Consider the following 72,089-nt stretch of genomic DNA (forward strand, 5'->3'; position numbering starts at 1 on the left):
TATAAGGGAAAAACTTGTGAAAATTGCCAACGAAAAGTGGAATTTTTTTAAAATGTGGGCTTAAGGCATTGTTTCATCTCCAATGGAAGAATTTACCCTTGAGATGTCAAGGGGAAATATTTCGAATGAGTAGAATACGATTGTAATACATTACGGAGAAATTAGTGAAATGTCCAATTTACCAAAGAGGTACCCCTTTTAGAAAAATTCCATTTCTACAATATGAATTCGAGCAATATTTTGAAAGTGAACACTAAAGATTCTGCAAGTGTAATGGGCAGGAAAGTTGTAGCCCTATGTCTTAGGCATCAATGTATTAAATTTCGTGCAATTTCGAGGCGTGTAGAGGGTGATACAACCAAAATACTTAGAGATGTACGAAAATAAGATAAAAACTTGCGAAAATTGCCATCGAAAATTAGAAATTTTTTCAAATGTGGACTTAAGGCTCCGTTTCAACTCCAATAGAAGCATTTACCCATGAGATGTCATGAGAAAAAATATCGAACGAGTAGAATATGAGTGTAATACATTACGAAGAAAATAGTAAAATCTCCAATTTACCAAAGGGGTATCCCTTTCAGAAAAATTCGATTTCTAAAATATGAATTCGAGCAATATTTTGATAATGAATACTAAAGAATCTGCAAGGGTAATGGGCAGGAAAGTTGTAGCCCTATGTCTTAGGCTTCTATGTATTAAAATTTCGTGCAATTGCGAGGAGCGTAGAGGGTGATACGACCAAAATACTGACAGAAATACGATTATAATGGAAAAACTTGCGAAAATTGCCGTCGAAAAGTGGAATCTTTTTAAAATGTGGACTTAAGGCACCGTTTCATCTCCAATAGAAGCATTTACCCATGAGATGTCAGGGGGAAATATTTCGAACGAGTAGAATACGATTGTAATTGTAATGCCCTGGTTACCCCAGAACAGTTACAGTGAACAGTGAACCAGAAATTTGACTCGCTACCCGAGTCCTTTGGTTAAAAACGTGATCTAAGTGTTATTATCAGGTTAAGGTGAAAACCAGTAAAAAGGAAAGGGTACATTTCATTAAGTAAATAAACTGCTCATGAGCCTTTTAAAATGTTTACAAGATGTCCATAATACAAAAGAGTCGCTACAGTTTCAAATCTACAGTCCCCGCCGGCCTAAGCGGTAAAAGTAGGGTAAACCCCTAGTCCCTCTAAGAACTCCTTGACCGTGGCGGTCAAGCGGCCCTGTATGTACATCACATCGCCCAAGCTCTCCACTCAGGGTTGGTTAATTTTTTCCTTCCCTTTACCTGCACCACAAAGCACCCATGAGCCAAGGCCCAGCAAGAAAACACAATATAGCATGATATAATATCAACAACAATCATAATAACCATTCAGGACTATCAGTCCAACAAATAGGTGACAATAGCCAAAAGTCACAATAGTGAGCATCGCTCCCTCTAGCCATGTGAGGATAGGGTCACCAGGGCTTAACTGATAAGTGATTCTTTCATAAGCTTGGTCAGGACAGGTGTATGGTGAATAGTCACCAACATAACCTTCCTCATGACTCTAGAGTCGAAACTATGGACAACGTCCCTTTGCCATGTGACAAACGGTCACCGGGGTCATATACCTTGGCTATAGACATCTGTTCGTAGACCGGGCAAGCGCTTATAAGTTCTTCGACCCTAGGGTCAGTCTAGCATTAATGCCATAGAGCCATTCAATGCGAGATTCTCGACTTTAGAGTCGGTCCCTAACTAGTCAGTGTCTTAAACAGGTAATCAACGTACAACAACATTTAATATGCAATCCATGTCCACATATACTAACCAACATGCTCCAATATCAAACCATGCATGTCATATACTTATACAGGGTGCAACTGTAATCATACATTGTTTTCTTACCTCTGGTTCGAGTGAGAATTAAAATATGAACGACCCCTGAGAACGATCAACCTTTAAATTCCTTGACGATCACCTGGTCATAACCAAAATATAGGATTCATCAATAAAAATGATAACTGAGGATTCCCAAACCAAGATCTAGCCTCCGGGACATCAAACATAACTCAACTAGGTACTAGGTTCAACCCTGAGGCCTAAGGTTTGAATCCCCAAGCTAAAAACATCTTTTTGGCTAAATCTGCCCTGATGGGCCGTGGCTCACCAGAGCCATGCCGTGGCTCACCCTCCTGTCAGGCCCATTTTCACCTTTTAAGCCAACTCAGGTCGTGGCACACCATAGACAGGTCACGGCTCATTTCGCAAAACAGCCAAGAAACCAACACGCACCAGCCAACTCTCCCCTGTGTTTTCCCTTGGAACTAACCCTTCAAACCAACTCCAAACCTCCTCCAAACACTCATTTAAACCCCCAAATAACACCCATAGCTCACCCTCATCAAACCCCAATCAAAACAACACAAAACCCCCCTTTGATTCACACTTCCCACATAAAAAACCATGAATTGAAAACTAAAACGAAAACAGAGCAACACCTGAAACCAAAGGCTAAAACTCACCTTGAAACCGGTTTTGGATCTCCCTTACAAGCTGAACCAAGTCCACCAAGCCAGCCCTTGAGTTTCCTAGCTTGAATCCCCACCTAGAACTCAAAAACCTCAAAGGAAGAATGAAGGAAATTGTGTACGGGAAAGGAAGATGAGAGTCTCTGTTTTTGTCCTGTTTAGTCTACCACTTTCTACAGCCAACAGCCACCTAAAGTCACATATATCCTCCCTAAAATGACCAAAATACCCTTGTGTTATCCAAAGCCTCTAAAACCATCACAAGGGCAAAATTGGTACTTTCCGCTTTTCCCGTTAATTATAATTAACGCTTCCCAATTCCCGCTAATCTCAAAATCCTCAAACACCAATAATTCATATCCCGTTACCCTAAAATCCCCGATAATGCCATAACCATAAATATCACCCTGAGACTCACCCCGAGCCCCGAGCTCAAACCTGTTATGACCAAACCGATAAATCATGTTTAAAGATCGTCTCATGTCGAAATACCCGAACCAATCCACATTATAATGTGGTCTCACAATATATCATTAACATGCTAACAGATATTCAATTATACCCTCAACGGGCCAAATTACCAAAACACCCCTGTAAACAAATGTGGACTTACATGCATGCATTTAACATCATATCATAATATAATTCTCATAAACATGCATAAACACATTTAATGGCATAATTAAACAGTTATGGCCCTCCCGGCCTACTAATCCAGCCATTAACCATAATAGGGAATCCAGGGCATTCAGTAATACATTACGGAAAAATTAGTGAAATCTCCAATTTACGAAAGGGGTACCCCTTTCAGAAAAATTTGATTTCTACAATATGAATTCGAGCAATATTTTGAAAGTGAACACTAAAGATTCTGCAAGGGTAATGGGCAGGAAAGTTGTAGCCCTATGTCTTAGGCATCAATGTATTAAAATTTCGTGCAATTTTGAGGTGTGTTGAGGGTGATACGACCAATATACTTAGAGATGTACGAAAATAAGATAAAAACTTGCGAAAATTGCCATCGAAAAGTGGAAATTTTTTCAAATGTGGACTTAAGGATCCGTTTCAACTCCAGTAAAAGAATTTACCCATGAGATGTCATGGGGAAAATATCGAACGAGTGTAATACATTACGGAGAAAATTGTAAAATCTCTAATTTACCAAAGGGGTACCCCTTTCAGAAAAATTGGATTTCTACAATATGAATTCGAGAAATATTTTGAAAGTAAATACTAAAGAATCTGCAAGGGTAATGGGCACGAAAGTTGTAGCACTATGTCTTAGGCTTCTATGTATTAAAATTTCGTGCAATTTCGAGGAGCGTAGAGGGTGATACGACTAAAATATTGACAGAAATACGATTGTAATGGAAAAATTTGCAAAAATTGCCATCGAAAAGTGGAATTTTTTTAATATATGGACTTAAGGCACCGTTTCATCTCCTATAGAAGCATTTAACCATGAGATGTCAAGGGGAAAGTTTTCGAACGAGTACAATACGAGTGTAATACATTTATGGATTGTTGCATTATATTTGTGATCTGAAATGTTCCATTAGGTTGACTAGCATGAGGATAGTGCTAGGGATTTTAGTTAGTAGACATGCTTAGATGATAGAGTAGGCGTGCTACTAGATTCTAGCTGCTTGTGTGAGTATATGATAACTCTACAAAATAGAGTTATTTTACCATGTTTTACATGCTAATTGTTGCTTAGTTCATGAGTTTTTAATTAACTTATTAAGTTTTTATGTAATTTTTAATTTATTAGTCTTATTGTAGTTTTCTAGATTTTTATATGTTTTTATAGATATGTTATTATAATATGTTGTAGTTTAATTATTTAAAATTAGTATTGTTAGTTTGAATGCTAAAAATATGATTTTATTGAAATTAAATGTTATGTAAATTAAATTTTAATTAATGTTTTCATGGGAGTTATATGATATATTTTATTAATGAAAATATTTAATTTTAATTTAGTTTATAATTTATTGTGTAGGAAAATTATTGCCCTTGAAAAGCAAGAAAATCAAAGGAAAGATGGTAATTTTGAAAGAAAGTAACAAGAAAAATGGTGTTTCTCCAAAAGCCCAACCACGTGAGGCCCACTCTAGGCCCAACCCGTGGCCCCCCCTCCAACACCCAGCCACCACATTGCTGCCATTTCCCTTATTGAGCCCAACAAAAAATGCATTTTGTCCCTTTGTCTCCTATGACAAAAATGCCAACTTTTTACCCTTTTTCCTACACATTTTCACCACAACATCATCATTACACTCTATAATTTACCTCTACATACCATATTTATTTTATTTAATTAATCTAATCAATTTAATTAATTTAAATTGATTATTTTAATAATCTCATTTTGGCTATAAATAAGGGTTTTGAAGACCATTTTGGGGTGCTTAATTTTTTGGTTACCATCTTTTTCTCTCATTTTCTCTCTACCATTCTCTCTTCCATTTGGGTTTTTCAAGAGCATTTTGCAAATATGTATGTCATTTATTTTGTAATTTCTACTCTAGTTATGTGCTTCTAATCTTTTTCATAAGATTATTAAGATCATGATGAAGCAACTTGTAACTAGGTAATATTTATGTTGTATGTTGATTTCCCTTGTAATGCAACAAAGTCTATGGATTTTTCTTCTTCATATATTTCTTTCATCTTAAATATCTTGTATTTTAGATTGTTAGAACATATTTACACTTTGTTCTTCATTAGTGCATAAACATAATATTCTTTGTGTAAGATGTGTCATTAAATTGTACACATCCATGCTTAGAACAAAAATATTATGTTTTGCCTTATAAATAATGTTCATTGATTTATTTGTTATTTCATTAGATTGATTTACACTAAATGCTTTGAAATTATAATTTTGAAAAGTGAAGAAAAATCCTATCTTTTTATAAGAAATTTGTGCTTAAAATTATAAATCTTTTTGGAAAATGATAGTTTAAAATATTTTAACTATCACTAAAACTTGGGAATCAATATACTAATAAATATTATTAAACTTACATTTTGTGGATTCTAGTATCTTAATAATCTTTTCTTTTAACACTTATTTTCAACTCATTATTGCTTTATTTTTATTCTCTTAAATAGCTTTATTTTTCAATATTTTATTTTATGTTCATAATATTAAAACTCATCAATCTTTGGAGCTAGGTTAGAATTTATTATTTTTGATTTAAGATAGTTTCATTTTCGATTTTAGACAACTCCCTTGGGTTCGACATCCTTGCTTACACGATCACTATTCTATATGGACGATTCGTGCGCTTGCGATATATAAATTTTTAAACATACCTGTTTTGGGTCCATCAGTATAGCACTTGCAGGAATTATCTTGGGTGTGTATTACTCAGGATAATAGGATGCCACCACGGAACTGCCGAGTGCGAGTATAGCGCAGGCAGGGCAACGATGTCTCGAGGGCACGGCCGAGTGTGAGTACAGCGCAGGCTAGACTAGGTGCCACCGTGGGAATGCCGAGTGTGAGTATAGTGCAGGCAAGTCAGATTACATTTCATGTCCGATCAACATGATTTGTTAGTATTTATGTGTGTGAGTATAACACACATTATGTTAGTGTGATATGGTGCTTATATATCACACGATGATTATTATGCTTATGATGTTTATTTATATTTAGTTGAAGGTTTATGTTTTCTGGTTTGGGGAGTTATGTCCTACATAGCTCTTCTTACTGGGCATTAGCTCACGGGTACTCTGTGTGCAGGTAAAGGCAAAGCAAAGCAGTGAGTGGTGAGGGCTCGAGGCCTGAACAGGACATGTTAGAGGCTGGGCTCCAGTTATTTTATGTTTTTTTAGAAATGAATGTCATGTTTTAAATTTTCAGACTTGAACGGTTATTTTCTCTATGTTGTTGTTGTTAAACCTAGCGTCCAACATTTTCATTTTTAAATAATGAGATCTCATTGTCTATTTAAATTTTAAATAAATATTTTCTTTTAGTGTCTTAAAGTATTTATTGTTTATTATTTTTAAACGAACTCCCTGAGTAACGTATCGGGAAATCAGGGCGTTGCACATAATTTTTTCTTATAAAATAAGTAAGCTGTAATATAATGTTAATGGAATTTATAATATTTGCATAGGCAATCACTATGCCCATAATAGTGTTCATCTAAATTAGGCTATAATAGTGTTCCGCCATTGAAACACTTAATAAACACATTGATATAATAATATTTCATAAGTATCAATGTTTGTTACGTTCGACTATAATAGTGTTCCACAAATCGAATTATCAATTGCTTATTAGCGTCCAATCCATTACGTAGCCAATCTCGTAAATAACTACAACTTCTTACTAAAATTACTATAATATCCTCACCTATACAATAAAATGCACATTCAATTACCTTAATGTTCTTATTTTTCACTGCCACCTACTCACACATTTTTCACCCGGTTAACATCATTGGCTACTATAGGTGAAAAACAATATTTGACACTTGCAAAATTAGTGGGACCCACAGGTGGACTAAGTCCTTTGAGATGCCACAGAAAAAGCCTATTCAAAAATATATATTTTTTCAATAGTCTATTTTTTCTATTATTTTCTCTCACATCATTTTTCTATCAACATTTTCTCCCTCTCTCACCATTTCTCATTTATCATTTTATCTCTCGTCACTTTTTCTCGTATTACTTTCTCTCATCAATTTCCCCTCACATCACTTTGTCTTTCATCATTTCAATTATTCACATCATTTCACTCTCATAATTTTTTCTCACATGACTTTATTTTTTATTTTTTCTAACATGAGTTTCTCTTTCTTTATTTTTTCCATTATTATTTTTTGTATTATCATTTTCTTTCTCATCACATTCTCTCACTATACTCTCTCTTCTCATTCTCATCACTTTCTCTCACAATTTTATAATGGATTCTCACAATATTTTCTTTTTCGAAATATATTTATTATTTTTTTATGATATCAAAAAAGAAATCAAAAAATATATTTTTAGAAAACATTAGTAACATTAGAATTCTTTTCACATCATTTCTCTTTTATTGTTCTCTCTCATCAATTTATCTCATTTCACTTCGTCTCTCGTCATTTTCGTATACATTACTTTCACTCTTATTATTTTCTCTTTTCTCTCTCACATCATTTTCACTCTTATAATTTTATCTCACATCAATTTGTCTCTCGTCATTTTTCATTTTTATTTGTTGTATTATCACTTTCTCTTTTATCATATTCTTTTACAATACTCTCTATCCTGTCTTTTTATTTCTCATCGCTTTCTCCCACTATTTGTAATGGACTTTCACAATATTTTCTCTTTTGAAATATATTTATTGGCTCGGCCCTAGGCACAGACAGGTCAGGCTTGTGCCTAGAGCCCCCACATAATGAGACCCAAAAAATTTGAAAAATATCATTTTATATATAATTTTTTTAAAAATAATATATTTTGTATAGGACATTATACCACTCATGGCTCGCGCCGTGATTTATTATTTTTTTATAAGATAAAATAAATAAATAAAATATTTTTAAAAAACATTAGTCAAACTCAAACAAATCATTTTTTTTTCATATTCATTTTCTCATACATCATTCGCTCTTTTATCATGTCCTCAACTTCTTGTAATAAATATTTTTTTGTCAGATCTATGTAATAAGTATATGTTTTTTTTTGTAATAAATAAACGTTTAATTACCATCTCCTAATATTTTATTTCAAACGTTAAGTTTGATAGATCTTTTTATTTATATAAATATCTCTTTCAGTACAATTGAATTGTTATTACTTTTACAATAGATTAACCATCACTGTCAATTTTCTATGCAATTAAAACCAAATTTAAATTTAACAAAAGTTATTACAATAGATAGATATTTTTACACTTTAATTATTTCAATACATGCCATTTTTTAATACTTTAATTGAAAAAGTATATAACAATTAATATAATGAATCTATTAAGTAAATCACTTTGGTACATGTTTTGTTTATCAATTAATAAAATATCAATCGATCATTTTGCTTATTAAACCCAATTATCACAAAAACAAAAATTGTTGTGATTAATATTATAATTAAGTGGTGATTAAATAAAACTATGTTGATATTTTCTTGTTAATGACATATCAATTCCAAGTGTTGATTCCACGTACGTGTGAGCTATTAATTTCCAAATGTTATAAATGCACTTTACTTTTTTGCAAAAATATAATTTAAAGAATAAAATAAGTGGAACTTTTTTTTTTTAAAGGGATGTTGTAAAGTCTTATCTTATATTTACAAGTTTAGTCTGTTATTAATTTTCGATATCAGATAAAAAAAAAAGTCTATATGACAGCTATATATTAAGTTTCACTTAATTACTGAAAAAAGAAACCCATAGATATTATCTAGAAGCACATAATATAGTAAAAAGTAAATGATAATTTATACACACGTATTAGTAAATGACATACTAAGTTAAAGAGGAGTGAAAAAAGCCTCACCATAAAAAATGATTCTATTTGGGAAAATCTTGATGAATTTGAAATAATATTTTTATTGTCTCCACATACAGGTATTTATACATAAATACTACTATATATATGTATATTATTTTTCATAAAAACTTCCAAAAATATATATATATTTATTTATTACATTATCATAATATCTCTTTCTCTCTTTGGATTCTTCATGCGTTTATAAGGCCAGTCCATAGATTATCAGATTTCTTTCAACAAAACACTGTCATATTCACTCTAAATATTCATTAAATTTCAGTAAGTCCACTTTCCATAAACACTTTCAACATTGTTTTTTTTTTCATTTTTTTTTGTTGAATATTGACAAAACTAATTAATTTTCTCAAAATTAAAGAAATGTGATACATGCACTTTGTTGTGTATTAGAGAAAAACACTAATGACTATAAACAAACTTCCAAAACTCTGATATTGTAGTAACATATTACCATACATGGCAAACGCAAAAACAAGAAAATTTTGCTATAAATTACAACTTCAGTTTCTTTCTCAAACACTCAAAAAAATCTCTTTCATTTTCCTTTCTTAAACCCTAGAGAGTAGTGTTCTTATTCTTATTATCATTAGTCTATTTCGTTGTTGTTTGTTGGGTCATTTCCATGGCGGCTGGTAACAACTATGCTCGAACCATGAACCCAATTTGCAACCATGGAGCTCATCCACCACCACCGCCACCACCACCGCCCCACCATGGACGAACACCTAACAATAAGAACAAGCCACAACAAATTGCTTGTCGTTTGTGTCACCGAATGTTCATGAGCTCACAAGCCCTAATAAACCACATTGAGTCTCACATAGTTGAAGAAGACATAGTTTTGCAGAGGCAAAACCAATTTCTTCTTCGTCAACAACAACAACAACAGCAACAGCAGCAACAACAGCAACAACAACAACAACAACTCAATAACTTCCATACAAACTCTCTCATCATTCCATCTGAGAGAAACATGATGATGGTGAATAACGGTCTTTTTCTCCCTAATAATAATAATACTAACAATTTCACTACTTTGATCCAACCAGGTCAAGGCCAAGCCATGACCATTCCTTATCTCTCTCGACAAGTCTTGATACCACAACCACCGCCACCTACACAGACTATTCCAGCTACCATACAACACCATGCTGCTGCTGCTGCTTTGGCCCAGATCAACCCCAACAACAACATCAACAACCCTTTGTTGACCGGTCCAGGCGACCAAGCTAATTTTTATCAACAACATTTCAATTTTATTAATAATAATTTTAATAATTCTATTGCTAGGGCTATTCCTCAACCAAGCACACCACCACCACCGCCACCACAGGTAGGGTGTTCTCTTTCTCCACCTGCGGCGTCGTCCGTGACTAGTGTCGCTAAGCGGCGAAGAGAGGAGGAAGAGAAGGTGAAGTTGGAGGAGGAGGATGATGATGATGTGGTGGAGCTGAATCCTGTTGATAAAACTCGACCATTTTTGAGCCTTTTAGACCGTCCTTTACCAAAGAAACAGTTGGTTAGTGCTGATGAGAAAGATCTCGAGATGGAAAAGGATGTGGATTTCACTCTGAAGCTCTGGCCTGTGATGGAGTCTCCTTAGATGATATGGGGAGGGGAATTCATTGTTGTTGTTGTAGTTTCTCTCATGCAAATCTTTAGGGTTTAATATCTTTTTTGGTTAATTAACAAATTAATTGTGTTAATCGATTAGTTGTGCTTTGTTTAGTTTGTTAAGATTATTGAGTCTGTCTGTGTATATCATGATTCAAAGAAGAAGACCCATTTGTTTCATGATTTAAAATAAGAGCTTTAATTTGTATCGGATATATATGTATAACTTATATATGCATATATGTATTAGTGTTATAGGTTAATTGAGTCTTTGAAGTTTTTTTTTAATTGTAATTTTCCAAAGAAAAAATGTATAATAATGCATTTTGAGAATTATTTGATTTTGTGTTATGTTTTTGATATATGTTTATAATATAAATATTATTGAGGAGAAAAAAGATAGAAAGAAATTATTGGTATAATGTCAAATAAATTAGCAATTATCAACCCATAATCCTATAAAAAGAAAAAAAGGAAAAAACAAGACAAGATAATTAATACATTGGTTTTGTGATGAATTTGTGAAAATTATTTCACAAATTTTGTTTGAGATTAATTCATATATATAAAACAAATCCAAGAAGATTTTATAAACATAGAGTAAAATGTTTATAATTTTCAATTATTAATCACACAATTGTAGAGTAAGAGAGCCTTTTGCAGTTGAACTAAAATTTTTATCACTAAATCAAAAAAATAAAAAAAAGTCACCAAATCTACTATAATTAATTAAATAAATAACGTACAACTAATTTATTAATATGATTTAAATATCTAATTAATTAAGTAGGTTGAGATTTTGATATTATATAAGATAATGATAAAGCTGTCATCTTCTGTCTTAATAATCCAATAGAATCATGATATTAGAGCGTTATAGTCATTATTAACAACAAATTTATAATTATTAAATTAAAATGAATAAATTTCTAACTAAGTTATAAATATAACATTTTGACTTCAACATGTGTCATTACAAAATCTCAAATGAGAACTTATACTTGCAAATAGCAATAATAAATAAATATGATTCCACCAATCTCCACCACGTGTTGTGGTGGTGTGTGCTGATCGACTTTAACGGTTTTACTCACCCGTCTCTGAATAAGAAATGTTAAATATACTTTATATTAGATTTTTTTTGTACTCTCTTGAATCAATGAATGACATGTAGATTCCACTAATGATTTTAAAAAATATTAAAATATAAAAAATTGATTAATATACACATGTCATACATGGATGAATGAGAATGTAAAAAAGAGTACAATAGAAAGTTTTCCTAACACTCCTCGTCCCTGGATATATCATCATATTAAATTTTACCAAATCATAAAAGTGTACAAAAGATATGAGTTCAAATTGTTATACTATATAAGATGAATGAGAAGATTGTTAAGTGTAATATTTAAGAAATTAGTTATTTTCTTCATAATTTTTTTTTATATATTTCTATGAGTTACTTTTTTGAAATTTGACAGTTTTATTTTTTATTTTTGCTCATTTGACTATGATATGCACATATGCTCTATACTAATGATTTTTCTTCAAAGGTCTTTTAATTAAATGATATATTGTTCATATATATGTTATTATTATCTATAAATTAATTATTGATTTTGGTAGGAGTTTGCTCCATATTTGGCTGAACTATATACATTTGGTATTTTGATACCATGCAAAGAAAAATAAAGTGCAATATGAAAATCAATTAGTATGTAATAAGTGGAATAAGTAGTGCTTTTATAAATAGATTAATGTTATTGTAGAATAAGACTATCCAAATAAGTAAAATAAGTAATAATATAATACTAAACTCAATAAATTTAATGCCTATGCATTAATCATAACAAATTAACCATTAAATTAAAATAAATAAATTTCTAACTAAGTGATATATAAAATATTACATTTTGACTTTGATAAGTGTCGTTAAAAAATATCAAATTAGAAGTTATACTTACACACAACAACAATAAATAAATAAATATGAGATCATCAATCTACATTGCATGTTATGGTGATATGTGTTGAGTGACCTTAAACAATGATTTTACTCAACCGAACCTTAATATATCACCATATTAATTTTACAAAACTATAAAACTATACAAAAAAATATGTCAAATCTTACATATTTATACGTATCTCGTATTATATTAGTTCAAATTTCGATGCTATACAAAATTAATGAAAGAGTTGTTAACTTCTTCATAACTACATAATCACACGGATATCAAATTAATTAGGTTCAAATTTTTATACTATATAAGATAAATGAGAAGATTGTTAACTTATACTTATATAACACACTACTTGAATGTATTAATTAGTATTTAAGCGCTAATCATTATTGACAAAAAATTACTTATTAAATTACTATAAAATTAACTCGAATAAATAATTAATCAAACTAATTGATATTAATATTTTTTTTTGAGTTTGAGATGTTATTTAATTAAATATTTTTTTATTTTTTATTTTGTTCTTTAAGAAATTAGATATTTTCTCCATAATTTTTTTATATCTTCATATGAATTGGTTAATCTTTTCAAATTTGACATTATTTTTTGTTATTATTATCTAGATTAATTGTTGCTTCTAGTAAGGATCTGCTTCATATTTGATGAATTATATACATTTGGTATCAGAGCAGCTTTGAAACTATGTAAATAATAATAAAGTTTTATTACAAAGTCAATTAGTATATAATAAGTGGAATAACTACTGATTTTATAAATGGATTAATGTTATTACACTATAAGACTATATAAATAAGTAAAATAAATAATTATATATTTTAAACTCAAAAAATTTAATGACTACTGTTATACCCAAAAATTGGAGAATGCATCCTAGGAGGCTAAGGAGAATGCATCTAGGAGAGTGCCTCCTAGGAGGGCTAAGAGGGTGTTCCTAGGAGACCCCAAGGAGGGTGTGGTCCTAGGAGACCCCAAGGGTGTGTAGGAGGTAAGCCTCCCAAGGTTTTCTAAGTGTTGGCTCGAACGTGCCTAAGGTAAATAGCTAAGGAGGAGGAGTCTCATGCAAGAGAATGGAGACTTAGACTTTCATAAGGAAAGTCTATACAATGTTCGATCAGACATGTTTGGGAGATGCTAAAGGAGGTTGCCTCAATGTTGTCCAAGGTGGGGTTCCCTCAATGTTGTCCAAGGTGAGGTTGCCTCAATGTCGTTCAAGGTGAGGTGCCAAGGAAGTTGCCTCGGACCACCTTGGTCCGAGGAGAAGCCAAGGAGATTGGTTCAAGGAGGAACATGGCATGCTAGAGGAGAGTACATGTTCGAGGAGAACCATGCACGTTCAACCCACCCAAAGCATGTCCTACCACCATGCATATCCTACCACCATGCATGTTTAACCAGCACTTGCATGGGTAGTGAGTAGGAGGTGGACCAACTAGCTAGAGGAGACTAAGTCAGACACAACTTCAACAACATGCGCGAGAATCTCTCATTCTTCCCACAAATGGGGAATTTGTTACATTTTGAATTTTGAATGTTTATTTGTAATATAAATGTAATAAATATAATAAAATATCCCTATTATAAGGGGATATCAGTTGAGGATCCCATCTCTATAAATAGAGAGCTGATGGGATGAGAAGTGGGTTCCTTCTGATTATTCTTTCTAGAGAGATAAAATTGGGTCTGTCTATTCTAGAGAGAGAAATTGCTGAAATTAGAGAGAATTCTTGTATTTTCACAATCTGTACTGAAGAAACTCAGTTGGCTCAGTCCATCTGATCTTGAGTACCGGTTTATAAATCACATCTCTAAGTGGATTACGCTATTACCGACAATCGGGGCTGAACCACTATAAAAATCCTGTGTGTTATTTACTTTTCTTGTTTATACTGTCTGTTGTCGTTTACATTCTCTTGAAGGTTCATTGTATTTGACGTTCTCACGTCGTTGGCTAAAAACGCAGTCAACAACTACCATTAATCACAAGAAAAATATTAACAAATTTATAAATATTGTACATATTAATGTCTATATTTTTTAGAAATATATATTTATAAGTATTCAAAATGATTACTTTTGTGACAATGTATTAATAATAAGTTATATTAAGAATGAACATATATATATATGGTGATGGCCATATATTTGTATTTAGTTCAAGTATTTATAAGATGATAACAAATTTTAACATTGGCAAATATTCAAGATGCTTGCATTAATATAAAGAATAAATATGATTTTTACACCCGAATTATTATCACTACCAAAATCGTACTCCTTCGAATTTTATTATTTTTAAAAATTCTTCTCAAACTATTACTACTACCAAATTATGCCCCTTGTAAAATAAAAAAAAAGTCATATTTAATCTAATATAAAATCATGACATTTTTAATTACATTGTTACAAACTTATTGTTTTACCTCCTAATCTCTTCCTCATTTATGAAATTCACTCAAAAATATAATTCAAATTAAATTTACTTAATATCATGTTTAAATTCCCCAAATTACAAAAAAAAGTCAAATTTGTTATCATACAAAAATACAATAACTTAATAATCTACTCTTATATAAATATCTAATTAATTAAGTAGGTATAAATTATGATTTTATATTAAATAATAATAATAATTAGATTTTCGTCATTATAGTATAAACATGCAATTAGAATCATGATAATTAAGTATTGTAGTCATCACTAACAAGAAGTGTAGTTATTAAAAAATCTCAAACCAAAACTTATACACTATACGTTGTGGTGGTGTGTGTTGAGTAACTTGTGCGAATTAAGTAAAGATTTTACTCACTCGATCTTAGATATACATACATATATATATATATATGACTATATTTAAATTTCATAAAATTATAAGCATAGTAAAATAGGTATTTCCAATCTACATAATATATCATGTTAATATCAAATTAGTTAAGTTTAAATTTAATCTGATACTATATCTCTTTTATATAAAAAATGTGTAGATAACGGAAATTCTTGATTTTAACAGTTTTTTATATTTTTTCCATTAACTTTAACGAGATATTCTTATATTTAACAAAATATTCTTATATTTAACGGTAGATTATAAATCTTACTTAAACTTAAATAAAATTAAATAAATAAATAATTAAACAAATTAAAATAAGATATTTTTTGAGATATTTACAATGATAATTATTTAAAAATAATAAAATCATATATTTTATAAAATAAATAATTAAACAAATTAATTAAGATATTTACAATGATAATTATTTACAAAATAATAAAATCATATATTTTATAACTTAAATAAAATTTAATTAAACTTAAACTTTAAGATATTTTATGATAATTTAAATAATTAAATCATATTTATTTAAAAATAATAAAGACAATACATATCATTTTTTTATCTTATAAATTTGTGTGACAGTTTGTTTTTTTATCAAGTTATTGGAATTCTTTTTATTCATCAAATTCACCAAAGGATATTGTGAGATACATTAGAAACTAAAAATAATTGATGCATGTATACTATTGTCTACACTATAACTTTTTCTATTTTTATTTTATTTCTATTATTAATTTCTTTTTAAATATTATTATATTTTATATATATGTCATGTAGTCATGTAAATATATATATGTCAACATTGTGTTTAGATGTCATATATGCAGAGATTATTGATATAAATATTTATATATACTATAGAACTATAATTCATTCTATTATATATATATATATATTTACTAAAAATAGTGAAACAATTTTTATTAAAATTATAGACAATGTGTACAACTTTAAAACTAAGCAAACGTGCAATAACGTTGCTTCTACCTAGTATATATATATACTAGATACAAGCAACGTACAATATGCCTGTTTGCTTAGTTTTATTTATAGAATTTATTAATTATTTTTATTAAATTTATATTAATGTCATATAAATTTTGAAATAAGTATCCTATTTTAATTAAATAATTTATTTATTTTTGTTTAAGTTTATGTTTGTTCTAGTTTTTGAATTTGAGAGTGACAAAAATAGATTATATATTATATGTTTAATATAATATTAAATATTATACGTGGATTTTAAATTTAAGTTTCTTGCTAGTTGTTTTAAAAAAAAAACAATTTGTTGCTAATTCACAATAGATTATGTTATGTGTTTAATATGATATTATTCTAATAAATGAGTTTAAGTTTAATTCAATTTTATTTAAGTTATAAAACATATGATTTTATTATTTTTAAATAATTATCATTGTAAAATATCTCAAAAATATCATATTTTAATGATTTATTATTTTAAAATAATTATTATTGTAAAATATCTTAAAAATATTATATTTTAATTTGTTTAATTATTTATTATTTTTAAATAATTATGATTGTAAAATATCTAAAAAATATTCTATTTTAATTTTTTATTTATTTCATTTAAATTTAAGTATTTACAAACTACCGTTAAATATAAGAATATTATGTTAAAGTTAACATTAAAAAAATAAAAAACTGTTAAAATCAAGAATTTTCGTTATCTACACACTTATTATATAGAAGATATATATATCTATATAAGACGAATGAGAAGGTTGACAACTTCTTTATAACTATAAAATCACGAGAATTACTAAGGGGCACCACTGGTGCTCAACACCACAAGGACATGACATACTGTTATTGGTGCAATCCAATATTGGGTCCCACTTATTTGAATTTAATAAGTATTATGAGATATCTCTAACCAATCATAAGATGTTACCTCATGTAGTGTTGAACACCTTAAGATGTCAAATAACAACACTCTAAAATCACACAGACCTTAAATTAATTAGGTTCAAAATTCTATATTATATAAATATCAATAACACGCCAATTTAAGCATAGTATTTAAGCGCTAGTGATTATTGAAAAAAAAGTTAATCATTAAATTATAATTAATTAGCTCATATAAATAACTAATTAAAATAATACAAATTAATATACTACTTTCTTGAGTTTGAGATGTTCATTAATTATCTTTATTTTTTATTAATAAATTAACTATTTTCTCCATAATTTTTATTCAATGTATGAATATTAACCTTTTGAAATTTGACTTTTTAATTTGTCACAAAATTGTTCATATATATCTTCTCTTATTTGACTATTATGCCTTATACTTTTTATTTTCCCTTAAATGCCACCTAATATTAAATGACATAGTTTTCCTTAAATTATTAATTGTTACTTTTGGTATGAATTTACTCAATATTTAGAAAATTTTGAATAAAATACACTCATTAGTAGAATTATTTGGCTCTAATACTATGTGCGCTAAGAGTTATAAAATTTTATCTCAAAACTAATTGGTAATAACAGGTGTAACTAGTGTTCTAATAAATGAATTAATGTCGGTATACTCTTTCGATGTGAAATATACTCTAAGATGACAAATAAGTAAATAAAAAAAGTGGAAACTTTTATGTTGGGGTGTCACTTTAACTCTTAGGGGGTGTTTGTTTTGAGTAGTTGAGTTGTCTTGGAAAGTGTAGATAGACTTAGGATGGATGTAATATGAAACTTTTGTGTACAAAAGGGTTCACTTTACCCTTAAAATACATGTAGGGCCCACACAAATTATTAACTTTATCCATTAAAATTTGAACCAAACATAAAAAGGAATTTAAATACTCATTCTCACATTTACTTTACCTCATATTAAACACCCCTTAGTCATAAGACTCTTTTATATATGCTTTTAATATTATTATAAAAGTATGAAATAATCTATCTAGATGTTGTATCCAGATGTTCGCACGGGTAGGTGCTAAAGTGAAGCGCCTACCCGTGCGAATGTACCAATATCTACAAAAAAATATTTCCTAAGAAAATAGAATGTGTAGTTGAACCATTAGAATGTGTTCTAGAGAAAATACAAGGGAAAGGGGAGAGTGTAGAGCGTGGAGTGATAGGCCGCAGCTGTATTGGTCTAATCCTTTGGTCAAATGACCATTTTACCCTCCTCTCTTAACTTCCCTTCAAAGTACTCCAAGGGCAAAATGACCATTAAGCTTAATTTCCCACTAAACCTCTACACCTTAAATTCCCAATTAAATCTCTAATCTTCCAAACATAAATATTTCTCCCAAAAATATTTCACATTTTAATAATTTTCAAAATATGTGAAATTACCAAAATACCCATTGGCTCACCTTGAGTCGGGTTTTTATCCCCGTTGTGATTTTTCCGCTAAATTGCTCGAAATGATCAACTCAAGCCGAATATCACGAATATATCCACATAATGCATGCAAATATAAATATACCATCAATGAGTTAAAATTACGAAAATATCCATTTTTAACAAAAACGGATCTTTAATAAACACATTTAATACACATAATCATACATACTCAATCATATAAATCAAATAATTAATGCATAATTGCACCACGTGTCCACCCGGCACTCTAATCAAAATACTTAGTTCTATTAGAATTTCAGGACGTTACATAAGCCTATCCCTCAAGTTGTGATGTTTTTCTTCTTTAAAAAAGTGCAACATTTTATACTATTTCCTGACTTCTGCCGCAAAAAATATTATTTAATATAACATAATTGCAATTTTTCAAACTACTTACTTATTTTTCACAGCCAAGTTCCCAATATTTATTAAATAATAACTCATTAGTTTTCTAATAAATAGTTTTTTTTTTTACTAAAAATATATAATGTATGATTTATTTAAAAAAAAGTTGGTTAATAGTTGATGTGTGTATGCATAAAACGATATATATTTTTTCTAAAAATAAAAAGTTACATAGAATTCAAAATTTTCCAGATTAAAAGAAGTTTTTTCCAAGAGTTAATAACCTTGCAAATCGACTTGGTTCAAAATGAAATAATATATGTATATATATATGTTCGATACATGCTGCTATTAATTTGGTCAAACTCTAATAATATATTAGTGATGTTCCTTTTTTTAATGTAGTGTTGACCATATCACACATATTATCTCACATAGCTACAATCAAGGTCGATCACCCAATAATTAACATACAAAAAACTCGTATTGATAAAAAAAACTCTCTCTGATTATTGTGTAATACAATATATATATATATATATAACTACTCAATTAATCTATGATTATTACAAATAAACTACTACTGATCTGATCAGTTATTATTAATCACTTGTTTTGTTCTATACATATATAATATATATAATAATGGACCTTATTAAAAAGCATGCATCTTCTTTTCTACAAGACAAGTATAAAATTGCTAGGCTTGCCTTTACTGATGTTACCGAAGCTGAACTGTAAGCTATATATATATATATATAGATATATTTATATATAAGATGATGATGATGATAATTACTTAATTATTATTATTATGTAATTATTATAAGGTTGGCTGAGGAAGCAACAAATGAGGATTCATGCAGCCCTGAGCCCAGAACAATGACTAGAATTGCAGAAGCATCTTATGCCGAAGATGACTACTGGAGAATCGTTGATGTTCTTCACAGAAGACTGTGCAGCGTTGATTGGAAGCAATGGAGGCAAGCATACAAGGCTCTAGTTCTTCTTGAGTTCTTGCTCACTCATGGCCCTTTAGATTTTTCTGAAGAGTTTGTGTGTGACATTGATGTCATACATGAGCTTGGAACATTTCAATTCATAGACCAAAAGGGGTAAGTTTGTAATTTTATATGACCAATAATTTTATGCTACTTTAAGGCGATGATGTTTTTTCAATAATTCTTTGTAAAATAGTTTTTCGGACATGATGTTAAATAATTTCGATAGTGTTTGGCTATATAAATATATATATATATATATATATATGTGGGAATTTTGTTATAGGACTTCACTTTAAGTCCTATTGGTAATGCTCTCAGTGTTTACAACTCATGAATAATTTTCGGTACGATTTTTTTTATAACTGTGTATATTGTAGCTATTTAGAGCATCCTGTAAATTTCAGAAAATTACGAATAATTTACAGTATCGAAAATTAGGTTCAAACATGTTGTTGCACGCGTGACTAATTTTTTTTACGCGCTAGGAAAACAACATGTTTGAACCTAGTTTTCGGTATTGTAAACTATTCGAAATTTTCTGAAAATTTGCAGGATGCTATAAATAGCTACAATATACACGGCTATAAAAAAAAATCGCACCGAAAATTATTCACGGGTCGAGAAACACTGAAAGTCCTATTAGTAGGGCTTAAAATGAAGCCCCTATAAAAAAAATTTCCTCTATATATTTAATAATCATTTTGCATACTAGCCTCATTTTGATTGTTCTTATTAGCAAAATAATATTTGAGACACTCCCAACATATCTCAATTCTGTGTCAAAAATTTTAAATACTTTGTCGAAAATTTCAGACAAAAAAGCCATTTTGCACAACAAAATAATTATAAAAAAAAATATCATTTTACAAAGTGACATTATTATAAAATTGTCCATTTTCATTAATTACTCTTTTCTTCAAAATAATCAATTTGCACAATAATGACTCATTGTAAAATCACTTTTTGGATGCAATTGACATCTTGTAAGACTTACTCAACACCTTGTCTTAATGTTATTTTTGCAAAAAAATAAAATTATTAGGCCTTACTTTTTTTTTAATATGTATTACTTTGAAAAAAAATGACACTTTTTGGAAACATTAGCAAATTAGCTTTTTTTTTATTTTCTTTTAAGTTATTTTGTACTTAAGCCTAATTTTGATAATATTTTGCAAAATAGCTTCCAAACCTCCCGACACCACTATCCGAACTCCAAACAAATATCATTTCGCAAAAAACTATCAAAATGAGGTCAAAATACAAAATAGACTCTAAAAAAAGAGTCTATTTGGAAATATACTATTTTTTAGTGTCCATTTTACACTTTGGTTTATCAAATAATAATTAAGGAAGTCTAGCTAGCTTATAAGATGATTTTAAACCAAGTTATTATGATGTTTTTGACACTAATATTTATTGTTAAAAATAATGAATTATATATATATTAAACAGAATCAACTGGGGTGCCAATATGCAAAGGAAATCAGATGAGATCCTAAAGCTTCTAGGAGGAGGAAAGAGTAAGACTACTACTGCACTCAAAGAAGCTCGTTTGAGAGCTCTCAAAGTAACAAAACAAATCCATGGCTTTGGCTTTGGCTTTGGCTATGGCTTTGGGGGATCAATAATGAAGCCCTCTTCTGCAACCTCAACATCAACAACTACAACAAATACTAATAATAATAACTATGAAGAGAGAATAGATGAGAAAGTTCCAATGAACTACTCACTTGGTGGAATAAGATCATCAGAAAATGATGATGATGATGATGATGATACTTGTACTGGAAATGTTGATAATTATTGTCCTAATAATAATTCAACCCATGATGAAACCAACTCTTTTCTTGATGATGATGATGAGAAAGAAAGATTTGATAATAATGGTTTTGTTGGTGGGATTTTCTCAAAGCTTACTAACACTTTTAGTCCATCATCATCATCATCATCAACAAGAGATTATTATCGTGGCTTTAGAAGTGTTTCTGATGTTGGGAGAGTGGCCAAGAAGAAATATAGTCGACAATCTTCACTATGGTATTAGCTAGCTACAAATAATTTACTTATTATATGTATTATTGTTTAATAATATCATTGTTTGTTTTATTACTAGTAGTAACTAAGCTTATTAGCATGTTATACAAAAATTATGTTATGTCTTAGTAATAGCTCTGTCTTAAAATTTGAGAAATATACATATATTTTTATACGACAGTTCTCCTGTAGGACTTCACTTTAAGCCCTACCGGTGTGGCTCTTCACTGTTCTTGACTCGTGAAAAGTTTTCGGCACGATTTTTTTTTATGATCGTGTATATTGTAGTTGTTTAGCGCATCCTGTAAATTTTTAAAAAATTCCGAATAGTTTACAGTACCGAAAACTAAGTTCAAATATGTTATTTTTCACGCGCATAAAAAAAATTAATCACGCGTGTAACAACATGTTTGAGCCTAGTTTTTGGTACTGTAAACTATTTTCTAAAAATCGTGTTGATGCTCTAAATAGCTACAATATACATTATCATACAAAAATCGCGCCGAAAATTGTTTAAAAGTCGAGATCACTGAGAGTTCTAACGGTACAGCTTAAAGTGAAGCATGAATTGTCGTATTTATATATATATATATATTTATATATTAATATGACTGGAGAATAGTTGTCTTTTAGTTATAGCTAGCTACTGAGATTAATTATTACCAGTCTGTATTATTCTTTTGGTGTGTAGATATATAATATTAGCTTTCTCACAGAGGTGATTTTTGGCTCTTAGTTCTTTCTTTTATATACCAAAATTTCTATCTCAATTATTATTATTTTTTCATCTAGTACCTTGGTTGAAGTGTGTGCATATTCAAATAATATATAATTATAAGATAAAAATAATTGTATAGATGTGTCTTGTTATAGTTTGGTTTTTATAATAATTTTATTTTAATATATAAAGCTAATAATCATGAATTATATTTGATATATAGAACAAAAAGGACATTATTGATATTGATAGCACTACTTTTTTGCTTAAATAATATGCACACACAAATTTATTATAAATTACCAATATTAATTTACTTTTAATAAATCATAATGAGTTGGGTAGCAGGCGCAACAATATTCTCCCATTAATGATTTTATTATACTAATTCTTTTTTTTTTAATTTTTTTTATATATTAAGATCTCTCATAATAAAATCACTCACGTGTGGACCTATTTGTATTCATGACATTTTTTCTCATCATCAATTATACAATATATATTTAAAATATAATTATAATTCAATACTAGCTAGCCCCATTAATTAACTATATCTATGAGCAATAATAAGATCAAAATTAATTTGGCTTCTTCTTTATTAATTAGCTGATAAGTAAGATAATTAAGCTACATTATTTTATAGGCTAAACACATTAAAGAAAACAAAAACAAATTAAAGGTGTTATCTTTGACTATAACTTCTTTTCTTGTGTAACTTCTTTGAGTATTTCTGTTTAGAAAATGTTTTAATTTAGGGAATATATTCATTTGGTACCTTGTGTTTTTGCAAAGTATCATTTTAGTACTCTCTGTTTTCAATAATGCTCATATGGTACCCTGTATTTTAAAATCGTACATATTTGATACCCTAAACTCATATTTGATAGATAAAAATTTGTCAATTTAATCAAACTACTGTCAATTATGTAAGTTACAAATTTAATTTAATTACATAATTACATATAACAGATGACAGTTTGATCATATTGACAAATTTTTATTTATCAAATCTGAGTTTAGGGTACCAAATATGTACGATTTTAAAATACAGGGTACCATATAAGCATTATTGAAAACAGAAGTACCAAAATAATACTTTGCAAAAACATAAGGTACCAAATAAGTATATTCCCTTTAATTTATGAGCAAAAAATTGATAATTATGCGTTACCAATACCTCTAATAAACTCATTATAATAACATTAATTATACCAAACGAAACCAACGAGTGGAATTAGCTGTAGTTTAGGCTATAAATATTTATTTATTTATTTATTTGCATGAAATTTAATATATATAAATGTAGATATGAAGTACCTTATTACACTAAATTTAAAACTTAATATAATAAATAAATCCCAACTAACTGATTTATTCTCCACTATTTTTAGGCTAACTTTTTGAAGTTGATTTCCTCTCTTATCACAAATAAAGAATCAATGAAATTAACTATTTACTTTTGTTCAACTACACATATCGAGTAATCCAATTACTTAATCAACTATAATTTATCTTTAATTAATTAATTACAAAAACATCATCCATATGTCTCCTGATACACACTATCTTCTTTCTTTTCTGCAATAAATTATTTGTTAAAATTACCCTGAGCATCCCAACAAAATGTCATTAACATATTCAATACTCATATTATTATCCAACATCAAAGCATTTATTTAGAACATTAATAATACAATGAAGAACATACCTCGGCATTCCATCTCCATGAGTCATCATGACCACTCTTAATTTGTAGAAAACACAAGAGCAACCCTCGAAGATAACAAATGCAATAGAGGAGTTTATGATGAACAAACCCCTTACCGAAACCACCCTTACCACCCAATTACATCTTCATACACTATATATAATGCCCTATTACCCTCAGGGGTATATGTGGTATAATTTAATTTTCCAACACATAGCCATTATGGGACTACCATGTACCTCTAATGTAATTAGTATGCGTGAATCATCTCATTCTAGTTATTAACAATCGATAGACACTTTAATTAATAATTGTGATTATATTAGTCCGTTAGTTTTTCCTTAGAGCACTTTGAATTAATGAGTGTTCTACTCTATTGTTTAAAATATCTCTTCAAAATATACTTTTTCTATTTCACCTTGAATTTTTATATTACATCACACATTAAATTTTTTATTTTTTCTATACACCATTTAAATATTATATTTTTTAATATATTTTATTTATTTTAAAAAAATAAAATAATTAAATATAATATTATCACACATATATATACAAAAATTTATAAAAAAATTAATAAAATATTTATAATTTAACGAATAATGATTCTCTAAATATGGAGAAGCACTATTCATTAATGTAAAAGAAATGTAAACTAGCTCAAGTTAACCTTACCTATTGGAATGTTACTTTCACTATTTTTTTTTTAATATTTTAGATAATAAGGTATTTTAACTCTTCTATTGGAGTGCTCAACATGAACACATAAGATTTTAGTTTTGGCCTAAATTATATAAAATTAATGATACGTGCATCAAAATATTACACCAATTGACGTGGCGTTGTTTTTAAAAAAGTGAGTCCCATCTAAAATAAATATCATTGGTTAAGAAAAAAACTGTCATGTTAGTTGGTGTAATATTTTAGTGCATAATTTTAGGATACACATTGTTACTCTTATATAAAATGTGTATAATTTTTTTTTTGTTGAGAAAGTGGGGAACTTGTGTAGGTCTGCTGCTACTTAAGGGTATTTAAAACTTATTGTCTACTAAATTAAATGTATTTTGGGTAAAATATGTTATATTTTTATAATAATACCGCTTATGGAGTAGTCAAACATTAATTATTTGTATACATAATTGGAATACATTCCATCTTATGTTAGTACCTTTGCAATTACACCATTCTTATTTAGGGAATATACTTATTTGGTACCCTATATTTTTGCAAAATGTCATTTTAGTACTTTCTGTTTTCAATAATACTTATATGGTAACCTGTATTTTAAAATCGTACATATTTGGTACTCTAAACTCAGATTTAATAGATAAAATTTTGTCAATATGATCAAACTGTCATCTGTTATATGTAATTATGTAATTAAATTTAAATTTATAACTTACATAATTGACAGCAGTTTGATTAAATTGACAAAATTTTATTTATCAAATCAGAGTTTAGGGTACCAAATATGTACGATTTTAAAATACAAAATACCATATAAGCATTATTAAAAATAGATGGTACCAAAATAATACTGTGCAAAAACATAAGGTACCAAATAAATATATTCTCTTCTTCTTATGTATGAATGAAAATATTAGTCTTACCTTGAAAAAATATTCAAACATCTAATGAATACATGTAATAGTATAGTAGTCTAATTATAATTCATGGTATTTACTCATAATTTTTAAGATAAATATATTATAGTGTAGGGTTTGATGTGATGTTGAAGTCAAAGCAAATGACACAACAACTCCAAACGTTAATCTTTAAAAAGAGTTATTAGTAATAGTTGTGTTCAACGGTTGTATTGTATGGAAAATGACCCAGAGGGCATTTTCGTAATTTACTACACCAACACCTCCAACTACTAATGCTATGATTTAAAGAGAAAAAAAAAGAAAAAGAAAATGAAAATATTAATTTTGTCCTTTTCGCTTAAGCACCGATTTTTGTCATGCTTATTTCCCATTATGCCCCTCACATGTTTCCTTTATTCAACGGCTTTCAATATCTCTATATGTCTCTCTATTCACAGCCAACTTTTCCAGTCTCTGCTCAAGGACCGGGTATCCTAGGTGGGTGGGAAGCTCTTTCTTTTGGGTTTCTTCCAGAATCTGATCCCTCTCTCTCTCTCTCTTAAAGTTCAGTTTTTTTCTACTAAAGCTGGAACTTTTTTTCTGGGTTTTCTCTGAAACTTGTGTATCTTTAGGCTCCAACCCATTTTTGATTGCTTAGTTTCCTGACTTACCCTTTTCGCCCCATGTCTCCCTGATCCCACTTTCCACTGCCATTTTCATCTGAAGCTCTCAAAGTGGAAGCATTTTAGTGGGTGACTCAAAGATTTCTCTTTTGAAAATGAAGCCTTCAGTTCGGCTTGACTCTGTTGTCTTTCAGCTCACACCTACTCGGACTAGGTAAAACTCTGATCTACTTCCATGGGGTTTTGGAGCTTATGTAGCGTTCTGGGTTGGTTCTTTTTATGTTTGATTTCCCATGATATTGATTAGATTTTTTACCATGCAATCTCGGAAGGAAGAACTTATTGACAGTAGACTGAGATGGAAACTGTTTATTGTTTCATAAAAGATCTGAATTTATTTTCATTACATTTTTGGTTGTGGATCTTTTGGGTTTTATTGAATGCAATCGTTTCAATTTTATAAAGAATTAGTTTTTGCTTTGTTCGTATTCGTATTCGTGAAGTTATTTAATTTTTTATATCGGTTATGTTGTAATGCATACTTTTCTGGGTCTCATTCATTTCTTTCTAGTTCGTTTAGTCTTCACTTGTTAATCTTTAGCTTTGACTTGGTATGCACAGTTTTGCAAGTGTCCATTTTTAGTAAGGTGTTGGAGAATTTTAGTTGACAAGCAATACGTGTTAATATTCTTGTCTTTTAAGGATGGAATCGATATACTTACAAAAATGTAATTCAGTTGGTGGTGAAGTCGTTCTTAAATGTTTTATGTGATTAAAGCTTGTGAGGGATAGATTCATAAACGTTGACATTCTACCATAAGATTGAGAACCTTATTACTTAAGCTTTTTTCTGATTATATATTTGTGTTTCGTTTTTTTCAATTGTTGTAGGTATGATTTGGTTATATCTGCAAATGGAAAGACAGAGAAGATAGATTCTGGTTTACTGAATCCATTTCTTGCCCACTTGAAAACTGCCCAAGACCAAATGGCCAAGGGGGGTTATTCAATTATTCTTGAGCCAGAGCCTGCAAGTGATGCTTGGTGGTTCACCAAGGGTACAGTTGAAAGGTTTGTAACTTTGTATTGGTTATATTAAAACATTTTTTGTCTAGGCATTGCTTTTACTTGCATATTAAAATGTGTCTTAATCCATGGGGCTTACTACAAAATATATCAACATGAATGTAATATAAAAAGATATCCTTTTTCATAAGGAATCATAACATACTGATGAGCTTGTTATGGAGTTTGTCTTGCAAAAACTGTTTGTTCTTTTTTATTCCATTCACTTTATTCATTTGCTTTCAAAGCTTATGTGTAATGTACCTGTAGGTTTGTTCGCTTTGTCCGTACTCCAGAGGTCTTGGAACGGGTGTACACCCTGGAATCTGAGATATTACAAATTGAGGAGGCAATTGCAATTCAGGGAAACAGTGACACAACTCTTTATGCTGTAAGTATATTCTGTTATTTCGGTAGAAATTTAGTTGTCTTGTCTCAATGTTATTACAGAATGAGAAAGTTCAGTTTCACTTATTTTCCATATGACAGGTAGAAGAACATCTGCCAAAACCTGTGGAAAGCTTCGAAGGTATTTTGTAAAAAAAGATAGGAAATTGGAATTTGGGCTGGCCCACTGGTAGAGAGGATAGGGTTTAAAGTATGGGTTTAGAAGAAGAGAGGATCTTTCTTATCTTGTTTGTTGCAAACTTCTCTTTGTTTCTCTTACCATGTCATTTTTTCAGATGTTTTTCGAGAGAAATTCTTGTTCAAGAGGATTCGAACCAAGCATATTGTTAATTCTTTCTGTGTATTGTTTGAAAACCAAAGTTGTCACTTCTTTTATATTTACCTTTTGTTTATTTTCTATTGGCTTAAATGGCTTCCGTTGATATTAAATAGGTAACAGAACTTTGCCAGATACCAATGACGAGAAAGCAATCATTCTTTACAAGGTGAGTATTATTAACTAAAAAACCATAAAAAAATTATTTTAGTATAATTGCTTCTAATGTAGTTTTTTTGGACGTCTATCAGCCTGGAGTACAGCCACAATCGAATGGATCTACCGCAAAAGAGGGGAATTCAAAGTACATATTATTTCATACAAACTTCTGATTACCTGATTATCAATTTTGCTATGATGATAAATGATACAGCATAGGTTAAATCATTAGAGATAAGGATTGCCTGTTTATTGATGATCACTTTGTGATATTTATCAAAGAAGCCTTGCATCTTTTAACTTTTTGCAAATTTATACTCAAAATCATAGTAAACAAGGAATACCATACACTTGAGCTCTGTACTATTACATCAACTTGTTCTCTAAGATAGAGAATGTTATGTTGCTATGTGTAAGTATGGTGTAGTTCCTCTTTGTTTCGATTCACATGCAATAGCTAAAACATACTTATTTTGGTTTACTAGATATTAGGATATAGAAATTAGCAATTCCGAGTAAACTTGAGTTCTTCACGTTATCTGTTAGTTCATCATTGGTTATTTTGATTGTCCTTCTGTGTTCAGCCTGCTCAAATTATTTGAATGGTATTACTGTTAATGGTAATTCCTTGTCTTTATTGTATCTATTATAGAGTTCAGCTTTTGAAAGTCCTGGAAACTCGCAAAACTGTGCTGCAGAAAGAGCAAGGCATGGCTTTTGCACGTGCTGTAGCAGCTGGTTTTGACATTGATGACATTTCCCCTATGATGTCTTTCTCCGAAAGCTTTGGAGCCTCACGTTTAATGTAAAGCACAATCTCCAATAAGATATTACTTTCCTAAAATTTGAAATATCATATTTTGTTACCAGTGGCAGAAGATGTTGCCAGAGAAACTTTTGTTGTTTACTGCTAATGTTGTCAATGTAACAGCAATGCTTGTAAACGATTTAAGGAATTATGGAAGAAAAAGCATGAATCTGGCCAGTGGCTTGAAATTGAAGCAGCTGAAGCAATGGCTAGAGGGGCGGACTTCTCTGCCATGAATGCACCAGGTGTCATGCTTCCTAATTTGGCCAACAAACAGAGAGAAGCATGGCCTGAATCACATGCTGAATCTGCTGCAGAAAGCAATGGGAAATCAGGTAGTTATACACATGCATGTAAGAGTTTTGAATCATATAGACTTTCCTAAAAGTAAGCCAGCTACGTAGTATTAGCTTGGTTTTGCAAAAATGCTTTAAACTGTTTCCAGCTTGATAATCTCTTTCAAAAAGTTTGATTAGATTATCTTTTATAGTTGTGATGGGTAGATAAACCTCCAATGTAAGCTCATTGTCTTGATAAACATTCTCTTTTAAATGTAAGAGTGAACCCAAGAAACAAAAGGTAATAAATGTAGAGTGAATATGTGTTAATGTAGAAAATCCTCATCTTTTCTTACTGCCTTAAAGCATATGCAAGCAGAAGTCACCAAGGAAAGAAAAATAAAAAATTGTGACTCAACATGAAAATACCAAAAGGAAAATAAGCTTGCAATAGCTCCTTATTGATTGACATACTTGTTTATAATTTTGTACCTTGAACCATATGTAGAAGAGGTAGAAGTTGCTATTTATTTTCTCTACCTTTCTGCCAGATGAAAAGACTCCCTCAGAAAACCAGATTCATCCACAAGGTCAGTTTCCACATCAGATGTTCCCTCCGTGGCCTATTCATTCTCCTCCTGGTGTTGTCTATCAACCATATCCCATGCAAGGCATGCCTTACTATCAGAACTACCCTGGGGCTAACCCATATTTTCAGCCACCTTATCCAGCAGCCGAGGATCCTCGAATGCACCCTGGTCAGAGAATGGGACAGAAAAGGCACTCCATGGACAGTAGTTATAGCAATGCTGAATCAGAAACAAGATCATCAGATGATGTTGACTTAGAAACTTCACAAAGTCGAGAATCACGTAAGAGAGGTAGCCGGTCAGGTAAAAAGCAATCAGGCACGGTTGTTATTCGAAACCTTAATTACATCACTTCAAAGGGACAGAATTATTCAGATTCCGAATCACAATCAGCTTCAGGCTCTCAAACAGATGAGGAAGATGGAGCCAGTGCTTCAGAGATGAAGCATAAGAACTCTCATAGCTCCTCAAAAAAGAAAGAAAATAATATAAAATCTAAAGATCAAAACAATTCAACTGATAAGGAAGAATTAGCTTATGGGAAGGTGGCAGATGGAGGACACTGGCAAGCATTTCAGAATTTCTTACTCAGAGATGCCGATGAAGAAAAATGTGAGGCTGATCAAGGTATGTTTTCTATGGAAAACAAAGCTCATTCAAAACGACGACAAAATACTGGGGGTGAAGATCCTATATTTTTTGGAGGGCAAGATAATGGTGTAGTTCAAAATGGGGGTGTAATGGACATGCAAAAAATGAGTGGAAACATGACTCGCATGTCGAGAAACTCTATGGATGAACATATGAATTCTAAAAGAGATGGCATAAATGGGGACATAGATGGTCAAGGGGAAGTACTGTATTCAGAAATTAATGGAAGAAGGGTGAGCTATAGGAGGTCTTCCAATGAAGATTTTATGATTAATAGGCAAAAGCAATCAGGGTTCACAAGTTCTGCCTCAGATCCATTAGCCGTAAATGGATTTGAAGGTGTGGAAAGAAATATGGACATGAGGTCATCACAAAATATGGATGATGATTCATACATAGCCTTGAGATCAACTTCACTAGATCAAGTTGGAAATGACAACCCTATTCACATGGATTCTGAATTCCCGTCAGCCACTCAGAAAGCAGAGAACCAAGTTCATTATGAACCAGAAGAATTAAGTATGAGGCCTCAACGTGGGGATGAAATTGGGGTAATTGGCTATGACCCTGCTTTGGATTATGAAACGCAGGCTGGTACCAAAGATGGTGCTTCGCAAGATAAGAGAAGTAAGGAGGTGGCAGCTAATGCTAATCAGACATCTAAGAAGTCAGATAAGGGCCTGAAATCAAAACTGCTTCAAGATGATAAGAAGAAGAATGTTGGGCCAATAAGAAGAGGAAAGCCTTCAAAGTTGAGTCCTTTGGAAGAAGCACGGGCACGTGCTGAGAAGTTGAGAACCTTTAAAGCTGATCTCCAAAAAGAGAAGAAAGAGAGGGTACTTACTGATATTTCATTTGAGTTTTTCATAACATATAAGTAATTCTATTGTTCATTGGCCATCATTTCACTTCTTTTTACAGGAAGAGGCAGAGATGAAACGAATAGAAGCTTTGAAAATGGAAAGGCAAAAGAGAATTGCTGCGAGAGGGGCTAGTGTCCCTGCTCAGCAAACAAGGAGACAAGTTCCAACGAAGACTTCACCAAGCTCATACAAAGGAACAAAGTTTAGTGATTCAGAGCCAGGACCATCGTCACCTTTACAACGGTTCCCTACTAGAACTTCTTCTATGGGATCCATTGATTCACAAAAGACATCCAAAACCAGCAGCAGATTAACTGGAGGAAGTCACTCAGCCGGAAACAGGATATCCCGGTCAGCGACTTCACTGCCTGAGTCAAAGAAAGAGAATGGAACAAAGGCATCTATGTCACGGATTAGAAGGTTATCAGAGCCTAAAATGATTAGTAGCCATCCAATTTCTTCGCTGAGAAGAGGCATCGAACCAGTGTCAAAGTCAAAATCAAAAATATCTGATGGGTCTGAAAGCAAAAAATTATCTGCCATTGTAAACTATGATAAAACCAAAGCTGCTACTCTTCCAGAACTGAAAATTAGAACACCTAAGGGACCCAATGCTACCCAGAGCAAATCAACAACAAAAGGAGTGACACAGAAGGGTAATTTGACTAAGTCTTCTACAACTTCTGAAGGTGCTGAAGTAAAGAGGAACAATGAAAAGTTCTCACATCATAGTGAAGTAGACGAAAATCCAGTGATTGAAAAGACTGTTTTGGTGCTTGAATGTGAGAAACCTTCTGTACCTGATGTATATTCAGAGGAAGAATCATTGAGGGCAGAAAGCAAACAGACTAGTAATCATAAAACTAGGGAAAACATCACGGTGGTGTCAGATTATGCGGCTATTCGAGCACCAGTTTCCCCACTTATGACTAACACGGTTCATGAAAAACCCACCGATGGCAAAATCCCGCCGATGGCTAAAAATGAGGTATGGTTGGTCTGATCCCAGAAACAGATTTTTTTTTTCACAGTTAGTTTATTCATGATATGTATCGACTGCTATGGACCATGATGGAAGTAGTTGTTTCTGGCATTATTCACAAGCAATGTCAATTAAATATATAAGAATCATAACGGTTATAATTAGCATTTAACAATAGTTACAAGTAGATTATTATCCACACATACATGTTCAAAGTGTATAAGATTGAATATTGCCTTTTTTTAACCAATTGCTATTGTACATACATGTTTAACGATTTTTTTTTTTCAGTATTCTTAACATCCAAAAAATGTTCCAATAACTAAGTAGATGTACTTTGGGAATTTTAATAATTTCATTTGTTAGTAAAGTATGTACTGCTCTTAATGTGAAATTCGAAGAGTTGAGTTGTTTGTTTCCTTTAATGACACAGCAAGAGAACTTTGTTTATAACTACATGCTTTTTGCTGTGCTAGATCTGTTAACTTGGTTTTGTACTTGTCTTTTCTCAATTTCTAAAATGGGAGAACTTGCACTTTTGAAAATATTATGTAATTATGTGTTTTGGACAAATTTTCATCAGAGTGGTGTCATTGTTTTCCTAGAATCTTTTAACATCACTACATTAATGTTTAGGTTGCTACTGGTGATGTGAACAAAGTGCTGCCACAGCTTTCAAGCCTTAATATTGCTGAAAAACAGTACCAAGCCCCCTATGCACGGGTTTCTTCTTTTGAAGATCGTACTGAGAAATCTGATATTGGTAAAGCTGCTGTCCCTGTAAACCCTGAACCTGTAGCGACAAGCTCTGTGAAAGCACATGTATTGGATGCTAGAAACCCAAAATTGGAAAAGATTCCGGAAACCCTGGAGAAGCCTCAGATAAAGGAATCGTCCAAGGGATTTAGACGACTGTTAAAGTTTGGAAGAAAGAGTAACAGCTCTTCTGCGGGTGAACGTGCTTCTGAGTCAGATAATATTAGCATAAATGGTTTTGAGGTAGATGATACTGCAACAAATACTTCTGTTTCCAGCGAAGGTAATATTTGTTATAATCATTGCCTTGTTATTGCGCACTTGAATTACTAATTTCAAAACCCATCAAAGACATAGTTACAAGTTTAGTAAGCATGTCTCATGAATCCAAACCCAAACCCTGCACAAGCCACACATAATTAATTATCATATGAAAAGATGCATACAATTTGACTATGGTTTAATGCATTTCTGCTGGTAGTTTTTCCACTTTTCATGATGGCCAAATGAATATGAAGATAAAAATACTATCCTAAACACTAGACTTTTGTTTATTTTTCATTTCTTGCTGTTAGAAAGCAAAACTAATGCTTCCTCATGGTCTGGTGGTCTGGTGTTTACCATTTAGTTCCTCAGGCCACCTAGTTGTTGACTAAGAGTTTCATGCTTCCCGAAGATTGGCGGTTATGTATGAGCTCCAATTTTGAACTCAAGTCTGCTATGTGGTTTCAAGGATTTCTGGGATTTAAGATAAAAATAAAAATAAACTTAATTGACATGTTACTCATAAGGAAACTAGCTAGTGGATGAATTCCTTTCTTTATGTCCATTAGCATAATACAGAAGAAGCTAACTGTTGTTTTCATTTCTGTAAGCAGTTCATACATTGAAGAATCTAATATCTCAAGATGAAACTCCCACTGCTGGCACTACTCCACAAAAGCGTAAGTGCTAACTGACTGACATGCAAAATGTTTAATAAACTTTAATGTTTCTTTGGTGTAGTTCTTGAAAATTATTTACAATTTATAGCTGAGATATTCTTGCATTATCTGACACCAAGGGTTTAATTTCTCTGGCTGCAGCTTCTCGACACTTCTCCTTGCTATCACCGTTCCGAAGCAAAAGTAGCGAAAAGAAGATGGCAACATGATGGCATGGAGCTTCGAAGTGCTGAATGTGAGGCGGCGGAGCTGTTCTTCATTTTCCAGCATTGTAGGTGTAGTCATAGAGTTGTTATATTATAAAGATTGATCAGTTCTTTTGCAATGTATTATTGTTTCATTAACAAAAGAAACATATATTTATATTTAATCTTATTTTTGTACAGTACACAGCATTGTGTTCACTTTCATTTTTATTAGATGGGCTGCAGAGTAAAACCTGATATACCATTCACAAAGCAAATGTTTAATATGTTCAGAAGACATTAGATGATTGATGTAATAAAGTAAATTATGCTGAGTAGTGAAAAGTGTGTTAATAGAATAACCAATATGAAACTGTCATTTTTTGAGGTTTCTTCTTTCATGCCATTTTGTTATGATGATGATGACAAAGTATTTGTCTTTTCTCATTTTTGAGCCGTTTCATTTTCATATCGTTCGATTATGTTGCCCTGGTCTATGTCATTATCATTTTCACATGGTTAAAAAAAACTAGAAGTTGTTCAATACAAATGAATGAATGGTTCATCAATTTTCTACTATGTTTTTCTTACATCCATTTTATTGTTTTTGAAGATGTTCTTTAAATGAAAAAAAAAAAGATTGAAATTTTCACAATTAACAGTTTTGATAACAAAGATCTTTCTTTTACACTTCTCTTGACATCAAAAGAGTGACAGAACAGTAGGAAAATAACTCCCAAAAGTAAAAATTGAGGAGCTTTTTACAAGTAAAAATGGAGGAGAGGAGAGGATTCAGTCAAATCTAATGATCAAGCAAGAAATGTTGGTCTTGCTCATTCTAGTGATAGCTTCCTTGGCCAAGCACTCTGCAGCCTCTTGTGGGTCCTCTAAGTGCCTTATCAGATTCACTGCCTCTTGAGGCTTCATTGCCTGTTCATTCATGTTCAACCATTTTCAAACTCTATTACATTGGTTTAATATAAAGAGTTATATAATATCATATTGATTATTATTACCTCCCAAATGCCACTGCTGGCTAATATGACAAATTCAGTATCAGAGTCAACTCTCTCACCCCCAACAAGGAGTTCCGAGGCTTTAGATTGCATGGTGCTTGCTGTATTGCCCGAATGACAAGACAACATCCTCACTGTTTGGTTTTTCATTTGTACACAAACACAACCAAAATATTATATATCAAAATGGTCAAATAATGTAAATAAATTCTGGGATTTGTTTGTTTGTTTGTTTTTTTGTTTTACCTGAAAGAAATCTGCGAGACCAATGTCGTTTAGGGGATGAAAAATGCTTGTGTTTGGCACTCATATAACGAGCCACACCATCTCTACACACCACAGCTTTGTACTCTCCAATATTACCAATCACAAGCTTCTCACCATTGATCACCATCACTGAAACTGACCCTGCTTTTGCTCTCTCTTCTGCTTTCTGAATCTCTCTTATCTTTGCTCTAACACCCACGTATGCTTTCTTCATTGTCTCTTTGCTTCTTCTCCTTATCTGGGGAAAAAAAGATTGCATTTTTCTAAATCTATAATAACAATCATTTGATTATACGAATACCCTTTTGAACAAGTGACATACCTCTTTAGGCTTTTTGTCCAAAAAATGTGACTGAATATAGTTGTTGACTCCATCACCAATCCTAGCATCGGAGACTCCGAAGAACCACAGCTCGAGCTGATCAAACTGTTCTCTTTGTACCACGACTGAGTCAGAGTCTGACTCGTCCGAGCCAACTCTGAAAGATTGAGCCTCAACCACATGGTAGCCATGTGAGATTGGTGTCATCCATGATGGCTTAGATTTTGCCTCTCTTTTCTTGCTCTTCTTTCCTTCTCCTAATGGCAAACGTTTCAGCCTAAAACCCTTCTTATGTATTACACACACACACACATATATATATATACATATAATTCTGTTAAGATCATCAACTATATGACTATGTAATCTCAGGAAGATGAAAATGAAATAAAGATGAAAACTTTACCTTGAGCTTGAGAGGAAGATCCTTGATACCCATGGTTAGTTCTGTATTTTGATCAAAAAAATCGGATCTTTTTCTTATTTTATGAGGTTTTAAGATGAATTCTTAAGCTTATTTGAAATTTAAAAATGGTTGAATGGATTTGTGAGTGAAAAGCACAAAGCTTTCATATTCTTAGTTTTGGGTTATAATAAATAGAAGAAGATATTAAGGAGTCTCTCTCAACTCAAGTACTAGAGTTATCTATCTATCTGGCTATACTATTTCTGGTTTAAAAGCATTAATTAAGGAAATTTAGTAGGCTTAAATATCTCTTACAAAATATAAATCTGTAACAGCTTTTTTTTCTTCAAAATAATCCATTTGTTTTTAGTTCTTATATAATAAGATAAAGTAATAAAACTAATTTCTCCTTTTCAATTGATTAACCATTTATTTAGTTTAGCTAAGTTGATTTTTTCCTCTCTAGATTGTCAAATAAATGGATAGTGTGATCAAACCAAATTTTCTTCAATAATTACAAGTCAAATTTATAATTAGGGATGTAAATGGGGCGGGTCGGGGCCGACCCGCTAGGTTTCTGCCCCGACCCGACCTGTTAAGGCTTTTGATTCGGGTCGGGTCAGACCCGCGCCAGATGTGATGGAGCGGATCAGACCCGACCCGATAAGGTTTTTTTTTTTTCTTCTTTAATGAAAGAAAGACTAATTTTTTAAAAAAAATATTACAATATAAAAATAAAGAACAAGAAAATCTGTCATACTAGACATAAATGAGTTGCCTAAATTTTTTTATAAATTGTCTTGCATACTAAAATAAAATAAAATTTCATATACTTTAAAGCAAAACATCAATTTTCTTCTCTATCTCTCTTAAATATACTTTATTTTATTTATATATATATATATTTGGATTGTAGATCACCATAAATAGTTGTAGTAATTAGTTTTTAAAAAATTTCTTTATTACAAAAAAAAACCCGGGTCGGGTCGTGATCCGACCCTCTTCAATTGCTAGCGGGTCGAGTCTCGACCCGACCCAGTTTTGCCCCGCTTATTTTCGGATCATAAGTCGCTCCGTCGGGTCGGGGCTCCAACCCGCCCCGATCCACCGGGTTTTTTGCTATCCCTATTTCTAATCACTTTTGTGAATTTAAAAATAAAAAACTCAAAAGACAAAATGGTGAAGCTAAGCTAACTTGGAAATTATCCCTTGGTAATGAGGTTATTTTGTTTTGAGAAATTGTAATTCAACCAATAATAATATAACTATTTTCATTGGTGGAATACCATATAGCAAGTAAGAAAGCACTAATACATAAATAAATAAATTTGGTCAATAAATAAATAAATAAAGGCATGATAAATGCCACAAAAGATGGTGGTAAGTTGGTCATGGCCTTTGATTTAATTTCCCATGCCACAAAAGATGGTGGTAAGTTGGTCATGGCCTTTGATTTAATTTCCCATGCCAATACATTTATAATAATCTTTATGCAAGCAACATAAGCAAGTCTTAAGAAATGTTTAATCATCCAATTTTTTTTAATACAATTATTACTTTTCCTAATTCCTAAGTTTAGTTTGTTATATAGGATATAATAAGCTTTGCTTTAAATAAGCATGTGATGGATTAGTTTGACTAATAAGTTTTAATTAAATTTACAAAAAAAATATTCCAATTGTGACCAAACAAATTTTTGACATAAGTAAAGCACGGCAATGGATTATTGTTATTTAACAAAAAGGAAATAATATAGTAAGAATGCTTCAAAGTGAAACTATAAAAAGGTCTTAGAGCAGTTGTAATGGCTACTCTAAATTAGTTCAAAGGTAAAAAAAATATAGCTAAAAGGCTTATTATTGTTTTCATTGACTTCTTTAAATATTTATCTATAGCTTTGCACTAAAACCAATAATTTCTACACTAAATGTAGCTAAGCTTCAATCAATATGTAAACATTTTTTTAATTTTTTTTCCTCTTTCCCATTAGTTAATTTTTTATTATTTTTTTCTTTTTTAATTTTATTCTTTAACTATTAAATAATATTTGTAAATATAATATTTACATAATATAAAAGAAAACATAGATTAACTGATGTAGGGTGTAATGTAAAATTGTGAGGTAAAATAAAAAAAGTGATATTTTGATGAGTTATTTTAATTGATAGAGTAAAACACTCATTAAAAGTGCTCTTAGAATAAAAAAATAGAAAAAAAAAAAAAATCTCAACAATTACCAATCCTTTTTTATTTTTTATAAATCATTCATTAAGATTGATTATATGTGCTCACAATTTATATACTAAAATTTTACACATAGTGACATGATATAAAATTTTAACATAATAGATATTATCTCAAATAAATTTGATTGGGTGAAAAATATGTCATTGTATTAGTCCTAGATTATTCTTATGATTTTACCTATATATGCAAACTAATGTGCAAATGATCTTAGTATTGTCACTAGTCATCTTTGGATATTATTTTAGTCACTTCACCTTTTTTATTGTTGTCCACTCATTATCTCCTCTCAAACAAAATTTATGTTTAAAGTTTATAATTCAACATGTGTTTTCTGTCATAATTTTTTTAAAAAAAAATCTAAATCCATTTCTTTTCTATTACTCACTTTCTTTCTGGTTTCATTTAATCACTCAATTTTAGAGAGTAATTTTTTAAATATATATAATTATATATTTCACCTATGTGAATAATGGTACAATGACTGAGTGAACAAAATTTGAAAAGAAAATACAATGCTATTGATGAAAACAAAAAGAATATATACTTGATGTATTAATTAATGATCACCACTCTCCCAATTGAATATATATAAATATATATATATATAAATATATATATATATAAATATATATATATATATATATAGGAACAACTATAACACATCCCATTTTTTTTCAATATCGGTGCATCTTTTTTTTATTTCGGCGCCTGGATAGATATAATCTCAAATTTTTTTATATGACGGTGTACATTGTAGATATTTAGAATATCCAGCAAATTTCAAGAAATTCTGAATAGTTTACGAAGCCGAAAATAAAGTTCAAATTGTCAAATTTTACACGCGTACACAAAAAAACAGGTACGCGTGCAACAGACAGTTTATACCATATTTTAGTACTATAATTTATTCATAATTTCTTGAAAATTTGTAGGATGTTCTAGATAGCTATATTGTACACTATCATATAATTTTTTTTTGAGATTATGACTATTCAGGTGCCAAAATAGAAAAAGAATGCACCGATATTACAAAAAAAAGAAAATACATTGTAGCAGCTCTCTATATATAGATCGGACATTGAGATTGGTCTTTTGTCCAAAGAATAAAGAATTTACAGTAAATATTGCTTTTTAAAAAAATTATTTAAAAATATGGCCATGTTGAAAATCATGAGAATTTTTTAAAAAATAAAATGTAATAGAATGGATTTCAAATATTTTTTAAAAAAAAAGTTTATATAAAAAAAAGAATGCCGTCCTGTATTTTTCATTTCTTTCTTAATATGTTTCTATATTTTGTGAAGAATAGAAAGGTCGGGTCCCATATTTAGAAAAATAGCATATTATTCACTTGCATTGAAAATAGAGGTTCTCATTTTTGCTAAAAAATTACGTTTTTATAGACAAACATTTTTTTCTTTCAAATTTATGGTTTTAAGAATTTTTTTTATATTTTTACGGTTTTTTTTTTTTGTTGTTTTAAGAGTTTTTGAGTTGATGTTTAGTTGTTCTAATATATGTATTGCTTTTGTGTTTTTTTAGTTGATCCAGTGAGTTGTTTTCAATGTAGTTTTTAGTTGTTTTTCTCAAAAACTGTATTTTTGTAATTATGAAACTTTAAAAATTGTATTTTTGAAAATTTGAGTCCGTAAAAAAAAAAAAAAATAGGATCCGTAAAAATGTAAAAAGACAAAAAAAAATATTTAAGAAAAAATCTCTTGAAAATACCCATAAATGGGCCATCAAATTTAAAAAGCCCAAAATAATATTTCATGGGCTGTCCGATTCGAAAGGAAGGCCCTTTTATGGTGGAAAAAGCCCAAATGTTTCACTCAATTACAGTACAACCCTAAATACGAGTTTGGTCCAAGCCAAATCAAGAAGACTATAAAAGAAGCCCTAAGAAAAACCCTAATTCCTTAACACTCTTCCTTCGTCCTTCTCCTCTTCGCTTCCGCCTCTTACAGTTCTCACCTTCACACACCGCACTCATCCAAAATGGTGAGCTTTCTCTCTGCAACCCTAAATTGCTCTTCTTAATGACATATTTTATCGTCCTATTCATTCGTATATTAGTATTTTTCTTTTCTATGTTGTACTCATTTTTGTTTTGTTTAATTTTGCAGCCGTTCAAGAGGTATGTGGAGATCGGAAGAGTGGCTCTTGTCAACTACGGAAATGACTACGGAAAGCTTGTAGTGATCGTCGACGTCATTGACCAGAACCGGGTATGTCCTTTATTTTTTAATCTCCTTTTCTGGGTTTAATTTGCTTTGTATGGTTACCCTAGAAGAGAAATGATCATTTGGGATTTCTGTATTTTCATTAGTATTAGTGAATATTAACTTGCTGAAGTTTTGTATGGAAAATGAGCTCTGATGTCTTTGTTTTTAGCTTTGGATATAGACTGACTGTGGTATGAAATGAATTATTTGTTGGGATTTACTGTTGGATATTTTGATGAGAGCTTACCCAAGCTGTGATGTACATATTATCAAATCTCAGAGTTGTTAGTTCATTACTGGAAGCTTCAATCTTTACTAAAACCAATTTGGTTTTGATTATTTAGGTTTGGTGTTAAACATTGAAAATTACTAAACCAATTTTTGGTTTTGATGTCATGGATTTAGTGTTAGTTTTTTCTTCCATGTTTTGGGTGCATGAGGTTAATCTTTTGTAGACTGTACTTTGTGTCAATACAGGCCCTTGTTGATTCTCCCGACATGGTGAGGTCACAGATGAACTTTAAGAGGCTTTCCCTCACTGATATCAAGATTGACATCAAGAGGGTACCTAAGAAGAAGGAACTTCTTGCGGCCATGGAAGCTGCTGGTAGGTTTTTGGTGATGGGGAAGTTAATTGTAATGTGATTCATCTTCTTTTGTGGTTTGACACTTTCTTGTCTGTCTGGCAGATGTAAAGAAGAAGTGGGAGAACAGCTCCTGGGGAAGGAAATTGATTGTCCAGAAGAGAAGGGCTGCTCTCAATGACTTTGATCGTTTCAAGCTTATGTTGGCCAAGATTAAGGTTTGTACCATTTGCTTTCTACTATTTCAACTGATTTTTTTTTATCAAAATGGGATTTTGCCATTATATTATACCACATTTGTTTTATGTTTAGTATTCCTTTCTGAAATGTTATTTTGTATTTGCAGAAATCTGGACTTGTCAAGCAAGAGCTAGCCAAGTTGAAAAAAGCCAATGCATAGACATTTGTTATTGAATTCTCAAAATTTTGTTATGAGCTTGTTTGAATTCTATCGTTGGATGTTAGCCTGTTTCAGATCTTTTTAAATATTGTTAAAGGATTGATATTCTAATTGTCTTTCAGTTTAAACTTTAATGTAGAATTTTTGTTTGGTTTTGATGAATGTTTTATCTAGATGTATTCTAGGATTTGGATGCACAATTTATCCATTCTCAATCTACCAGTATATAATTCAGTTTCTTGCTCTTTTGAAAAGAGCACCCACCATTATAAATTGAGAAATTTTACAAAAATAGAGTAGATTTAAACTCAGTTTCTATAAAAATCTCCTATTCTTTACCTTTTCTTACATTTAACTCCAATAGTTTATTAATTATTTTAAATTAAAATGAATAAATGAAAACCTATTTAATTTCTTTTTAAAATATTATTTAAATTCAAAATCAAACAAAAAATCATAAATTTAGAAAATTGAAAAAATAAAAAACGTTTCTTCTATTGTTGGCAACCATGGAAAGAGATCAAGACGAGGGCGAGAGATCGAGGTTAGAGATGATGGGTTAATCTTTTGAAGACTGAACTTTGTGTCAATACAGGCCCTTGTTGATGCTCCTGGCATGGTGAGGTCACATATGAACTTTAAGAGGCCTCACTGATATCAAGATTGGCATCAAGAGGGTACCTAAGAAGAAGGAACTTCTTGCTAGGAGGTGCGATTCGTGTCATCGTGTCACAGGAAGTTGACATGTCTAATTGGTCATCCCTAATCCGACTCATTTATGTTTCGTGTCAAAAAATCTCAACCTTAACTCGATCTGTCGTGTTCTCGTGTCGACCCGTCATGTTCACATGTCGACCAAATCCATCCCAGACTACTTATAGATCGGCATGATTAGTATCACATATTTGATTTATTTTATATTTTATATTTTTTACTGCATCAATCTGTTTTACTCATTTAACTAATACACTAATAAAGAAAAATGAAGAATTCAATAATTTATGACAAAATATCAACACAATAAACAAATTTTTAATATCAATCAATTGGTAAGGGCGATGCTTAGGATCTTACCCATTCTAGGTTCGATTCCCCACGGGAGCGATTAATATACCCCCTTGGGGCCACTGGGGTAGTCTCCGGTCGAACCAAAAACCCTTGGGGAAACCTCAAGGGGTAGCGCCAGGACCTCGAGGGATTAGTGGGGGTGGGGCCCCTGATACCCTCGGTTACCAAAAAAAAAATCAATCAATTATTAAGTGTGGATTAGTTATGCTACATTATTTTATGGAATTTTCCCTCTACTTTAGATTTATATTTTATAGAAAATAAATAATATTTTAACAATAACTAAATATTTTAATGATATACTGAACATAAACAGATCAATTCGTGTCACATAGGTGACCCTAACCCGACCCAAAAAAATATCGTGTCAAACGGGTTTGACCCGTTTTCGACCCGCACTTAATTTTCCCAACCCTAACCCACAAAAATCGTATCATTTTCGAGTCGTGTTAAAACTCGTTTTGCCACCCCTACTTCTTGCGGCCATGGAAGATGCTGGTAGGATTTCGGTAATGGGAGGAAGTTAATTGTTATGTGATTCATCTTTTGTGGTTTGACACTTTCTTGCCTGGCAGATGTAAAGAAGAAGTGGAGAACAACTCCTGGGGGAGGAAATTGATTGTCCAGAAGTGGAGGGCTGCTCTCAATGACTTTGATTAATTGTTTCAAGCTTATGTTGGCCAAGATTAAGGTTTGTACCATTTGCTTTCTACTATATCTATTTTTTTTTTTTTGGTTTTTGATATTATATTTTACTTATATTTTTCTTCTTCAGAAATCTGGACTGGTTAAGAATCATTACCATTTGCTATGACCCGAAATATAGAGTGAGCCATTGGCTGTGATGTGGGTTGGACTATCATTCAAACTCGTTTTGAAAAGAACCATATCCCCTAATTCGACGTTTCTTTCGTGAATAAACCTGTTCCACTCATCTCCTCGCAAGATCATACGGTTAACGGGGAGACTCATTGTAATTGTACGGACATGGCACTCATCTCCTCGCAAGATCATACGGTTACCGGAGAGACTCGCTATAATTGTACGGACATGGCCAGGATCATCTCCGTTAAGTACACGGTCCCTGAAATATACCAATTTCCTTTGCTCTATGGGAAGCCTTTTTACAACGCTTGCTATAGACCCAGGCAAACAAAATTAGTTTACAACGCTTGCTATTTACAATGCTTGCTATAGACCTAGACAAATAAAATTGGTTGAGCTCAGTCAGTGGTAGACCCAGGAATTGGTTAAAGGGGGCACACATTTTTTTTCCAAAACAAATAAAATAATATGCTAAAAAATTAATTAAAAAAATAATAAAAATTACATTTCTTAAAAACTATAAAAGTTTCAAAGAAGTATTTTTGGTAAGATAAAACCGAATTTGGTGATTATATAGATGAAAATTAGATAAACTTTAACTCCAAAAACAATGTGAGACTTTGTAATTCTTTTTATTTTAGTGCTGGGAACATGTTTATATGTAATTAAATATTAGCTATAATTAGTTATTTCAAATAAAACAATTGGTGGGATGACAAATGTGACTCTCACTCTCTTTAAGGGATGCAGATTCAAATCAGCTGGGTCACAATTGTTTGTTTACTAATTTTTACAAAAAAATTCAAACACTTATATATGTAATTTTTCTTTTCACCTGGTGCCTAGGCCCCACCTGGTGTAATTTTTTAGTCCTTCCCGAAAACTGAGTAAACCATCGATCTTCAAATCTTCTTGAAGCTTCTGGTTTCTTTAACTTGATGATTGATTGCACAGAGAGAGAGAGAGTTTTAAAGTAATTCAATTGGAGAGATGTATATATATATATATAGGACAATTCTCATATAGGAGCTTCACTTTAAGCCCTACCAGTGGGGCTCTTAAGTATTCTCGACCTGTGAACAGTTTTTGACATGATTTTTTTATGACCGTGTATATTGTAGTTGTTTAGAGCATCCTGCAAATTTTTAGAAAACTTCGAATAATTTACAGTACCGAAAACTAGGTTCAAACATGTTGTTTTCCACGCGTATAAAAAAAATTAGTCACGTGTGTAACAATTAATTATCAAGTGTGGATTAGTTATGCTATATTATTTTATGGAATTTTCTCTCTACTTTAGATTTATATTTTATGAAAAATAAATAATATTTTAACAATAACTAAATAATTTTAATGACATACTGAATATAAACATATCAATTCATGTCACATATGTTGACCCTAACCCGACCCAAAAAAATATCGTTGATTAGTGGTAAAAAATGCATATTTATTGATTTTAATGGTCAAAATAAATTAAGTTTAATTAATATCATTTATTTTATAAATGAAAATATTTGATTATTATTTAATTTATTGTTATTTCGTAGGAATTAAAGTTGCATTTTGGCATAAAGAAAAGAAAGAAGAAAGAAATGAACAAGAATTGAAGAAAGAAAGAAAATGGTGACATTTTTGAAGCCATCCTCCTCCTCCTCCCTTTTCCCAGCACTAGGTGGCGCATCTGCTGCTCGCCACGCGTCCAGGCTCCACCCAGTGACCCGCGAAGGCCCGCGCCCAGCACGCGTTTTGATAAGCTTTTGTTGCAGCCTTTATAATTTGACCGGGAAGCTTGAATTGAGCCCTGTACGAAGGTGTTAATGTCTTGCAGCACAAAAATGGCTCAACTTGCAATTGGAGTCCAATGTTCAGTGACGCGACAAGAACAGTAGCCACATCATTCAATCTTGTTTTTAGCATAACCATATCACCTAATCCGACGTTTCTTTGGTGAATAAACGTATCCCATTCTTCTTCTCGCAATATCACACGGCTACGGGAGAGACTCGCCGTAATTATACGGACATGACCAGGATCATCTTTGTTAAGTTCGCGGTCCCTAAAGTGAACCCATCTTCTTTGCTCTATCGGAAGCCGTTTTACCGCGCTTGCTATGAAACCAGGTAAACAAAATTTGTCAAGCTCAATATTAGGAAATAGTTAACTACATCAGTCACCAGCAAGATTGGGAATAATGAAATCTTGAACTGGAAAATTAACTTGACAAACCATAATGTCGCTCGATTGAAGGCCTCGCTGCTGAACATAAGCCCTCAATTCACCTGCTAGGTAAAAACGACCATCATTTCGAAACTCCAAACATCTTTCAATTCCTGAAAAAGGGAACTTCTTAGGCAGATTAATATAATTTGCTTTCAGGAAGATTAATATAATTTGCTTTAGGTTTGATCTCGGTTCAGATTCAAATTGGGTACGTAGTTGATGTGGATGATTCTCACGGTAATGTGGGTTGGATTATCCGCATTCATTTTTAGCAAAATATTGTCAATTAGTGGGCATAAATAATTTTAATTTTAGACAATATATGTTTTAAAATCTATATATTACACTTTAATTGAAAATAAAAATATCCTAATGCAGATCGGAGGAGAAGGAGTCCTCGAGAGTCCTCGATCGGATTGAAAATATCCTAATGCAAATCGGAGGCGCAACGGATAGTGGAGGATTTATTCAATCACATAGTTTGGACTTCTAGAATATGGTGCCCTTGCGGCTTTCGATAATTATATAGAACTAAATTGGATGAAAGTTTATAATGTAAACAATGTGGGACTTTGTATTTCTCATTCATTTTTTTTAGTGAGAATTTGTCTTTATTTGTTATTAAATATTAATTTAAACCATCAATTTACAAACTAATTCAATAGTTTAGATGGTCGAACTGCCTAGTTTGTGTTTGAATATTATTGTGGGTTCAAGTCTCCCCAACAGCAAATGTTGCGGTTGAAGAAGAGTTGAATGAGGTTGAAGAAGGGTTCAATAGGAAATACAATCACTACCAGTACAACTTATTATTAGTTATATGGAAGTTTGTGATATTATTATTTTTTTTGGTAATAAATAATTTGGTTACGGTGGAGGAGTTTTTCTCTTAGAGTAAGAGTAGGTGTATCATTCCATTATGTAGAGCTGTACGAAAGAGTATGGTTTGGTTTATATTTGAAATTAATTTTGATTTTATGGATTTGTATCTTCATCATTATCTACAGATGTTTCTATTTGCTATTTAATAAATTGATTAATTTGCAAAATCTGTCTGCAATCATAATATCACATATTTAACAAATTTCCTATTGTTTCCTTTCATTTTACTGGCAAAATTTGCTTTATTTATATCTTTATAACAATATATATATAAAAGAAACGACTACAATGCATCTTTTTTTTTTTTACAATATCAGTGCATTTTTTTTCTATTTCGGTACCTATAATCTCAAATTTTTTTATATGACAATGTACATTATAGGTATTTAGAATATCTTGAAAAATTTCAAGAAATTCTAAATAGTTTACAAAGCCGAAAACAGAGTTTAAACTGTCAAATTTTACAGGTGTACACAAAAAAACAGTCACGTGTGCAACAAACAGTTTAGACCATGTTTCGGTACCATAATTTATTAAGAATTTCTTGAAAATTTGTAGGATGTTCTAGATAGCTATAACGTATACTATCATATAAAAAAAATTGAAATTATAACTATTCAGGTGCCGAAATAGAAAAAAAATGCACCGGTGTTGCAAAAAAAAAAAAAAAGATGCATTATAATCGCTCCCTATATATATATATTAACTATTTATTTCATTATCTTTGTATCTTTTAGTTAATGTCAAAATATTTTTGTGATGTAGTTAATATATCAACGGCAGAGACAATTAGTAAGATCTCTAATAACTTATTTTTATTTATTTTTCACAATTCTGTATTTTCCTAGAAAATAAATATGCACTAATTTTGATAGTATGACAAGATCATCATAATAAGCACTTATGTTTAGTCAGTCTCCTTTCACTATTTTTCTATGTCCTTCTCCTGTGTACTGATTCAAGTGTTTGAAATTTATGTTATTCAATAAATTTTTCCATCTATATACTATATGTTTGAATTTGATAGGGCTTTCCTTTTGTATACTTTTCTTTCTGCTTATTTTTTCTTTGCTTTTGGATTTTCAATATAATTCTTTTCTCTATTTTTTCTCTTTCTCACGAGTCATGTACCTAATATGAGTAATTATATTTGAGTCATTTTCCCAATATATGTGATTATTTGGTTTTTGGTTATTATTGGTTGTTTGTTTAAATGTTTGTTTGATCTCCTCCCCTCAAAGGTGAGTGAGTGAGATGAGAAGACGATTCTTAAAAGGGAGTTTAGAAATCTATGTAATTTATATTTTTAATATAAATATTATTAAAATTATATAATATAATAATTTATATAAAAATACTTAAAATTGGTGAAAATAACATCTTTTTTTAAGTGGTTTTGCACTTTGACCTACTTTTGATAATTTTTTGCAAAATGACATTTATCTAAAATTCGATCAGTTGTCTAAAATTTAATACCAGCTGTCTAAATTTTTCTACCACCTGTCTAAATTTTCGACTAACTGTCTAAATTATGAGATGCCATTTTGCAAAGAATTATTAAAACTATGTTAGAGTGCAAAATGACTTTAAAAAATATGTCATTTTGCCAAGAAGCCCTAAAAATATATATATATATTTATTAATGGTATAATTTATTGTTTTTTAATTATTTTATCAATTTTAAAAAAAAATTAACATTTTTATTAAACGGGTATCCGATGGGGCCCCGACCTCGAGACGGGGCAGGGACGGGGGAGCCATCCCCGACCCGTTTACATCCCTAATAAAGTTTTTATGGACTATATTATATAAATATCTTTCTATTTTCCAAATTTAAAATACATATTTTTTAGTCTTTTCACTCAGTTTTGATTATTGTTCTATGTACTCATTTACTTTATTTATTTATTTTATAGTATCGACTGTAAAACTATGGATTGGAGTCAAAATCTATTTGAAAAAAAGTTATGTACTAGAAGATGTTGCAGTTAAATACGGGAGGATGTTCAAGATGGAGCTTTTTCAAACTTTCGGTGGTCTTCCAATAGTTTATTCTCTAAAAAATTGTTGGTTTTTTTTTATATATCTAAATTAGATGAAATTTTTCGTTGTAGTTTTTTAAGCTTCTTAGTCAACTTTCGTCTCAAAAAACATATGGCAGAATTTTTTTTTTCATGACGGTGTATGTTGTAGTTACAACATTCTTCCTGTAAATTTTCGAAAAATTCTGAATATTTTATAATGTCAAAAAGAGAATTCTTGATATTACGGTTTACCACGTGTGTTAAAAAAATTGTTATCCCCAAAAATTGGAGTTCGATGACGTGGCAATAGAAATGACAAATGGTAAGGAATGGTTGGGTAATCTGGCTTAGGAGTGACCCGGTAGACCAGTGAAGAATTTTGACTGGCTAGTCAAGTGTCATGACCGACCAGTCATGACCTTGGCCGACCAGTCACATGTTTGTCTGCCCAGGCATCTTTGGCCGACCAGTCATGATCATGTCCGACCAGTCATGACCTTGGCCGACTAGTCACATGTTTGTTTGCCCAGGCATGACTTTGGCCGACCAGTCATGACCATCTCCGACCAGTCATGACCTTGGCCGACCAGTCATGTAACGCCCTACTTCCTTAGAGTCGTTACTAAGTGAGTTTTAACACGTGCATTCAACTCGCTAATCGAGATTTTAGGTCAAATAGTGTAATTAAGCCATAAACAGAGGAAAACCTTAGAAATAATAATTTCCATAGAAAATCATAGAAGTTTTACACTTGGGATCCCAAAATAAAGTTTAGAAACATTTACAATACATAAACTAAACCAAGTCGACCAAACGACAAAATCTAGGTTTATTTACAAACATCTCCCAAAATCCTCTGGCTGTGACAGCCATGCTGGCCAAACATGTACACGCCGCCTCACGCTTGCTACACTCATGGATGGTTGGCCTTCTCTTTACCCTTACCTGCACCACAGAGCATTTATGAGCCGAAGCCCAACAAGAAAACCCACAAATAGATAACATATGCAACACATATATCAAGCATATAAACTGGCCACCAATGGGCTAAACACATACGACCTAGCCGTCCTAGGCGTTTACCAAGCCCTGGGTTTGCGGACCACGCCATGAGGATATCCCAGGTATCCTTTTACGGACTCGCCCTGGCAACTCGCACTCCACGTGCTCAACGCTGCTCCCGGCCCCTTGCCGTACTCGGCCTTGCACTCAACGTGCCTAACGCCGTTCCCGGTTCCCTGCTGACCTCGGCCTACACCGTTCCCGGCTCTTGCCGATCATTCACATAATAACATTCATAGCATAATAAGCAAATACAGAATTCTAGCAAATTCAGTCAAAGGGCTACGCCCTGCAGTTTAAACACATTGGGCTCAGCCCTGCATACAAGCTCTATGGGAACAAGGGTTTTCTTACCTGAGTCCCGAGCACCGATGCCCTGAGCACAGTCCTCTAACTCGAGCCTCGCCGAAATCCTAGTCACAGCACATTAACAATATCCATCCATCAAGTTCTAATTCATTAAATAACTTCGAGCCATTACCCTAACCTCTGGGACCTTGCATTCTATCAATCCGGCTGATAAAATCCATCCCGAGCCTTAACCATTGAGTTCCCAAGCCTAAACACCCTTAAAAACACAAACTAGCACTAAGAGCCTCGGCCCTGCCCACAAGCGCCGCGGCTAGCCTCGAAACAGAGGCTAGCACCTCACTGACCCCACACGGGCCGCGCGCGCACACACTAAGCACTGCGGCGCGCATGAGCTTCTCGGCCTCCCATGGCCACGCGCGCACACGGGCCGCGACACGCCCCTCCTAGGGCCGCGGCCCTCACCTCCAAACCCAGAATTTTCATCATCTTCCCTACATTTTTCCTCAAACTAACTCACCCAAAGCTTACCTAACAGACCCAGATAAACAACGCAGACATTCCAGCTCAATATCAACATCAAAACCCCATTAAAACCAGCTCCAAAACTCCACTAAGATACCCAAAAACAGATCAAGTTCTACCCACATGCATAACCCAAAAACACAACTGAAATCCAAGCATAATCCCCATAGTTAGAGCTTACCTTTGCTGTGCTATGCTTCTAAACTGATTCCACAAGTGCTTAGCTTAACTCCTTAATTCTAACAACTCAAAAATCCTCAATCCTTGGCTATTTCCACTAGAATTCCCCTTTGATATGCCTTAGAGAAGGAGTAGAGTGAGAGAGTGATGATAAGCTATCCTTAACTGAAAAGAGAGGTGTATGTCGGTTTCCCAAAGTTTCTAATTAATTCCTCCTTTTTGTTTTACTTAACTTAAGTCTATAGGGTTACCTCAAGGCTCGGGGTACCAAAATGTCCTCGAGGGAAAAATGGTAAATTTCTCCAATATTCCCTCCTAGACATTCTATCCTCAAATATATCTCAAAATATTTATTTTCACAACCCGATAACCCCATAACACGTCTAAAACCCGAACTACCCCTCGACTCGCCCCGAGTCGGAATCTCAACCCTGTTGTGACTTTCTGGCTAACCGCTCACCAGGACTGTCTCGGATCGTGCTGCACAGACATATCACATATATATAACATTTATCACATTCATACCCCTAATATCCAGATGGGGCCCACATGCACATTTAACTCAACTAAACATGCATCATTATCATATATATTCACATAAATCTACATATTAGCATACTAAATCATTCATTGCCCTCCAGGCACACTAATCAAGGCTCTAAGCCCGACTAGCAAATCCGGGTCGTTACAAGTCACATGTTTGTCTGCCCAGGCATGACTTTGGCCGACCAGTCATGACCATGTCCGACCAGTCATGACCTTGGCCGACCAGTCACATGTTTGTCTGCCCAGGCATGACCTTGGCCGACCAGTCAGGTGCATGTCTGCCCAGTCAGGTGCGTGTCCGCCTAGTAAAGTGTTTTGCCGACCATCCTAAATGTGATATGGATCGACTAGACAGAGCAAGGCTACGCAAAAGATCCCAGAAACGGCTTCAACAAGAATCGGTCTTACCTGCGCGGGAATCTCTCAGATTATCCCATAAATATAGTGTATCGTTGTATTTTGAATATTATTGTTAATTAAATATAGTGAGAATAATAAAATATCCCGATTATGGGGGACATCATCTGTACGATCCTGAGCCTATAAATACAAGGCTCATGGCATCATAAAAGGGGTTCTGAATTCTAATTGTCTAGAGAGAGAGTAATTGTATCGAGAGAACTCTTGTATTCTTGTAATCTGCACTGAAGAAACTCAGTTGACTCAGGTTCATCTGATCTTGAGGGTAGATCTATAATCATAACTCTAAGTGGATTAGGCTATTACCAACACATTGAGGTTGAACCACTATAAAAATTGTCTGTGTCGTTTATTTCTCTTGAAGGTTTTTGTCGTTTTGACGTCTACGCGTCGTTGGCCAAAAACACGGTCAACATTTTGGTGCTTTCATTGAGAGCCTGAAGAGAAGAAGCACACGAATATCATATCGAAATGGCACCCAAGAATACCAATGTGGCATCCAAAAAGTCAGGCACGTCAAAGGAGCCTGCTAGATCTGAAGAGCCTGGACCGCAAAACCCAGAGACTGAGCCAGGGTGTTTCTCGAGGAGACCACTCCAGAAGTTGAACAACTCCAGGAAGCAATAGGCGCTTTCCAAGAGGAGATAATGCAATTCAATGCTCGGCATGAGTCTTTCGCTGAAGAGATGACCAAGCAGAGAGCTGTGTTAGAGCAGCAAAGACACGATATGGAGGCCAGAAGCGAAGAGCTCAGACAGCGACAGGAGGAAGTCGACTGGAGACATCTTGAAGTAGCACTTGCTCTAGAAGCGGCTACCCAATTAGCCCAAGCCAATGCTCAAGTCGCAGCACGAGCAGCCTCCCAAGGAGCAAGAAATAATAATGTTGATCGGAGGACCACTGACAGAGTCAATTCTCGTGGACCGGACAGAAGTAGGAGTAACCCCCTGGTCGGGAAGATGATGGGGACCGATCCAGAACTGCCTCGACGGAAAGGGAGCACTCTAGAACCCCCTCTAGGAGCCAACGATCAGAAACCTCGAGATCAAGAACTCACCGATCGGGCAGTAATAGGACTCCACCCAGGCAGGATCAGACCAGGACTCCTCGAGATAAAAGGACTTCACAATTCAAAGATGGGCATGGTTGTGATGAGGCTGACAGTCATCACACCGATCAGTCAAAGGAAAAGGAGGGCGACGACCAACAAGGAGGAAAAGACTGCCCGGGGCGTACCGAAAGGCCTTCACTGCACCCCGGCCAGCAGCGTAGTGGGAGAGCACAAGTCCCACGTGGTAAGCCCTCTGAAAAATTGAAAAGTACAGTGTTCGATCGGGTAGGAGAGCATGCTTCCTGGAAGGATCTGAGGGACGTTATCACCAACAAGAGGAGGACCGTCCCAGTCGAAGGGAAAAATCTAAACCGCCCTGCCAATCAAGTAGAAATACTGGATGACAGTGCACCAGATGGTAATGCCCGACCAGGCGGTCAAGACCTTGGAACTTCATCAGTTACACCAGCCATCCAAGCCCAGCTTAACGTGCTAATAGCTGCAGTGCAAGGTTTGTCAAGATGACCTTTCGGGATAGATGCGATAGACCACTGGAGTGGCAGCCCACTTTGTGCCTGGATTAGAGCAGCCCAGCCTCCGGCAAAATATAAAGCACCCGTTCTGCCAATATATACAGAAAAGGCAGATCCCATCAAACATGTTGGGAAATTTGAGGACCAGATGGAATTGCTCGGAGTAAGTGACGATTATCGGTGTAGAGTTTTCCCAACTACTTTGTCAGATACCGCCCAGGAATGGTATTGGAAGTTTAAGCCGAACTCCATTACCTCTTGGGAGGCATTCAGGAAGGAGTTTTGTAGACAATTCAACACTGCTCGGACCCCACCAGTTTATGCCAACCACTTGGCAGATATCAAACAAGGAAAAGATGAGTCTTTAAAGAATTATATACAAAGATTCATGAGAGAAGCCAATAGAGCAACTGCTGTAGGAGACGAGGGGAAGATGGTTGCAATATCCGTTGGATGGGATAGCATACATTGAAGCCCTTTGTGGGATAGCATACATAGAAATCCCTTTGTGGGATAACATACATAGAAATCCAATTTCAACACTTCAACAATTTCTTGACCGAGCAGACAAGTATATGAAATTGGATGATGCAATCGAAAAAGAGGAGAATGGCATAAACAATCCGGGCGGATCAACTGACCCTCCTAAGGATGGTGGAAAGAAACGTGGAAATAATGGGTCTGACCACCACGAGGAAAAGAAAGTAAGTTGAGTTCAAATGAAAAGCCAACCATGTATGAGCCTTAATTCACTAATTACACCACTTTCTCGGCCAACTGAGCAGAAATATATCTTGCTAGTCATGAAGAGGTTCCCTATAAGAAACCTCCACCCATCAGGAAAGAGATGAGGAAGAGAGATATGAATAAGTTTTGTCATTTCCATGGAGATTATGGTCACGACACGAATGAATGCAATCACCTCAAGGACGAGATAGAATTTCTTCTCCGGTCGGGAAAAGTGAGGAAGTACTGGGCAGAGACACCTCAATGAGAAGAAGGCAGCAACAATCCTGGGTTCAAACGACAAAGATCTCCACCCTTGCAGCCCGGACCTGTGGACTTTACCTTAGACACTATATGTGGAGGTTCACACTTGGATGAGGAGAGCAGCGAAGCAAGGGAGAAGTATGCTGAGCGGGAGTGCTAGGATCAGGAGCCACTAGAACGGCGAGCGTCTGTGAATACATTATTTCTAAATACCACTTTCAGAGTGGTAGTTTAATTTCAAGTTGTTTAACTTGTTATTTAAATTTTGGTTTATGAGCTGGTTATTTGTTGACCAGTCATCTATTTTTGAACAATTTTTGTTGTTTAAGACTCGTTATTAGACATGTATTGTCCTTTTTTAATTTATGAGTAATAAAAGAGATTACGCACAGCGTGGTCGATTCTTGCTACAAATGTGCATGTGTGTTAATTATTCGAACAATGTTCAACTGGTCGGTAAAATCGGACAGTGTTCAACTGGTCGATACATTCAAGCAGTGTTCAACTTGTAATGCCTCGGAATCCCTAATATGGTTTAGTGGCTGGATTAGTAGGCCGGGAGGGCCATAACTGTTTAATTATGCCATTAAATGAATTTATGCATGTTTATGAGAATTATATTATAATATGATGTTAAATGCATGCATGTAGGTCCACATTCGTTTACAGGGGTGTTTTGGTAATTTGGCACGTTGAGGGCATAATTGTATACTTGTTTGCATGTCAATGATATATTGTGAGGCCACATTATAATGTGGATTGGTTCGAGTTATTCGGCATGAGACGATCTTTAAGTATAATTTATCGGTTTGGTCATAATAGGCTTAAGCTCGGGGCTCGGGGTGAGTCTCGGGGTGTTTTCAATGGTTAGAGCGTTACCGGGAATTATAGGGTAACGGGATATGAATTATTGGTGTTTGAGATTATTGAGATTAGCGGGAATTGGAGAGCGTTAATTATGATTAACGAGATAGGTGGAAAGTACCGATTTTACCCTTGGGAAGGCTTTAGAAACTTTTAATGACCTAGGGGCATTTAGGTCATTTGGTTGGATGTATATGGAACTTTAGTTGGCTGTAGAAAACAGAACAAAAACAGAGCAAAGAATTTCCCTTCCCGTACATCCTTTTCTCTCATTTCACCTTTGGAGTTTTTGAGCTCAAAGTGAGGAATCAAGCTAGGAAATCAAGGGGCTGAGTTCATAGAGTTGGTTCAGCCATTGAAGGGGGTTTAATTCCAAGTTTGAGGTGAGTTTCAGCCATTAACTTTATGGTTTTACTCTGTTTTGGTTTAAGTTTTCAACTTGTAATTCTTTGGTGGAAAGTTGGAATTAATGGAAGTTAGGTTGAGGTTTAACTTGGGTTTTGATGAGGGTGAGTTGTAGATGAAGTTTAGGGGTTGAATTGGGTGTTAGGTTGATGTTTGGAACTGGTTTGAAGGTTTGGTTCCAAGGGAAAACGCAGGGGAACGCAAGCTGGTGCTTGCTGGTTTGGGTAAAGGGCCGCGGCATGGCTATGGTGAGCCGCGGCCTGCGTTGGTTTTGTGAGGGAAATAGCTCTGTCAGAGGGGTGAGCCGTGGCATGGCTCTGGTGAGCCGCGGCCCATAAGGGCATTTTTGGCCAGAAATGTTTTTTTAGCTTGGGGATTCAAGCCTTAGGCCTTGAGATCGATCCTACTACCCGGTTTAGTAGGATTCGATGTCTCGGAGGCTGGGTTTTGGTTTGGGAACCTTTGCTTATCATTTTCATTAATGAATCCTATATTTTGGTTAGGACCAGGTGACCATCAAGGAATTAAATGATTGATCGTTCTCAAGGGTCGCTCTTATATTAATTTTCACTCGAACTAGAGGTAAGAAAACAATGTATGAATATAGTTGCACCCTGTATATGTATATGACATGCTTGATTTGTTATTGAGGCACGTTGGTTGGTAAATGTGAACATGGATTGCATATTAAATGCTAGTGAATGTTGATTACTTGTATATGGTACTGACTAGTCAGGGACACGGACCTAAAGGTCAGAAACGGCATAAGCATTCTAAACGCAGGGCCAAATAAAGATTAGATCTAATCGATATCAGCATTGAATGGCTCTATGGCATTAATGCTGGACCGACCCTAAAGTCGACGAACTTATAAGCGCTTGGCTAGTCTAAGACTAGTACTCAGAGCCAGGGCATAAGGCCCCGGTGACTGTTGTCACATGGCTAGAGAACGATGTTCCAGGATTATGACTCTATGGTCATGAGGAGGGTTATGTTAGTGACTATTCACCATACACCTATCCTGATCAAACTTATGAAAGAATAACCTATCAGTTAAGCCCTAGTGACCTTATCGTCACATGGCTAGAGGGAGTTGTACCCACTTTTGTGACTTTTGCTACTGTCACCTATCTGTTTTGGACTGATAGTCCTGAGTGATTATTATGATCATTGTTGATATTATATCATGTTTTTTTGTGTTTTCTTGCTGGGCCTTGGCTCACAGGTGCTATGTGGTGCAGGTAAAGGGAAAGAGAAGCTCACCCAACCTTGAGTGGAGAGCTTAGGTGGTGTTGTGTACATATGCGGCCGCTTGACCACCATGGCCAAGGAGTTCTCAGAGGGACTAGGGGGTTTACCCTATTTTTGCCGCTTAGGTCGGCGGGGATTGTAAATTTGAAACAGTAGCGACCATTTTGTACTATAATCAACTTGTAAACGTTTTGAATGGCTCATGAGCAGTTTATGTACTTAATGAAATATATCATTTCCTTTTTTACTGGTTTTACAACTTAACCTGATAATAACACTTAGATCACGTTTTTAACCAAAGGACTCGGGTAGCGAGTCAAATTTTCGGTTCACTATTCACCGTAACTGTTCTGGGGTAACCAGGGCGTTACACAAATGCTCGAATATTTTCAATATATTCTATGTGTTTCACGAGCAATTAACTACTCGAACATATTCGGTCAAGTAGCAAGTGACTAGGATCTTTCAACCCTCGATCAATTGGGGGGCACATGGGGTATGCTGGTATATAATTTAACACAAGCAATAAGAGCACGAGTTAAAATATCTGTTTTTAGGTTGTCTTGTAAATTTTCGAAGTCCAAAAAGGCCATTAAGCTAACTTGTTTGGCAAAGCTTAAGTAACTTGGAATTTTTTAAAATTTCAAGTTAGAAGCAGATATTCGTGTGACAATAAACATTATGCTCATAAAATGTCAGAGCAATAAGAGTGTGAGAAAGTATACTTAGCATGGAGTTGGTAAAAGATTATGACTGTGAGATTCTGTATCATCCAGGGAAAGCCAACGTGGTAGCTGATTCTTTAAGCCGGAAGGGTCCGGGACAGATTCATGGTATTAGGTTGATAGCCAGAGAGTTAGCTGATGATATGACCAGAGCTGGTATAGAGTTGCTGGTGGGCCAGTTGGCCAATATTATGCTACACTCTACGCTGTTGGAGAGAATCAAGGAGGGTCAGTTGAGTGATCCACAGATGATCAAGATTAGAGAGGATGTCTTGGCTGGAGCATCCAGAGATTATACAGTGTCTGATTTGGGGTTGTTGAGATACAAGGGGCGGATATGTGTTCCGTTAGACACTGCGCTGAGGCGAGAGATTCTGGATGAATCTCATACTACACCTTACTCTTTGCATCCAGGCACCACGAAGATGTATCAGGATGTGAGATCATTGTATTGGTGGCCGGGGATGAAGAGAGATGTAGTAGAGTACGTGGCTAAGTGCTTGACATGTCAACAGGTCAAGGTTGAGCATCAGAGGCCGGCAGGGTTATTGCAGCCTCTGGATATCCCAGAGTGGAAGTGGGAAGACACCACAATGGACTTTGTGGTGGGCTTACCCAGGACTGTTGGTCAGCATGATTCCATTTAGGTGATAGTGGATCGCTACACCAAGTCAGCTCACTTTTTGCCAGTGAGGACTACTTATACCGTTGACCAGTATGCAGATCTCTATGTGAGAGAGATCGTGCGCCTTCATGGAGCTCCTAGGTCGATCGTGTCAGATCGGGACCCTACTTTTACTTCCAAGTTCTGGGGGAGTTTATAGAAGGCCATGGGTACACAGTTGAAGTTCAGTACAGCTTATCATCCTCAGACAGATGGGCAATCTGAGAGGACGATCCAGATATTGGAAGACATGCTGCAGGCATGTGTGCTGGACTTTGGTGGATCTTGGAGTAAGTATCTGCCTTTGATAGAGTTCTCCTATAATAACAGTTATCAGTCTACCATTGGAGTTGCACCTTATGAGATGCTGTATGGTAGGAAATGCAGATCTCCCATTCATTGGGATAAGACAGGTGAAAGGAGATACTTAGGTCCTGAGGCAGTTCAGAGGACCAGTGAGGCTATTGACAAGATTAGAGCTCGGATGCTTACTTCTCAGAGTAGACAGAAGAGCTATGCAGATCCCAAACGCAGGAACGTGGAGTTCTAGGTGGGAGACTATGTTTTCCTTAGAGTCTCGCCATGGAAAGGGGTGAGAAGGTTTGGGAAGAAAGGCAAGCTGAGTCCTAGGTTTGTAGGCCCATTTGAGATCCTAGAGAGGATTGGTCAAGTGGCTTACAGACTAGCTTTGCCTCCGACATTGTCGGCCGTGCACAATGTGTTCCATGTATCCGCTCTTCGGAGGTATGTATCTGATGAGAGTCATGTTTTGAGTTATGAAGATCTGGAGCTTGAGCCAGATCTCTCCTTTGAGGAGCAGCCTGTTCAGATACTTGACAAGAAAGATAAAGTCCTCAGGAACAAGACAATACCTTTGGTTAAGGTATTATGGAGGAACAGCAAGGTCGAGGAGGCGACCTGGGAGCTGGAGTCAGTATCCCGAGCTGTTCAGGTAAATTTCGAGGATGAAATTTCTGTAAGGAGGGGATAGTTGTAATGCCCCGGATTCCCTAATATGGTTTAATGACTGGATTAGTAGGCCGGGAGGGCCATAACTGTTTAATTATGCCATTAAATGAATTTACGCATGTTTATGAGAATTATATTATAATATGATGTTAAATGCATGCATGTGGGTCCACATTTGTTTACAGGGGTGTTTTGGTAATTTGGCCCGTTGAGGGCATAATTGTATATTTGTTTGCATGTCAATGATATATTGTGAGGCCACATTATAATGTGGATTGGTTCGAGTATTTCGGCATGAGACGATCTTTAAGTATAATTTATCGGTTTGATCATGACAGGCTTAAGCTCGGGGCTCGGGGTGAGTCTCGGGGTGTATTTAATGATTAGAGCGTTATCAGGAATTATAGGGTAACAGGATATGAATTATTGGTGTTTGAGAATATTGAGATTAGCGGGAATTGGGAAGCGTTAATTATGATTAAGGGGTAGGTGGAAAGTACCAATTTTACCCTTGGAATGATTTTAGAAACCTTTAGTGACCTAGGGGCATTTAGGTCATTTGGTTGGATGTATATGAGACTTTAGATGGCTGTAGAAAAAACAGAGCAAAACAGGGTTTTACGTCTCCTTCCCGTACATTATTCTCTTCCATTTCTCCTTTGGAGTTTTTGAGCTCAAAGTGAGGTTTCAAGCTAGGAAATCAAGGGGCTGAGTTTGTAGACTTGGTTCAGCCATTGAATGAGGTTTGATCTCGGATTTGAGGTGAGTTTTAGCCATTGGTTTCTGGTTTGACTTTGTTTTCTTTTAGTTGTTCAGCCTATGGTTTTGTTGATGATAGTTTGGATTTATGGAGGTTTTGATTGATGTTTAGCTTGGGTTTTGATGAGGGTGAGTTGTAGATGAAGTTTAGGGGTTGAATTGAGTGTTTGGAGGAGGTTTGGAGCTGGTTTGAAGGTTTGGTTCCAAGGGAAAATGCAGGGGAAGTCGAGCTGGTGCGTGTTGGATTTTTGGCTGAATTGGGTAATGAGCCGCGACATGGTTGTGGTGCGCTGCGGCCCATGGCGTTTGACAGGGAAGGCCATCTCTGTTTGAGGGGCGCGCCGCGGCGCAGCTAGGGAGGGCCGCGGCCCTTAGTGGCTTTTTGGCCAGAAATGTGTTTTTAGCTTGGGGATTCAAGCCTTAGGCCTCGGGGTCGAACCTATTACCCAGTTGAGTAGTGTTTGATGTCTCGGAGGCTAGGTTTTTGGTTTGGGAACCCTTTGTTATCATTTTTATTGATGAATCCTATATTTTGGTTATGACCAGGTGACCGTCAAGGAATTAAAAGATTGATCGTTTTCAGGGGTCGTTCTTATAATAACTCTCACTCGAACCAGAGGTAAGAAAACAGTGTATGAATACAGTTGCACCCTGTATATGTATATGACATGCATGGTTTGTTATTGAAGCATGTTGGTTGATATATGTGGACATGGATTGCATATTAAATGCTAGTGAATGTTGATTATTTGTTTATGGCACTAACTAGTCAGGGACACTGACCCAAGAGTCAGAAATGGCAGAGCGTTATGAACGCCGGGCCAAATGAAGATTAGATCTAATCGATATCAGCATTGAATGGCTCTATGGCATTATTGCTGGACCGACCCTAAAGTCGATGAACTTATAAGCTCTTGACTAGTCTAAGACTAGTACTCAAAGCCAGGGCATACGACCCCGGTGACTGTTGTCACATGGCTAGGGAACGATGTTCCAAGGTTATGACTCTATGGTCATGAGGAAGGTTATGTTGGTGACCATTCACCATACACCTATCCTGATCAAACTTATGAAAGGATAACTTATCAGTTAAGCCCTGGTGACCCTATCGTCACATGGCTAAAGGGAGTTGTACCCACTTTTGTGACTTTTGCTACTGTCACCTATATGTTTTGGACTGATAGTCCTGAATGATTATTATGGTCATTGTTGATATTATATCATGCTTTATTGTGTTTTCTTGCTGGGCCTTGGCTCATGGGTGATGTGTGGTGCAGGTAAAGGGAAAGAGAAGCTCACCCAACCTTGAGTGGAAAGCTTAGGTGGTGTTGTGTACATATGCGGCCGCTTGACCACCACGGCCAAGGAGTTCTCAGAAGGACTAGGGGTTTACCCTATTTTTGCCGCTTAGGTCGGCGGGGATTGTAAATTTAAAATAGTAGCGACCATTTTGTACTATTAACAACTTGTAAACGTTTTGAATGACTCATGAGCAGTTTATATACTTAATGAAATATATCCTTACCTTTTTACTGGTTTTTCACCTTAGCTTGTTAATAACACTTAGATCACGTTTTTAACCAAAGGACTCGGGTAGTGAGTCAAATTTCCGGTTCACTGTTCACCGTAACTTTTCTGGGGTAGCCAGGGCGTTACATTGGCCAACCAGTCACATGTTTGTCTGCCCAGGCATGACTTTGGCCGACTAGTCATGACCATGTCTGACCAGTCATGACCTTGGCCGACCAGTCACATGTTTGTCTGCCATGGCATGACTTTGGCCGACCAGTCATGGCCATGTCCGACTAGTCATGACCTTGGCTGACCAGTCACATGTTTGTCTGCCCAGGCATGACTTTGGCCGACCAGTCATGACCATGTCCGACCAGTCATGACCTTGGCCGACCAGTCACATGTTTGTCTGCCCAGGCATGACCTTGGCCGACCAGTCAGGTGCATGTTTGCCCAGTCAGGTGCGTGTCCGCCCAGTAAAGTGTTTTGCCGACCAGTGAAGGTTTGGTCGACCAGCCTGAATGTGATATGGATCGACTAGACAGAGCAAGGCTACGCAAAAGATCCCAGAAACGGCTTCAACAAGAATCGGTCTTACCTGCGCGGGAATCTCTCATATTATCCCATAAATATAGTGTATCGTTGTATTTTGAATATTATTGTTAATTAAATATAGTGAGAATAATAAAATATCCCGATTATGGGGGACATCATCTGTACGATCCGGAACCTATAAATACAAGGCTCATGGCATCATAAAAGGGGTTCTGAATTCTAATTGTCTAGAGAGAGAGTAATTGTATCGAGAGAACTCTTGTATTCTTGTAATCTGTACTGAAGAAACTCAGTTGACTCAGGTTCATCTGATCTTGAGGGTAGATTTATAATCATAACTCTAAGTGGACTAGGCTATTACCAACACATTGGGCTGAACCACTATAAAAATTGTCTATGTCGTTTATTTCTCTTAAAGGTTTTTGTTATTTTGACGTCTACGCGTCGTTGGCCAAAAACACGGTCAACAAAAATACAAACATATTTTTTACCCTGTAAATTTTATATTGTATAACTAACTCGAAAGTGTCAATCCATTAAGAATTGAAATTACTAAAGAGTAATGATATGTGCAACCAAAATATGCACTCAAACATTACGCACAATAACATATTATTGTTTTTTAAAACAATGGGTACCCGTTATAATACCAATAGTCAACACAAAAATGTGTTAAGATAAGAGTATTTCCTACCACAAGTATAATGTCTCAAAACATACGTGTCCCAACTTTTGCCGGGTCTCTTAAGTTATGTCTTCACAGAGTTCGATACAGATGGTATGATTGCACCATGACGAACTAGAGAAAATAATAATGGATACGTGTCCCAACTTTTGCCGGGTCTCTTAAGTTATATCTTCACAGAGTTCGATACAGATGGTATGGCTATGGTTGCACCATGACGAGAACTAGAAAACAATAATGGGGTTGTTTTCGTTTCTCTTTATATTTGTTGGCTGGAGAATTATTCTCTGTGGATCAACTTCAGTCGTAGTTGAAAACATTAGGCCGTTGCAACTTCTGAGAGATGGCACAACCATGGTTTCCAGTGAAGGAACCTTTGAAATGGGATTCTTCAGTCCAGGCAGTTCAAGCAATCGTTATCTGGGAATTTGGTATCGAAACATCCCAGTTCCAACTGTGGTTTGGGTCGCAAACAGGTGTAAACCGATGAACAAGTCGTCTGGTTCGTTGACTCTAAACAACGTTGGAAATCTTGTGCTTTTGGGAGAAAACAACAGCGTCGTTTGGTCTACGAACTCGTCAAAACAAGCTGGGAAACCAATTGTTGAGCTCTTGGATAATGGTAACTTGGTTTTGAGAGACGAAAAAGATGAGAATAATAAAGAGAACTATCTGTGGCAAAGCTTTGATTACCCTTGTGATACGTTATTGTCTGGAATGAAATTTGGGTGGGACTTGAAGAGAGGTCATACTTGGCAATTGTCATCGTGGAAGAGTTCGGATGATCCCTGTAACGCAGATTTCACTTATGGGATGGAGTATGATAAACGACGCCATACGTACCCAGAATCAATAATCCGAAAAGGGTCTGAAAAGTTTTATCGAACTGGGCCATGGAATGGCCTACGTTATAGTGGTTATCCTGAGTTAAGACCGAACGCGCTTTTCGATTACAGGTTCGTTTACAGTGATGATGAAGTTTACTACTCTTACACACTCAAGAATAAGTCAAGGATCTCAAGAATAGTGATCAACCAAACGACGAGTGTTCGTCAACGTTGGATATGGATGGAAGCAGAGAAATATTGGAAGGAATACTATAAAGTGCCTAGAGACCAGTGTGACTACTATGGCCAATGCGGGGCGAACGCAGAGTGTATAATATCTGGGAATCCAATATGCCAGTGTTTAAAGGGTTTTAAGCCTAAGTCTCCACAGGATTGGAGTTCAATGGACTGGTCTAAAGGGTGTGAGAGGATTAGTCCATTGATGTGCCAGGAGAAAGAGAAAGATGGGTTTATGCTATTTTCGGGTTGGAAATTGCCTGATGCTCAGAATACATGGGTGAACAAGAGTATGAATCTAAGGGAGTGCAGGGCTAAGTGCCTGAGCAACTGTTCCTGTACGGCTTATACAAACTCAGATATCAGAGGAGAAGGCAGTGGCTGCGTCGTCTGGTTTGGAGATCTTTATGATATTCGACAATTTCCTTCTGGCGGACAAGATCTATTTGTTCGAATTTCGGCTGCAGAAATAGGTATAGACTGAGATTGAGATTGAGATTGTTAAATCCATATCAAGTAAGTTCAAATGCATTTCAATTCATTATGTTTGTTTTTCTTTCTTTCCTCCAAAAGTTTATCAAGAAAAAGCAAGAGCTGAACGAAAGGCGAAGAGAGCTGTGATAATTATGGCTGTTCTCATTGGATTAGCTTGTGGGATGATCTTAATTGGCCTTTACATTCGCAAGTGGAGAAACTTTTATGGTAACTGTCTCTAGCCTTACTTCATTCATCCATTAATATGTCGTTTTAGCAGAGTAAAACTTGGCTTTTGTAACATTCAAATGCATAAGAAACCGAATAGGACTTGAAGAAATTACTAAACAGATATTTTTATGCTTATTTGGCCATTTTGAACAGAATAGACCATTGTTCTGGTGAATATTTTTCACTACTAAAATTGCTATTTTGCTTGCTTTCATGCCTGCATTGTGTTCACAAATAAAGCTTACATCTTTTCATTTCATTGATTGATTTCTGCTTTACATATTGAAAAAAAAAACAGAGATAAATGCTATTATAAGTGGAAAAAATTGCCAAGAAGAAGAAGACTTGGAGCTCCCATTGTTCGACCTACATAAAATTAGTACTGCTACTAATAATTTTTCACAGGAGAATAAGCTTGGACAAGGTGGTTTTGGACCTGTATACAGAGTAAGCTTCCAATTAACCTAATTGTGAAAAGGCTTTTATTTTTTAGAATTGCTAAGGGGCACCACTAGTGCCCAACACCACAAGAAAGTGAGATACCGCTATTGATGCAATCTAATATCGAGTCCCACTTATTTGAATTTAATAAGTATTACGGGATATTGCTAACTCATCATAAGGTGCCACCTCATGTGGTGTTGGACACTTTAAGGTGCCAAATAACAATACTCTTTATTTTTGGTGTGGAGAGATGAAGTTTGAAGTAGCCAAAGTTATTATTAAATGTGATATATATTAGGGTGTGCTGGAGGGAGGGCAAGAAATTGCTGTGAAAAGGCTATCAATGTGGTCTGGACAAGGAGACAATGAGTTCAAAAATGAAGTTAAACTAATTGCCAAGGTTCAACATCGAAATCTAGTAAAAATAGTTGGTTGTTGCATTTATGAAGAAGAGAAATTATTGATTTATGAGTATATGCCCAACAAAAGCCTTGACTATTTCATTTTTGGTTAGAATCTTTTTAACTTACCTCCTTGTAGTACATCTTATGTTTTATATTACCTACCGACTTAATATTTAACTAGGAAGCAACACTTGCAGATCAAAGTCAAGGTAGACTATTAACATGGCCCAAGAGATTTCAAATTGTATGTGGAATTGCTAAGGGTCTTTCGTATCTCCATCATGATTCTAGATTGAGAATTATACATCGAGATCTCAAAGCTAGTAACGTGTTACTTGATGAAGCGATGAATCCAAAAATTTCAGACTTTGGCTTGGCTAGAAGTTTTGGGGGAGACCAATTAGAAGGAAATACAAACAAAGTAGTAGGAACTTAGTAAGTCGCCATTTTTAAAACCCTTATAGTTATTTCAATACAACTTTTTACTTAAGTGTAAAGATGATTTGCAAATGCAGTGGTTACATGGCGCCAGAATATGCTTTTGGTGGCTTATTTTCAATCAAATCTGACGTATTTAGCTTTGGCATATTGATGTTGGAGATCATAAGTGGAAAGAAAAGTATAGGCTTTTGCTATGAAAATAGTGGCGCTACCCTCATTGGATATGTAAGTGTACTTATGCAAAAGAAAAGTCATTAGATGATATATATATATATATACATAGGGAATTTACTCATTTGGTATCCTTTGTTTTTGCAAAGTATTGTTCTGGTACCCTCTGTTTTCAATAATGCTCATATGGTACCTCGTATTTTGAAAACATAGATATTTGGTATTCTAATTGATAAAATTTTGTCAACATGACCAAACTGTTAGCAGTTATATATAATTTGTAGCTCGTATGATTGAGAGTAATTTGATTAAATTGGTAAAATTTTAGTAATTAAATTTGAGTTTAGGGTACCAAATACGTACGATTTTAAAATGCAGGGTACCAAATATGTACGATTTCAAAATGCAGGGTACCAAATGAGCGTCATTTGTAAACACATGATACTTTGCAAAAACAGAGGATATTAAATGGTTACCTATCCATACATATATATGTTATGATTTGGATGAATATGTCACAATACAATAGAATAACATTATGTTCTTTTTTTCAATAATATATTTGTTAGGCATGGACTTTGATGAAGGAAAACAATGCTGTTGAATTTATTGACAAGTGCTTAATAGATTCATACCATAGCATGAAAGAAGTATTGCGTTGTATCCACATCGGTCTTTTATGTGTGCAACAAAACCCTGTTGATAGGCCAAATATGTCATCTGTTGTTACGATGTTGAGTGGTGAAGGTGTTCTGCCTCAGCCCAAGCCACCAGGCTACTTCACCCAAACTGATTTGTGGGAAAATCATTCCCCTTCTAGTAAGCTTTTATCGTCCTGCACATTTGATACAAACATAACAGATGTTGAGGCGCGATAAGATCTCAAATAACATGCAGGAGATTGTCAAACTTTTCACACCTATTAATTATTACAATTTGTATTTATTTTATGTTCAAAATTGTAATGGTGGTTGGTATAATTATTCTATTATAGTATATAACTCTATATCCAAAATTCAGACCTAGATGAATTATTCTTCTTGTATTACTAGAATGGACTGATGAAAAGACAATAAAAGTGATTGTTGTGTTAGAAAAATATATATTATTTCAATGGAAATGGCAAGAAATACTATTACAATAGCAAGTTAATTGATTAAATAAGATTACAACTCAATAATCAAAATACAAATAAATGTAGAAATATAAGAGGAAGAGTAAAATTATAAAAACTACAACTTTGTAGTGGGAAAAATCTGTCTACTTGATAAAAAAGAGTCCAACAAATAGTCAGATTAACATCTTGGCCCAATAAGCCAGCCTGACTAGCCAATAAGGCCCAAAACCATCCAAATGCCCAAAACCATACCTGGACTCGGACCCGAATCCAGATATGCTCAGTCAGCCAGGGACCTTGAAACAGTCAAGGTTCACACCACATTTGCCGAGAATTTCGAAAAATAAACCACTTGGAGCGAGTTAGACGAATCAGGAAGACGGAGGAACAACGGTAGAGAAAAATAAATGATAAATTTGACCTTAAGGGGGGGGGGGGGGGGGGGGAACAAAGATAGAAGCATCGTTACTCGATATACTCTCTCTCAAGTTGATCCCGTCAAGCGAATCAAATCAGTTAGAATGACCTGACCAGATAGTCAAACTCTGCCGTCATTCGCCCATCATTCTACTCATTCATTCAGTATTATTTGTATTATTATCTTACCATTACTGTTATCTTTAGCGAAAATTTGACTAACTTGAGCGTCGGAGTCCCTTTGGCTGGCACCCCACCGGTGCTCCCAATTGAACTCTCGTCTCTCTTTTTGTTCTTGACAGGTTGTTGGTGCCCATCTAATCAATTGTAAGGAATCACATCTACAAATCTAAAAAAAATGATACAAATAAATATGTAAATAGAAGAATAGAAGACAAAAACAATAGTAGAAAAAATAACAAGAACGAAAAAGTAAAATACTCTCACTCACACAACCAAAGTGAAGAGCATTGATGATCACCAACTTGAACAAGGTTTACATTCTTTGCCCAAAAGCTTATTTCCCCATATCTCAAGCACTAAGAGATTCTCTCAATATTGGAAATAGCTCTCTAGAATAATCAAGATTTTTGGTATATTTCTAGTCAAGTGCTCTAGTGGATAGAAATAGAGTTGTCTTACAAGTGAGAATTATGCTTCTATTTATAGAGTTTTGAGACACCCTTGGAATTTTAAATTCCACTAACCTCCATGTCTGCTACCAATGATTAATTGGATGTTTATGGAATTAAAAAGGATTTGGGGAGTTACTTGGGGTGTTAGAACCGTTTAAAATGGAAAAAGGGTTGAAAATTAGCTGAACACATCTCTGGATGCAGCCGAGGCTCGCTGTCCCCGAGGCCGCGGCCACCAATGCTCCTGGTCGCAGCCACATGCCATTTTCAGCTAAAAAATGTCATTTTCCCAAAACATTCCAAAACGCCCAAAAGTCTTTCCCACATGATTTTGTAACCTCAAAACACCTAATGAGAGTTAAAAACATGTTTTCAACAACCATATTTCATAATGGCTTTGTGAAATCCAATCTCAAATGTGTAACATACAATCTACACATTATTAGTTAATATTTGGGAGTTACAAATTTATAACTGATTTTATAACTCCAAAATATGTCACATTTTGGCACACACATGTATCCAATTTTATGACTCTCAATAATATGTTACAAGGTGTGACAAATCACATTTTTTTCACATTATTTAATCTAACATTATATTATATGAAATAATATAACATGTCGGACTTAGTCTGAATATATAAATTATATTATTGGCCCTCAAATCCAGAATCATCAAGGTGAGGTCTTGCCCGTTGAGTAATAGAGTTATGTTTGAGAAAGAAGACCAAGTTAACCGTGGTGACATAGTTATCTTGCCTATGCGATGTTGATGTCGACTTATATAACCTCTAACTCTGCCAATTAATGGTGACACCATTGTCGCTGGCTCCTTCTACACACCAAATACTGTCTCCTCCAACCTCGTTCGTAATGAAGGCCTTAATCCTTGGAAAAGTTAAGAAGAAAAGAAAGGTCAAACTAGCTAGGGTAAATAATTCCATGAAAGAAACAACTAGACATTGGAAGAGCACATTTGTCAAGAAGCAGAAGCTCGTGAATGGTTAGGTCCACACACACTCGACTCATCTCAGATTTTTCAATGAATGTTAGTTATCCTGCTATATTTTGAAAAGTGTACTAAGTAAAGGTGAAAATAAACCCTCTAATTCAGTTAAATCTTATCAGACCTAATAATGTCCTCGTAGTGAGGCTATAGAATATAAGAAAATGTTAATGTTATGCAAAAACAACACCAGAATACACAAAACCCAGAAAATACACCAACACATCTCTTACACAAAACCAAAAAACAGAACAAGAACACACTCTTACGTGGTTCAACTAGAATTGATTAGATTCTAGTCTAGTCCATGGGGATAACAGCTCTCACTTATTTTATTACTCTGAAAAAGTTTCTGAATGTTACAATCTCAAATAAAGGAACAAGAGACCTATTTATAAGACATAGGTTCAAGCTCACGTGTACAAGAAAATTAACTATAGAATTGGTCAAGACAAGAAATTTGACCAAGATAGCAAAACCAATAGGATGAGAGTAAATGTACAGCAAGATTATTAGTCACCATATACAACATATCTCCACCTTGACTAATAATATCACCATAAAATTTTGCATTAAGAGTGAAATCCACTGATCACTATGTTCATCCAGCAGTGTTCTGTAGCAAATTTAGACAGTGTCCAAATTTTGCTGTTGGAAGCACTTTAGTAAGCATGTCAGCTGGGTTGTCTTCAGTAGATACCTTGCTAAGCTTCACATTTCCTTCTGAGATTACATCTCTGATAAAATGAAGCCTCACATCTATGTGTTTAGTTCTTTCATGGAACACCTGATTTTTTCTAAGATGTAGAGCACTTTGACTATCACAAAATACAGTCACTGTTCTTTGATTCAGACCAAGTTCTCTAGTGATTCCTTTAAGCCATATGGCCTCTTTTACTGCTTCAGTACAGGCCATATATTCAGCTTCAGTAGTTGATAAAGCAACAATAGATTGAAGATTAGCTTTCCAACTTATAGTGCATCCATTTAGTTGAAATACAAAACCAGTTTGAGATCTTTTTGAGTCTAAATCCCCTGCATAGTCAGAGTCAACAAAGCCAATCACACTTGATGCATCAATTTGTGAATCATATACTAAACCTGTAACACCCCAAGTTGCTAATAAGGTTTAGGACCTTGATTAGCGTGCCTGGAGGGCAATAAGTGAATTAACATGATAATATATGAATTTGAATGAATATGTGGTTAGAATGCATGTTTAGGTGGTATAAATATGCATGTGGGCCCCGTTTGTATGTTAGGGGTAAATTGGTAATTTTATCCCGCTGAGGGCATAAATGTGATAATTATTATGTGATTTGTACCACGTGAGTGTGGTGATATTAATGTGATGCACGTGCCGAGACGGTCCTAGGGAGCTAGTTAACTTAAAGGTTGCAACGGGGTTTTGTACCTGGCTCGGGAGGAGCCTAGGGGTATTTTGGGGACTTTGTAAATTTGAGAATTAGTGGTTATTGGTAATTGAGTAACTTGAGTAACCATTAGTAACTGTTGAGAGTAACAAGTTGTGATGGGAAAATGGTATAATTGTAATAAAGATGAAGTGACAAAAGTGCCCTTGAGGTTTAGCTAAGAAAGGATATTTATGGAAGGGTAGAATAGTCATTTGGCAAGAGATAGATAGCCTCAGCTGAAGGATTCACGTATAACACTTAGATAGAAATTGGTTTATGCTGAAATTGAAGGAAAAGCTAGAGGAAAAGAGGAGAAGAAGGGGAAAACTGAATTCTTGAAACCTAGGAGAGAATTAAGGGAGTTTGAGGCAATCAAACTCGAATCTAAGCAAGGATTAATCAAAGGTAAGAATTTGAGCTCTGTTTTTGTTGAAGTTAAGCTTGAATTTATAGAGATTAAGTGTGGGAACCTAAAGGAAATATGGCTGGTTTTACCTGGAAATTCAGTTAGGTTAATCAAAAGGAAGGTGGCTTGAAGCTGGAATTAAGGAGGATTCAAGCTGAGTTTTGATTGAGGTATGAATCTTTAACATGTTTAAACTTTTTATCTGGTGTGGTTTAAAGATTTTAGAAGCCACGGTTTAAGTTTCAGAAATATTGAAACTCAAGAATGGATTTTGAGTGTGATTGTGTGATTGAGCTAGTTTCTGATGTTTGTAGGTTGTTAAAGGGTTCATTTGGGGTTTTAAATTGGTTTTGGGGTTTAGATATGTATTTGGGTTGAGTTGGAGGTGTTTTGGCTCGGGAAAAACGTAGGGGAAAACCCAGATTTCTGGGTTCGCGAAGGGGCGCTGCGGCCCTGTTCTTTGGCGCCGCAGCGCGAGGCTGCTTTAGGGCTGG

At 34.1% G+C, this 72,089-nt stretch overlaps 5 protein-coding genes across 6 annotated transcripts; 4 read left to right on the plus strand and 1 right to left on the minus strand.

Moving 5' to 3' along the window:
• Window positions 1-19,829: 19,829 nt before the first annotated feature.
• Window positions 19,830-22,241, plus strand: LOC133815754 (uncharacterized; the record flags this gene model as incomplete). Its single annotated transcript, XM_062248558.1, has 3 exons — window positions 19,830-19,930; window positions 20,024-20,308; window positions 21,650-22,241. Coding segments are annotated over 3 exons (978 nt in total), but the record flags the coding sequence as incomplete, so codon positions are not given.
• Window positions 22,242-26,701: 4,460 nt separating this feature from the next.
• On the plus strand, window positions 26,702-35,219 carry LOC133819975 (COP1-interacting protein 7). The gene is made up of 13 exons (XM_062253364.1): window positions 26,702-27,083; window positions 27,761-27,940; window positions 28,205-28,325; window positions 28,424-28,463; window positions 28,775-28,827; window positions 28,910-28,962; window positions 29,470-29,622; window positions 29,749-29,960; window positions 30,455-31,980; window positions 32,066-32,995; window positions 33,626-34,028; window positions 34,624-34,689; window positions 34,831-35,219. The coding sequence occupies exons 1-13, from the start codon at window positions 27,025-27,027 to the stop codon at window positions 34,896-34,898; spliced, it is 3,864 nt and encodes a 1,287-aa protein (XP_062109348.1). The 5' UTR covers window positions 26,702-27,024; the 3' UTR covers window positions 34,899-35,219.
• Window positions 35,220-35,476: 257 nt separating this feature from the next.
• Window positions 35,477-37,021, minus strand: LOC133819976 (putative protein phosphatase 2C-like protein 44). The gene is made up of 5 exons (XM_062253365.1): window positions 36,886-37,021; window positions 36,480-36,764; window positions 36,137-36,395; window positions 35,891-36,024; window positions 35,477-35,804 (listed from the first exon to the last, which is right to left on the minus strand). The coding sequence occupies exons 1-5, from the start codon at window positions 36,916-36,918 to the stop codon at window positions 35,667-35,669; spliced, it is 849 nt and encodes a 282-aa protein (XP_062109349.1). The 5' UTR covers window positions 36,919-37,021; the 3' UTR covers window positions 35,477-35,666.
• Window positions 37,022-40,998: 3,977 nt separating this feature from the next.
• Window positions 40,999-42,497, plus strand: LOC133819977 (large ribosomal subunit protein eL14y-like). The gene is made up of 5 exons (XM_062253366.1): window positions 40,999-41,133; window positions 41,259-41,360; window positions 41,835-41,964; window positions 42,047-42,159; window positions 42,288-42,497. Exons 1-5 carry the CDS (start codon window positions 41,131-41,133, stop codon window positions 42,339-42,341), a joined length of 402 nt encoding a protein of 133 aa, XP_062109350.1. The 5' UTR covers window positions 40,999-41,130; the 3' UTR covers window positions 42,342-42,497.
• Window positions 42,498-63,495: 20,998 nt separating this feature from the next.
• LOC133819978 (G-type lectin S-receptor-like serine/threonine-protein kinase At4g27290) lies at window positions 63,496-67,696 on the plus strand. Of its 2 annotated transcripts, XM_062253367.1 has the most exons (7): window positions 63,497-64,905; window positions 65,006-65,134; window positions 65,436-65,584; window positions 65,880-66,090; window positions 66,183-66,420; window positions 66,501-66,651; window positions 67,167-67,696. In XM_062253367.1, the coding sequence occupies exons 1-7, from the start codon at window positions 63,606-63,608 to the stop codon at window positions 67,473-67,475; spliced, it is 2,487 nt and encodes an 828-aa protein (XP_062109351.1). In that variant the 5' UTR covers window positions 63,497-63,605; the 3' UTR covers window positions 67,476-67,696. The 2 variants fall into 2 exon arrangements, with proteins under 2 accessions (XP_062109352.1, XP_062109351.1); XM_062253368.1 differs by lacking the exons at window positions 65,436-65,584; window positions 65,880-66,090 and having other exon boundaries at window positions 63,496-64,905.
• The last annotated feature ends 4,393 nt before the right edge of the window (window positions 67,697-72,089 follow it).

This window comes from Humulus lupulus, chromosome 2 (assembly GCF_963169125.1).
Source record: "Humulus lupulus chromosome 2, drHumLupu1.1, whole genome shotgun sequence".
In the NCBI taxonomy this organism is placed as follows: Eukaryota; Viridiplantae; Streptophyta; class Magnoliopsida; order Rosales; family Cannabaceae; genus Humulus; species Humulus lupulus.

Excerpts from the sequence above, each read along its gene's own strand:
- LOC133819976 (XM_062253365.1), bottom strand. The coding sequence starts at position 36,918 with ATGGGTATCAAGGATCTTCCTCTCAAGCTCAAG. Across the intron at positions 36,765-36,885 it reads ATCTTCCTCTCAAGCTCAAG|GGTTTTAGGCTGAAACGTTT; the intron begins GTAAAGTTTTCA and ends ATACATAAGAAG. Across the intron at positions 36,396-36,479 it reads TGGACAAAAAGCCTAAAGAG|ATAAGGAGAAGAAGCAAAGA; the intron begins GTATGTCACTTG and ends TTTTTTCCCCAG.
- LOC133819975 (XM_062253364.1), top strand. The coding sequence starts at position 27,025 with ATGAAGCCTTCAGTTCGGCTTGACTCTGTTGTCTTTCAGCTCACACCT. Across the intron at positions 27,084-27,760 it reads CTCACACCTACTCGGACTAG|GTATGATTTGGTTATATCTG; the intron begins GTAAAACTCTGA and ends CAATTGTTGTAG. Across the intron at positions 28,963-29,469 it reads GCAAAAGAGGGGAATTCAAA|AGTTCAGCTTTTGAAAGTCC; the intron begins GTACATATTATT and ends TATCTATTATAG.
- LOC133819978 (XM_062253367.1), top strand. The coding sequence starts at position 63,606 with ATGGGGTTGTTTTCGTTTCTCTTTATATTTGTTGGCTGGAGAATTATT. Across the intron at positions 65,135-65,435 it reads CAAGTGGAGAAACTTTTATG|AGATAAATGCTATTATAAGT; the intron begins GTAACTGTCTCT and ends AAAAAAAAACAG. Across the intron at positions 66,421-66,500 it reads AACAAAGTAGTAGGAACTTA|TGGTTACATGGCGCCAGAAT; the intron begins GTAAGTCGCCAT and ends TTGCAAATGCAG.
- LOC133819977 (XM_062253366.1), top strand. Across the intron at positions 41,965-42,046 it reads TGCGGCCATGGAAGCTGCTG|ATGTAAAGAAGAAGTGGGAG; the intron begins GTAGGTTTTTGG and ends TCTGTCTGGCAG. Across the intron at positions 42,160-42,287 it reads TTATGTTGGCCAAGATTAAG|AAATCTGGACTTGTCAAGCA; the intron begins GTTTGTACCATT and ends TTGTATTTGCAG.